Source organism: Diadema setosum, chromosome 6, assembly GCF_964275005.1.
Source record: "Diadema setosum chromosome 6, eeDiaSeto1, whole genome shotgun sequence".
Lineage (NCBI taxonomy): Eukaryota > Metazoa > Echinodermata > Echinoidea > Diadematoida > Diadematidae > Diadema > Diadema setosum.
In genome coordinates this window covers 31905850-31977938 of record NC_092690.1, presented here as the reverse complement: position 1 = coordinate 31977938, position 72089 = coordinate 31905850, and the positions used below count along the sequence as shown (strand labels likewise).

At 37.0% G+C, this 72089-nt stretch overlaps 1 protein-coding gene across 1 annotated transcript; it reads right to left on the bottom strand.

Annotated features, from left to right (window-relative positions):
• Positions 1 to 24835: 24835 nt before the first annotated feature.
• Positions 24836 to 38530, bottom strand: LOC140229732 (uncharacterized). The gene is made up of 8 exons (XM_072309972.1): positions 38519 to 38530; positions 37623 to 37640; positions 32153 to 32246; positions 31107 to 31226; positions 30565 to 30774; positions 29091 to 29462; positions 26054 to 26128; positions 24836 to 24969 (listed from the first exon to the last, which is right to left on the bottom strand). Exons 1-8 carry the CDS (start codon positions 38528 to 38530, stop codon positions 24836 to 24838), a joined length of 1035 nt encoding a protein of 344 aa, XP_072166073.1.
• Between the last annotated feature and the right edge of the window lie 33559 nt (positions 38531 to 72089).

Here is a 72089-nt window from a genome sequence, read left to right as displayed (position 1 = left end):
CTCCACTTAGCGACTCGAAGTGCCGTCTGGTTATTTCCTTGGCTACTGACTCAATATCCTTTTCATGCAGCGGCTTTTTGTTATTTTCTGAAACTGAATTAGGAGAAAATATCATTACATGAACTTTCCGATCTTCTCTCTATTAACCTCTCGATTGCTAACCAAGCATCGGATGACACTACATCCAATGTTCTTTCAATCCCTTTCACCACAGGAAGTAACCATGAGTGTTGGTTTTTAGTCCATTCAGATTTCTATTTCGCTTGTGGACAATCATCATATATCAGAAGATACCATTGAAATGAGCTCGGGACTTAGTGTAACCTTTATAAGAAATCACGGTGTACATGTGTCTCCCTATTCACACAATACACACAAGAAAGGTTTAGTCCGTCTGTGTCTTCTGTGAACCAGGCATGCGTATATAAAGTGGCACAATGTCGAGAGTAACTGATCGACATTATTTGCATGGTCCTCTGAATATTATAAAGCATGGTCCTCTAAAATCTGTCTTTTAATTGTTATGAGGTTGTGCCAGAAAAACAAACAAACAGAAAAATAGATGCCTGCTGCTTTTAGTGAAACTACAGCTGTATCTTCTTTTACTGTTCGCCTTGCTGATTTATTTCTCTCATTTTTGTACCTATCATTTCTAATTCACTTATTTATTACTCGGGGACATTGATCGCTAACGTCAAAAAAATCACCCATAGCCTTCAAATGAGCATTGAATCATACCATAGTATATGGTAAAGACACATGTATTCTGAACTCTGTTCAAAGCATAGTACAACGTGTGTGCAACTTCTTCCAAATCTGCGTTTTTCTTATCAAACCAAAACTAATGTTACTGAAATACTATCATCTATATAGGTTTTCCTGTGAGAAGGCCTTCAAACTGTTTTGTACATCTCGTGATTTTGAACAAATTCATGGCACTCTTGAATGTCACATGGTCCAAGTTGAGAGGTATGTGCCACGGTTTGCACTTTTGGAAAATGTATACTCACTCTGGAAAAACGTCTTGGCAACTGCCTTACAACCAGCTTTTTCTACAGCCAAGCAAAAAGCCACCTTGATGTTTACAGGTGTGCCCCCTTCCGCTGCCATCTTTTCTAGTTTTATGCCTTCTTCTTCACGCGCATAACGCGTCGTCTCCGTCCCCACATTACCCTGTTGGTAACCGTCTGCCCATTCTTTCAGCTTCATAGAACACTTCTCCACCAACGCTCTTGTATTCCCTGCTTCGAGATCCACTTGTATGTCTAGGTGTTTCAGCAGCGCCTTCACTCGTTTGGTCTGTTTGGAGGCACACCACGAAACATGACTGATATCGTCATAGGAAAGCTCACAGTGCATCCAACGATAGTCTGAAAAGGAAAGATGTAGGGGGAAGTTTATCTAAAAACAAACTAAGAAAGAGGACAAATAAAGTTTTTTTGTCACAATTTAAACGTTTGCAAAAAGGATGACCTTTTGATCGCAGTGTCGTCCAATCAATATTTCAGACTACGTAACTTTCCGGAGAGAACAGAGCAAACATGGAAGTGGTGCTTGGGGCCTTGGGGTATACTGTTACTTTGTGTATTCTTTCACACTGGCAAGAAAACGTGTCGAACCTGTAGACTTTAGATAGCCTACAAATTAAGAAAGAAAGGTCATGTTTTGACAATGGTTTAAAAAAAATCAAAATGTGAATTCAGGTCCTTAAGTTTGTTCGGCTCCTAGTGGGTCACCCTTCGTTCTGCCAAAAAAAAAAAAAAAAACCCAAAGCAAGACAAAAACAAACAAAAAAACAAACAAACAAACAAACAAACAAACAACCAAAACCCTGAACAGCAACAATTTTAGGGTATATTCTTTAATCTTACTTATGTAGAGCATTTTACCAAGGATGATTTCTTGCCTTTTTTACTTTCTTTCTTTCTCTCTTTCTCTACCTTTTTATCTCTCTATCTATATAGCTATCTTTTAGTTTCGCGAGTTTTTGGTAATCAAGGTAACCCCAGTGTGGTATATAGTAGACCCTACCGATTTATACTTATATGCAATGTTATCCTTCATATCCTAGAGATCAAAACTGTTATTTTTTGTTATTATTTAACCATGTGTTCTCAAGAAGAAATGGAAATGCGATGATTGGGCCCAAAATTTGATCCCCACTCCCCCGGGCTCCATAAGATGGCACCCCGGATCTGCCGTATACAGGAAACGCGAAAATACAGTCAATGATGTACCTTCTTGTAGCATTTACTAAGCGCTATCATGCTCGGCTCTAAAGAAGAAGACTATGTTTTTTAGGCCCACTGATTGTGCCCCCTGCCTGGTGCATTGTCGGCCTACCAAAGTACTTGAACAAAGCAGGGAGGTAGGAATCCCAACTCCCTGAACAATGTGACATTCTCTCACGGTAGAGATCACCTGGCATTTTTTTTTTTTTTTTTTTAATCTTCTTCTCCTTTTTTTTTCTATTTTTTATCCATCACTGGATTGCTTAAGAAGCTTATAGCTTAAGCGGGTATCCCAATATCACGATTGGTGCCACGATTGAAATCGCGGTCTTAATCGTGAAACAATCGTGGTGATCTTATCAGATCATATTAGATTGTATCACATCTTGAGGTCAATCGTGGCAATCACGGTAATCGTGGACAATTTTTGGACGATTCAAAAATTGTCTACGATTAACACGATTAATTTTTGATCGTGATCATCGCATTAGATTGTCTTGGATCGTATCAAATCGTAACAAATCTTATCTAATCGTGCTTCTTAATCGTGTTGATCGGGATCGACTTTTTCACTTTCCTTCTGCTTATTTTGCATATTTGCCCTTATTTTACTCGCAAATCGTATATATTTTGTATTATGCGAGGTTGAATAAGGGAGGGGTGGCACAATGAAATTACAAAATAACAACACCACTGAAACATCCACCAGAAGCAGAATGTTTCACATACCCCACAAAGTAACTTTTGTGACTTTTGAAAAGTGACCATTGTCGTAGATGTACGGTTACTCGTGCATAACTATGAAGATCACTGTCATTATTGTTCACATAGAAGTTAAGTCAATAAGTGTAGCAATACCCCTGCGAAATAATTTTGCTTAAGACTTTTTTTTTTCCTTAAAAAGTGACATTATTTTAGGAGTTACCGTTCTGTTGTGTATGTATGTCGGTTTTGTCAAACACTGTTAAATAAAACAATATATCAAGCCAAACCAACAAAACTTTCAATACCCCATGAGATAACATTTTTAATTAAAATGCATATGATACATACTATGCGAATGTGAAATCAAACACACAAGCTATGCTATCAGTTCGGTCAATGAGCGTATATAACACATAATTATTGTGTAAGCATTCAAAAAGATCCAATCCTCTTTTTAAGTTCAATTTCTCATTATTTTCTTCATGTATTTCAAAGGAAGGTGAAAACATTTGTCTTGATTTTTTTTTTTTTTTTTTTTGGAGAAGATGGGGCAATGATCTCATCTTGTGTATTCGGTTTTTGTTTTTGTTTTTGTTCTTGTTTTTGTTTTTTGTTTTGGAGGGGCGGAAGGGTGAGCACGTCGACTCAATAATCTATTATTTTCTTTAGGTTAACTTCGAGGAGGGTCTATCTGAGGCTGTGGCTGGCCTAGGTGATGCTTTTTATCTGATGATAACGTAATCGTCATTCGCAATACTGCAAAGGTCACGTTCTCATCATCCTCAACCTGTCATCCCTTACCATCATCAATGGTTGTGGATAGTAGGCCTAATCACTCTGCAGAAGTTGAGGAAACAATGAAATCCATCGTCAGCCGGAATAATATTCCAATTCGGGTCCAATCGCACCTTATACCCCGTTCCCACTGCCGATCAGATCAACTCGATCAAGCGAGATCAATCCCGCTCATCTATTTTTACCCGAGCAATCCCGACCAAATGCTCGATCGTTCTTCAACACGATCCCTTCCCGACCGCTATTCGATCTTTTACGATCCACATTCGACCATTCTCGACATCTCCAGAATCTCTCCTCGACAACCACACAGATCTCTACTCGATCATCCCCATCTACACACAATCAATACACGACCGCTACACGGTCAATACCCGAATTCTACTAGACTTCTTAGACCAGCTCGACATGACTCGATCTGTGTAAGATCTTGCATCGAACGGGTCGGCAGGTTCGTACAGTGATCGAATGAAAGAAGAATTGGTTACACTATTCGTTTGGTTATATCAGACAACTCAGTATTCATGCTTGAATACGGCGTGGCCCGAAAGAGTGCTATACAACTGACTATTAATTGCGAAAGCATGAATGAACGAAAGAAATGATTATCTTTTTCGCACTTTTGTCAGTCCATTTGATAAAAAGGTTCCTTCAATTTAGCGAAAATCCTCATCACTGCACATTCTGTCATTCAAAATTGCAAGTTGTTCGTTCAATTTAGCATTCAGATCAATGAGATTTGCACATGTGCCTTTCGAATTCGTAAAACGGGCATTCAAATTGGCACGTGCTCTTCAGTCATTCAAATTCGCCAGCACTGGCGAAATGGTATTTCAGTCATTCAGTTTCGCGTATATGAGCAGTCAAATTCCTTACATGTTTACTGAATATAACGTCATGTTATTTCATTTTGAAAAGGTGATAACATTTAAACACGTATTTCTGTGTGACTTATTGTTTCATCACGCACTGTTAAGCAGTAAAAGTATCGTATTTTTGACCGTAATCTTATTGTATAACTCGAGTTTGCTGTTCTGTATCGCCCCTGCTCTTTCATACATGACATTTTAGGCCCATATGAAACAATACTCTATTTTAACTTCATCTTCTTAGTCATGACGGCACAAGTTAGATACAAATGTATTTCTCAAGGGGACAGAAAAAGAATTATAGGAATATATGATGATCATAACCTTCACTTCCTGCAACTGGCCGACACACGGAATAAAGCGCTCAACGGCGAGATAAGTTGTGGCCATGCACATGTTGCACTACCTTCGGACTTGAAGAGTCACTGAGCACATTCAAGAAAAAAAAAGTGTTGCCAAAATCTCTGACATGAGTACGAAAATATGAAATATAATGACGCTTGGAAAACAATCACTGTGCTAAGAAAATAAAGAAAGAAACAAACCATAGATATGCGTGCTAAATTGACTGCAAAAGATGTTAAATTGATTGCCAAAATGAATTGGAATGAACGAGAGCAGCATGTCCGTGACCACGTGACTATATCATTCTAAACTGAATGAACGAATAACCAAATGGTGCTTGTTTTACGAATATCAATTGAAAAACTGTTAATTAGAATGAGGCTAAAGGTAATTTGAATGCTCCAAAATGAATTTCAATGAAGAGATCATAAAATTGAACTACTGAACATGTCATCTATGGTATATTTTGCTAAATTGAATGCAGCAATTAGGAATTGGACTGACCGAAAGTGCGAAATTGGCCGGGAAAACCTATAGTTGATAGAAGAACGCTTTCTATTTTGAAACCAAAATCATTAATTCTTGTGCAGACGTTTCGATTCTATAGTCATTTTTCCTGAAAAAAAGATATGACAAAGACTGATCACTACTGTTTGTGAGCCACTCAAAAAGGTACAAAATATGCATTCAGTTGTATTCATTCATTTCATCCGTTTTCAGTAGCTATTTTTGACGCACTCGTTATCAGTTTTTACGGCTTTACTATCGCTCAGTCAAGTAGGATATCAGTGCCCAAAGTTACAGATTTTGTATATCACAAATTATCGTGGAGATCAAAGCGCCTGTACGAAGCTTAATTATCATTGTGTCAAATAAAAATTTGAGGTGTTCTTTCTATTGAATAATGTAACGATTTCATTCAGTCGCTCATATCTTTTTGAATAGGAGACAGTTTTGTAGCACTTGGTCTGCCGGGACACCATGTATTCAAACTTTATTTTCACTCTTTTTCCAACAGAATGTACAAAAAACAATATGATACATTTGGCATGCGAGTCTTTGATAATATACATAATCAGACAGGGATAACAACATTTTCATGTCTTTATGTTTAGTACAAAAAGAAACATTTATACACTCTGTTAAAAAAAAAAGTGGAGGTACCCACTCAAAAGACGATGCTTGTAACATGTGGGTACATCTGAGGGAAAAGGGGGAAAGAGGGGAAGTAAAGGGGGTGAAAAACTTACAACTACAAAGAGTGCGGGAAACTGGGAAAGTCGGGAATAGAAAAAAGAAAGAAAGAAAGAAGAAAAAGAAAGCAAAAGTGTGAAAACAGGAAACAGAAAATGGGGAGAAGAGGAAGAGAGAGAGAAAAAGAAAGAGAAAACCTAACTTTTTTTTTGATGCATACACCACGGGGCGAAGCCCACAGAGACAAATAGCCACGCGTTTTCGAGAGTGAAACAGTGTTGAGCTGCTTTCCAGCGGAACAGACTGTAACCGTGAGGGCACGTGGGGCATACAAAAATACTAAACGCGGTAAAAAATGGTGGATGCCTCAAGAGAACGCTGCCTATAGTGAAAGAAGATACATTACAGAATTATATTTATTCGGTTGCATTATAAGACTTCAAAAGAAAACTCTTCAATCTCTTTTTAAAAGAAAACAATGATGGTGCATTTTTTTATGTCCATGGGAAGGGAGTTCCAGAATCTTGGACCTACATAAATGAAAGTCTATTGAGCAAGCACGGTTCTTAATAAAGGTAAATGAAATTCATTTGACTGTCTGGTTGGATATCCATGATATGTCCGGTTGCGCATGAACATGGAGTTAAAAATAGACGGAAGACAGTTATTATTATAAGTATACATAAATTGCCCGAGTTGAAACAAAAACAAATCTTTAATTTTCAGAATCTTATTATGAAAAAACAAAGGATCTGTATGAGAATACGGAACGGTGTTACAAATAATGCGAAGAGCCTTCTTTTGTAGCAGTAAAACCCTATCCAATAATATTTGATGAGTGTTTCCCCATACTAAAATTCCATAATTTAAATAGGGTAATATCAAGGATGACTACAATGTTAACAACGAATGTTGAGGAATAGAAAATTTTAGTCTATTAATAACACCTATGTTACGTGAAATTTTCTTACAGACATTATCAATATGAAATTTCCAGGAAATCAATATGAAATTTCCAGTATAATAATATAGGTTCGTTCATATGCATTCGATATTTGTAGTGGATGTGAATAGCAAATCTAAGATTGATGTCTTATAAAAAAAGTTACACCGCCACGCTTCGTAAGTAAATTACATATATGTGGACTGAAATTAATTTGGTCTAAAATGAAACATAGGCCTATATGCCCATAAATGCACCATAGTTGAAAAAAAACTGACCGTTCTACAACCCTAATGAGTCGTGTTATCTTTGTCATTATTGTTCTCATTATTAAAGAATTAAAAAGTGTAGGAAAAATAAAATTATATTCATTGATAAAGTATAGGCTCAAAAGTGTGTAAAAGAAAATACATGTATCATATTAATTTCTAAATTCATGAAGTGAGCTGATATGTGAAACACAGTACATTATCATGAAAATAAAACAATACAACATTTTACATTAGCAAAAATGATGAAAATCTTGGTTTACTTTTTTGTCAACTCATCCCAGCCAATCGATATCAAGGTGGACTTCAAGCAATGTACTTACAACTCTCAATAAAAAAAAAAAATTATTAAGCGAAGCAAAAGTTTAACATCTACGTAAATAAAAGTAAAGTAAGTCACTAAGCATCTATGAATCTACGTTCAACTAGTGTTTTAACACGTCAGCGTAAGAAATAGATTTTATATCAACGTAACCAACTTCAACTTTGAAACAGACAAGCTAGCACAAGAATTCAAGAAACATTCCTCAGTTTATAAGTAAAGTAAATAATCTAGAAAATTTCTTTTCACGTTACAGTCATATTGCCAGAATACTGATTTTTTCTCAGTTTCAACTGTGTTTCCTTTCTTTCTTCTGGTATTTTTGTCTGGAGAGTCTAAATCTGCCATGTCTGCTGTTTAGGGTTTGTTGTCTTTTCTCTCTTCGTGGCCTTTTTTTTTTTTTTTACTTCAGTGGGCCAGGAGTGGCTGAAGATACTGACGACATTTAACTTTTTAACGTGACCAAGGACTGCATATATTTTTTCTTATACCTGAACAATAAATGAGTGTTAAGAAAATACGTCTGCACCTGCTTCAACCACTGTCAAAAAGTGTTCGGTATTTGATCGAGTGCCGGTCGAAGCATGATCGAGTTTAGTCGAGTATCAATCGATAGCAGTCCTGTATCGGTCTTGTAGCGGTCGAGTTATTCATGAAACTGCTGAATCCTGGGTCGAGATGATCTGAAATCAATCGTGTAGCATTCGAGTATAACTCGAGATGATCGGGAACTGAGCTCGGGAAAAAATCCGTCCCGACCACACTAGATTTCTATACGACCGATTCCCGATCAGCTCGATCTCTTCTCGATCACTACCCGAGCTGTTGGTGTTCGGGCTTCCTACTCAAATATTTTGGACATGTCCAAAATTATCGTGAAGGAAGCAGGAGCGATGCCGATCAAGGTAGATCGACCCCGAATACCAATGCCGAGCGAGCCCGACCTGGCTAAAAAAGCTTGATCGGGATTGATCGAGTTGATCTGATCTGCAGTGGGAACGCACCATTAAATAGGGGTCGCTTTTGGTTCCGATCGTGAAAGATATCGTATCTTATCTCAACAGCTCGCATTGGTTCGCGGTATTCGCATTGGAACGTATCAGAGCATAGCTGCTGCTGCACGCAGCAAATCGGAGATCCCGATCGTAATGATAGTGGCAGATCGGAACCAATCATGGACTCAATCGGGACAATCCTATCGAATCGTATTTGAACTGCAGACCAGATCGTGGCAGATCGTATTGCATGAAATAGACCAATCATGACCATATCGATCAAAGCGAAGCAACACGTATTGACTCGCATAACCTCGTATCCAAACGTGATATTTCAGACGAGTTCAACGAAACTTCCACGATCAGTTGCGAATGTCCAATCGTGGCGTTCGTAATAGATTGTACAATAGTTGGAACCCGCTTAAAGCGAGGTTCACACTATCGTGCGATCTACTAGGTCACACGATACTAAATTAGAACGCCTGATTGAACTCATACGCTATAACATATACACACATATATGCGCTCGTGCGCATGTAGACACAGACACACTCAGCTCACAAACACACACCTACACCATTGCATAAATTTAACTAACCTTCCATCTGCTCCTGCAAGGTCCTGCTATCATATTGATAAGTACTGAGCTGCTTCCATTGCCTTCCCTCTTCAGTCTTCTCTTTCCATCTGCACAGACCTTTATAGATGTCTTCAGGTGGTATCACAAACTGACAGCCATCACTGCCCAGTTCGTTCTTGTCAATGAGGAACTGTGTAAGGAACTTAGCGAGGTCGGTGTTGTTGTTCGTTTGGGTACTCATATCCCACAGCTCAATGTAGGAAATAGGCCCTATGTATGACAAATTTTAATTAGGGTCAGAAGTTCGCAGAAGAACCAGAGCGTACGAAAATAAGTCATAGATTATCAAAATAAGGTCATGAAGGAAATCTAAACCCAAAGAAAATGTGGATTGAGTGAAAGCAGTAATATTTGAAGAACGCATCAGTGAAAGTTTGAGAAAAATCTTACAATCTATGAAAAATGTGTAATTTTTTAAAGTTTTGTGTTAGAAACGACAAGAGCTAATGACGCAATGTGTTGACATCAATACTAGGGATAATAATAAAGGGAATTCCACTTAAATTCACTTTTCTATAGCAAAATGAAAGAGCATTTGACTAAGCGCTTTCAGAAAGCATGGGGAATAATTGCTACCCTTAACAAAGTCAGTATCAAGTTGATTGAGTGTGTCATTTTTTTTTTTTTGTGTGTGTGGAATTCCCTTTATATTTTCTTTAAATTGTTATCCACATACGGCGTCATAAACTATAGTAGTCTCCTTATCCAGTCATGACATCACCAAAACTTTAGAAAATTCTCGCTATCGCCAATGACGTAAAAAATTCCTGCGCACACTAAAGAACTCTGTCACAGGTTTCATGTGGGATTCCTCGATCCATTGTTCGCTTCCGGTTGTCTCAAGCGAGTCGCAGTTCCCATACAATTCAATGGAGTTCTTTGTTTGCTTTCCGTTGTTAATCCTGTTTTTTCTTGGCTATAATTCAACTTAAACGAGTTGAAAGTATCTATGCTTTACTGATTTGCAGTCACTAGAATAATGGTTCAATACTGCAAGGCTTCAATGTGCTGGTCACATGATGGAAAACGAAGAAATCTTCAACAAAAAATACCTCTTTATAAGGACAGAGCGTGTTGTAAGTGCATGTGCAGCCAAAACTGGGGCGAGTTTACTCCATGAGCTATCCCATAATGCATCTAAAACCCTGCTCTATGCACGGCACCTACGTATTGGCGATACCCTCAATTCCTAACCTTTCCATCGATTGTCCGATTTTCCTCAAAGCTTCACTAATTCTTCTTATGTTCTACTAATGTTTCCCCTTTTTTTCAATCCACATTAAGTTTCTCTTTGGGTTTATGTTTACTTTAACACGCAGCAACTTCTAGTTGTCGAACGATTATCAAAATGCAAATATGTGACTTCCCATACAAATCGTGCTTTAATCATTTGCTTTTTCGTTCTTAAGTACATTCAAATCTTGTTTGTGTAGACTGTCCATTGAATTACGAAGAACCCATACGAAAATCACCAATGTTAACTATATGGCAATGAAAGGTAACTGTCAACAGAGAAGGGTGATCACATCACAGCAAATTATCTACGTCAAGTACAGCAATCATAAACTGCAAAGGCCAACTAATTCATTACTTAACCCGTTCCTTCCGCAATTCTCTGAGTGTTTTCAATGACCCCAAACGATACTCTTTTTGCCTATCGACAAAGAGGTAGACAGGTTGGTAATCCACTTGTGTGAAGGCAGTCAAGCGGTACATTGTATTCCCCTTTCCACGGCCAACTACATTATAATGTGCCAGTGAAGGGGGTATCTCACTGAGCGGCGAACGTTTGCGAACGTAGCGAATTTGGGAATTCGCAAGGGTTCGTAAACGGTTGCAAAAGGTTCGTTAACATTCGCAAGAAAGTTCGCAAACGGTTTTTATTGTCGCAAACAGTCTTTCTTGTCGCAAAGAAATTTTGAACATGTTCAAAATTTCTTTGCGAACCTTTGCGAATTTGTGTTTTTGCTAACAGTTGCAAACATTCGCAAACATTCGCAAAACAACCGTAAGAATTCGAAAACGAATTCGCAATACGGTGTCGCTAACATTTTTATATGATTCGCCACTGCTAGCGAACAAGTAACCACATGGTTCCTATATAAAAGCTTCTGAAACAGACAACGTTCCACTCTAAGAAATTTTTTGAAGCTCTTGACATCTCCATCATGATTGTAATTGCTTCAAAAACTTTTCATATTGACTAAAGTCTGTCCTCTTCTTCCTTTCTTGTTTTTCTTTATTTTATTTCTCTTATGCTGCACAACTCTCTAAAAAAAGAAAGAGTGAAAATGTTCACTCCTGAAGGAGTGAATTACAGAAAAGAGTGAGTTTTGAGTGAAATTGGAGTGAATTTTGAATGAAAATGTCTATTTTCACTCATTTTGGAGTGACCTCAGGGATCACTCCAAAATCTTGGAGTGATCCCTGAGGTCACTCCAAAATGAGTGAAAATGAACATTTTCACTCCAAAATCACTCTAATTTCACTTGAAACTCACTCTTTTCTGTTATTCACTTCTTCAAGACAGAACATTTTCACTCTTTCTTTTTTAGAGACAATAGCTGTAGCAGCAGCCTGACAAAGCAGCTCTTCAACGATAGCAACACCTTGAGCCTCTTCTTGGCAAAAATTTATTTCCATATCCTGGAAATCCATCTTGAACGGTTGTCACAAGAGATCTGAATTCAGTGGAAGATTTTATGTCGTTTTATGGATCTTACTATACACAATCGCCTGGTACTTTTCTAGGTCCAAGAACATTCGCAAAATTGTCGCAAAGGATTTGCAAACAGTTGCTAACATTTGCAAAACTGTCGCTAGCATTTGCAAAATTGTCGCTAACATTTGCAAAATTGTCGCTAACATTTGCTAACATTCGCTAATAGTCGCCACCTGTGTTCGCAAACACTTTCGCAAACATTCGCTAAAGTGTTGCTAATTGTCGCTAAACATCGCTAAAAGTCGCTAACTGTCGCTAATGGCATTAGCGAACTTTGATTTTTCGCAAACATTCGTCAGAAAAGTTGGCGAATCTCAAATTCGCTACGTTCGCAAACGTTCGCCGCTCAGTGAGATACCTGCTTGAACAATGGAAATATCGGTCGGGTGCGAGGTATGATGCGAGGCTGATGAGCACACAGAATAATATTTTGTTCTAGGCCTACACAAAACCAGGTACCTGAATGAAGTGACTGGGGTCAGCGAACCCAGATATCTAAATGATCTCAGCCTTGATTGCTATGTACATGTTCGTACGAGTTTACAGCAGAGCAAGCGAAACACTAAATCAGAAAAAGGAACATCGTACACGTACTGTGAAATACGCATTTTTCAAACAGAAGGAGAACATATTCTGATAAAATAAACTCTGATCTCTTTATCAAAGCCATTGAATTTAGGCCATTAAAGCAGGCACTTTTGTCTTCATTTTGGGAACCTGCATGGTATACCAGGTTCCCGTATATCAGTTGCTTCCACGGGAACCTGGTATACCAAGTTCCCGTAAGGAACGGGTAAAGTTTAAAATGGAACCAATCATGACGTCATTTTCACTTACCAGAGCTTTTCGAATGCAAGACTTCCGTCTTCCTATTCCCTGGTTTGGATGGTAAACATGCAGAAGATGCCATATGAAAGCACTTTCTTTCAAGAACGGATTCACAAAACAGCAACATACGATAAGCCAGGAATGTTTCTCTACGTCTGGCGATTATTGGGGTTTTTGATCTAACATACTTGTATGTTAGATACCATTTTTGTCTACTTGTTTTTATTGTATGTGTGGGTATTTTTTTGTGTGTGCGTGTGTGTTTGTGTGTGTGTGTGTGTGTTCCCTTTGAATCATTGTGTTGTTCTGATAAGCAAATTACAGCACGTTTTAAAGTAAAATGTCGTAATGTACCCGTTGAGGTACAGTCGCGAAAATGTTTAACCTGTAATCCCAGTACCAACTGTACCAACGTCTTTCAGTTAATTTATTCATGTCATTGCAAAGTATCATTTTGTACTCATACGTTAAAGTGTTATTGTGTAATATAAAAAGAAAACTGATTTTTTATGAATATTCACAAATGTTCCCCTTCTGCCCATCTGTCTATCTATTTGTCTCCTTTCCTTTCCCACTCTCTTCTATCTGAGATATTTCCTTTGTCCAGATCAGTGGTCATCACATGTCAAAAAGATTTTACTTGTAACATAACTCCTTCATTAAGATAATAGGTGTAGAGCTGTCACTCACATTTGAAGAACTTGTAGACAACGCAAAAGACAACGGCGAGGGCAATTACACCAATGACGAATGCCGCGATGGGAACTATAACAGGAGTACCATGACAAGAAAACACGAGGAGATGGTACAAACAGCAGCAATCGCAAAGATAATGGTAGGCCTCTGTAAATATTGTAATATCGAAGCACAATGTATTGCTGGTTAGTTTGTATTGCAGGATTGTGTAGTTCATCCCATAGAGCTCTTCTAGAATATTGCTATGCAAAATTGATATTTTGTCATAACTATCCGAGCTTCCTCGATATTTCTTTATCGTTAATGATATTGCATATAATTATGTATATTTATCATTCGTCACTGCCAGTTTAATGTAACTCGAAAAAAAAAGAGAAAATGGTAACAGTAACAGGCTTAAAGTAGAAGTAGTAGAACTATAACAGATTTAACACTGTAGTCCACTGTAGCCAAGTGTTGTCCAAATTAATCACTGTTTACATACGTTATTGGAATGGACTGCAACAAACTGGACCTGCTCAGCACAGCCTGAAGCAAGCAAAAGATTGACGGCTTACCAATGTTGTCTCCTCTTTGTTCATTGAGCTCCGACGTTGCTGTTACCATCGGAGCTGAATTCGTCATTGCGTTTGTTTGAGTTGGAGGCACTGCAGTAACAGATACCCGCGCTAGCTCAGCTCGGGTGGACTCTATTTCAGCTACACAGGTAAAGACGTCATTTACGTCCGGGGTAATCTTCACGATTGCTTCGATATTCTCCGTTCCGTTATCGTTGAAAAGAGAGTTATAGGCGATCGGGGAAATCTTGCCGTCATTTGGAAGCCAGTATATCCTAACAACTTCCTGCGGTACATTTCTTGCCTTGCATCGCAGTGTAGCATCTTGCTGGTTGGAAACCAAGAAACAGTCTGCAGATGAGCATCCTTCGACGGAGAGAAAATCTGCGTTGAGAACAGACAGTCATATCATGAAATGGTTAACTTGTAATTGACGAAATACCTAGAAAACAAAATAATTTCGATATTGGTCTGACAACGATGCCATGGCTGCATTTTCATCGACTTAGATCTTACTTGCTGAAACGGGAAAGAGGCAATGATATTATGCAAACCGCTGTAAGTGTTTATTCAACCTAGAGCTCCAAGGACGTCTAACCTTTCAGTCAAGCTTAGATTATGATGAGGATGTCCTCTCTCCCTCCTCCCACCTGATTTGTTTATATAACTCTTAAGCAACTGATGGTTTCGTACATAATGGTCTATTGTTGTACCTTGAAGGTACGACAATATCATTTTAATTTTGGTAACTTGCTAAATTATGCAAAATAGCTCAGAACTTTTTTTTTACTTTACTATAGCTGACGTTTATTTGAAAGTCTTTTACCACTTTTAGCAAGAAACTTGAGTTTCACAGGAGTACTAGTGAACACTTAGTTGACCTTTAACTTCTTTTAGATTACAAAAAGATATATTCTACAAAAATTACGAAGACAATAACAATGGTTTCGGGCGGATCATTTTAATGGGTCAAAGTGGAAAGGCTTACACGACGGCCCAGCTCCAACATGTGATAGGGTCCACTTATTGAATTATGTACATTTTTACCAATGAGATCTAGTTAAGTAGGCCTACACACACACACACACACACACACACACACACCACAACTTCGATGCTTGTATTCGATGACGGGCGCTATCCGTGGTATGCGAATGAATCTTGCTGGACAGGGAATGGAGGAGGAGTCAGTCAGACCTCCCACGCCACCGGGTATTTACACTGTATATTCTACTTGATGCCCATTTATAACCTTGCGACGGAAGGCAGGAGCGTTTTGGAGAAAGTGGCCTTTTCAAGAACGTCAGATATTTGCAGGGCTCGAAACATATCCACATATCGCAACATGTCACATTAAAGCAAAACAGTGAGGGAAGGAGAATGCAGTGACATACAAAGAAGAACAAAAACAAGTTCTTGAATCCAAACATATGATAAGGAGATAAGGTAACCAACCTGTTACGGACACGTCGGTATGGTTCTGGACTAGATTATTTCTAAAATCGGCTACTCTGCAGAAATATCGGCCAGCATCGTGGTCATTGACTGTGTGAATGATCAGTGAGAAGTTGGCGTCGATCGTCATCAGCCCGTCGCTATATCCTTTGCCATCTATCTCATTTCGGTACCACTTAACCAGAAGCGTGACAGAATTGGCAGTATGTTCTACAGGCAAGAGAGATGAATAAAGTGTTTATATTTTGCAATACTCCTTTGCACAAGTCGGGGTGGGTCCAGGAATTCCGGAAACGGGGGGGGGGGGGGAGGGGGCTTAACAACATTAAAATGGGCGCACCCCCTTTTGTTCGTTTTATTTTTTTTTACAAAAATTTAAGGGGGCGATCGCCCCCTCCTGGATCCGCCACTGAGATATATACTTCTTATAATGTAATGCAATCTTAGGCAAGCTTGTTTGTAACACAAAAGTATTTTTTAACGTATGGCAAATTACTATCCTGTGAGAAAGACACAAACATTTTCAAATGTCACTACACTGTCAAGCTTCCATTTTTTTTATCAAATTGCGGCAGATGAATGTAACTCTCTCCCGCTGACTCAGTTATTACCTTTTAGCCAGTACACTGCCTGTGGCACCACTGAGAACTGACACTTGAGGTTCCCCGGAAGACCTCTTAATAGAACAGGACGGACATCAACGACCACGACGTCATCTGGAATCTGACAATCTGTTAAATGATCATTGAACAGAAATGAGGCAACTTAATAAATCCGTACTATTGTATGTTGTTTTGTTTTGTTTTGTATTTAATACACGTTTCTCGGTTATTGTTATTGTCATGAAAACTTTCTTGCAGCTGTCTTGTTATATTCAGACCCTATTTTGTTTGCGTTTCCGACCTTATACAATCTTTGACCAGGCTGTTCACAAGACAGCCAATTACGGAACTCTGTCACTGTTTATGCATTTACACTACACTGCGGATCTCACCTTTCAGCGTGCTAGCTAAGATGAAACCATGGTGTTTGTGATTTAGTCGCTCTTGTCACTGTAATTATTCTACACAGAGTACATGATAACATGCATCATTCTAGAGCAGAACGGATGATTCCGAAAGAAAGCTTAATACTTTAGAGAAAAGAAGTCAATTTGCATTTTAAACGCAGTGAAGCAAAACTCTAGTGATCAATGACATTGTTTTAATGTAGATTAAACCAAACACTTCACTGTCTGCATAGAGAAAGAGAGAAGATAGTGGAGAAATGTTTGGGTTTTTTTTTTTTTTTTTGCTACGTATGTACACCCCCCCCCCCAAAAAAAAAAAAAAAAAACATTATAAAACATTTCCTATTCTATCTTCTATTATCTCTTTTTTTTTATCACATTCACTGTCACCCATTTATGCAACTTACCGACTTCTGTCGAGATTACCATAAGACATGCAGTGAAGATCGCAATAATCCTCTGGTAACCCATTTCGCAATCCTGTCAAGAAGTAGAGTTACATGAGCAAGTGCACTATTTTTGCAAACAGCATGAGAGCAATGATAACTACAACCTCATGTTGTAGATTTTCCTATTTAATTCGTAACTGATATAATAATGTATACTTAAAAGGACATTCTATCGTTGAGTTATTCAAATAATATACTTTGACTTTTACACTGTCGTGAAGAGATACAAGCCTTGTATATTCAGCAAGTATACAAAAGTGTATTATGGTTACCGAGTGAATTTTTATTTTTACAGAGTAAAAAAAAAAAAAAAAAAAAAAAAAAAAAAAAAAAAAAAAAAAAAAACGCACAAGAGGAAACTCTGGCAAACTTGTGCCATGATGCATAAATCTAAGGCTGGTCTACAGAGGTGTGACGATTCTTTTCCAACAATAACAGCATCTGACCGTCGTTATCTACTTTCACTCACGTATCTGGTCTCTGTCTCTCTGTATGTTTGTCTGTCTGTCTGTCTCTCTCTCTCCCTCTCTCTTTGTCTTTCTTTAATTATCACATGTTACTTTATGGCGCGGTGCTATAGAACTTACACGTTGTTCTTTTTTTCCTACCCCCGCTATATAAGAAATGTATCCAGGATTTTGTAGTAGCGTCATTGGCATGTTGTATACTTGAAGGACATATAACAATACGAAAGGTATAGACCTATCCTTACAAGTTATTTCTTCAAACGTTAAAAAAATGAGGATTATGTATGTAGAATTACCAGTGGAAAAGTGAGCAAAGAAAATGGGATTCCATCGGGATGGAATCCCGATGGAATCCCATTTTCTTTGCTCACTTTTAAACTAATAATTTATATTCTTTCTGGCCAGTTTATTCTGTCTTTATTTGTTAGAATTACCAGTGTAACAGTGATTTCGTTCATCCATTTTGTTCATCACGTGTATATTACAACATAATCGATTTGCAATGTGTAGGCAGTATCAACATTCAGAAAAAAAAAAAAAAGATTCGCTTTCACAATAAAGATACATACATGATTGTTTTTTTCTTTTTTCAATTACCCTTGCCTTTTATGATCAATTCAAGCCGTATTTTAAGTTCATCATTAACATGAGGCAGGTGAATACGTAATGCATTATTCTAATGGTTAATATAAATCACTGTATTGGAATAAAAAAAAAAAAAATGTTCTAGCTGCAGGAGGCCAGTCCCTTCGTGGTAAATCATTATATTCTGTAATGGACGAACAAATATTGATATCATAAGGTATAGGATTCTGACCCAAGTTACGTCCACCTTTATGATGGGGTGCTGCCGATTGGGGTCAACGGTCAATGCTATACTGTTCTTCCCCATATTTTCTTTTCCGGTAAAAATGCTCATGAGAGAAATTCTAATATAAGGAAACCTGGATACTTAAAAAGTGTGATGAATTCAAGTTTAGTATGAATGGCGAGTCAGTATGAAAGTTGGCCTATTTGTGCATTTTAAGTTATTTAATTGCTCACTCTCTTTCTTTTTTCAGTGTACATTTCATTAAAAGCTCACGACTCTAGTCTAGTATAGTTGCTCTGCTATACTGAGAATTTCTACAAACTTCACACCTTTGCAAAAAGATTTGTAAGAGGCTAACGGGCTCACCGGGGTAAAGGGATCTTGCAGCAACACTTATATCACCCCACCCCCCCCCCCACAGACACATTTGAGGTGTTGCACCCAATACTTCAACAACACAGTAGTATTTGTATGGAAAAGCTTGCCAGACTATATTGGAGGTAGTAAAATTGAAATGCTGTTACATCCGTCAGGTGCAGAGTGCATATAAAAGGGGCATGTTGCTACATATCCTAGGCTGCATCGATGTGCCTCTTGTTGTTTGTTATGATCCAATGATTAGACCAGTAAGTTACATGTTACAGTGTATTGCTACCTTGAGTGTGCTAACGTTGTTTGTTTGGAATTCTTGCCATTCACAAAGGGTTATTTTTCAGCTTTACAACAAATAAAAAAAGAAAAAAAAAATGGACATGTTTCCTATGTTCATTTGTTATTATTATTATTTTTTTTTTTGGTAAACTCCATTGCCGCGATCCATGCTTTGTTGTCATCATGCAAACTGACAAATCCATGCCCATGCTGTTCTAAATCAATAAAAGGTATAAAATGGATATTCCGTCAGCACCGCACTGAAGGTTATGCTTAGTCCAAGGCTGGTGCTCCTTGCCTCTTGGTAGGAATTGTGAAGTGGGGGTTATTCACACTAACATGTGCTTTATATCTATGCAAATACTTTATCACTGGTGGCATATACACTCAGCAAAAAAAGAAAGTAAACGCTTTTTCAAGTTTAGATTTCTTATAGAATATATTGGCTGAAAGCTAATGTATTATATACCATTATTGAAGGTAATTTAATTGGCTATCAACCATATAGGTCCACAAAAAGGGAAACTTTACGCATGAGTGAACACCATTGTTTTTCTCTTCCAGAGCACAAAAGTAAAAATTGCAAAACTGAACAAGTTGTCATTCATGCGTATGTGCTCTTCCATACAACAATAAAAACAAACAACAAATTTCACACAAAAAGAAACATGAATTAAGTTGCAAAAATAAAAATTTGATCTCTAATATATCTTTAAAGCCCAAAAGACCAATGAAGGCTAAGTATAAAGGAGGAAGATAAAGCATCTCATGTCAAATCTAAATTCAAATGAAATAAGAGAAGAAGTAATAATTAACAAATATGGTAGAAATTTGAGCTTTTTTTTTTCAAATTAGGAAATTGTAAATAATATTTGGTTCTTGAAATTGTCACATGGAATTCAAATCACTAGATTAAAAGAAATAAATAAAGAAATTCTGCTCATTTATTCATTTCTATGCTTATTATTCCCTACGTCATTTGAAGTTTGACTTGACAGAAAAATTCTTATTTATTCCCTTTAGTTTCCCACTTTGTTTTTCTTAGAGGTTATAAAGAGAACAAAAACTTATTTTCCCTATTTCATTCATGTCTCTCATTGTGTTTAACTAGTCTTTTGTTGTCAATGTAATCGTGACGTGCATTTACAAATGAAAGAGAGCATGTCAAATTCTGCAATTTTTAATTTTGTGCCTTGGAGGACATAAACGAATGTGCTCACTCATGCGTAACGTTTTCTTTTTAATTAACCTATTAGCTTGATAGCCAATTAAATTACCTTTAATATGGTATGTAAAACATTGATTTTCATCAAAATCTTATATGAAAAATATGATCTCGAAAAAGTGTTTACTTTCTTTTTTTTTGCTGAATGTAGATTGCTGCAGATAAGCAGGCTACTACAAGAATGTGTCTCGTCAGCTTTTACCTACCACACAGTCGATATGTTGAGAAGTGTCGAAAATTGGGAAGCTCCGGAAAATGATAAATACTATCGCTCCTTCACATCAAGAAGCTATTACATTGTACTGTCGCGTGTCTGCCAAACTACGGCGCGCCTACGTGCGAGTTTGCAGTTGATTGTGTGACCTCACCTCAATCGTTCAGTTTCACTTCCATATAATGGCTGCCAGTTCTATAGGTTTGGCTCGCGATTTGAACATGAAGCTATAATCGACATCAAAACTCGACAGGCGAATCGAATAATATCTCAAACCTGATGTGACTCACATCAAACATAATATATACAATGTATTGCCTACCAATACGTCCTATACATGGGCTTTTCGACACAAAAAGGGAATCCCTGCGGATACAGGCCACATTATACATGGATTTGGCACGAATTGTGCGATTGATAAGGTGGCAATGTCACTGGTATGAGAGTTACGACTGATATCTGGACTTTGGACCCGAAACGGGAGTATACAAAATTGTCTCAAACTTGAAAATACAATGCAGCAACAAATAATAAAACTTACATGGAGGCAGAGCTGATCTCAATGTGTACATTCCAGAGCGGCAGAGTGCCGAAGTGGTTGAAAGCCTGAAGGAACAAGCTTACAATTGCCTTCCACATCAAAGTTAGGTGCCTAAGCAATTAATGCCGCAACCTCACATTACATTGTATTAATGTGATAAATGCGCATCCATGTATGATGTGTGGCACGCAAGATTCAGCTGGCTTTGTGAATATTATCATAGCGAGAGTCTCATACCCGGAAAAACTGAAAAAAATAAATGGTATACCGATTTTTTTTTTCTTTTTAGGTTTTCATTTCATTTCATTTTCACCCTATTTTTTCATACTATTTTTTTTTTTTCAAATACGTCTTTCGTCGATTATTTTTGAGCGAAGTCTATTCACTTGGATCATTTGTCATGCAGTCTCGTCAGTTACCATTCGAATTCGTAGTTCACATTCGCTGCACACATAGCAAGTTCGTCTTTTAGCGATTGTTCTCGTTGAATTTCATTTCAAATTCATTTCATATCTTGTCTGTTGTGATTTTTTGGTTATTTCTTTTTTCTTGCAATCGTTCACTTTTTTTTTATAAAAGAAAAAACAAGAAGAAGAGAAAGATCAGTTTACTAGGCCTACGTGTAACATTGTGATGATGGGTAATAACAATATTCTAATGGGGTCTACCAGCAACTTTCTGACATGAAAACTGACGAACAGCCCTGCTTTTGAGCTTCATGCTCTCAGGGAGTACCTACCACATTTTATGCGCTGTCTCACTGTGCCGAATTCTTCTTGCTGTAGATATCACATTACTCCAGGTCTTGTTATGAATTTAAATAATTGGGACTGCACTTGTAATGGCCTTTTTGACAGGAAAACTCTCCTTTTCCATACAGGATATCATAAATGGAGCTGTTCGCCAATTGCAGAGGTCTCCGCATAAGATTGCATAAACAACACTCACAAACGTATTTAATCATCCAAATGATTGCCATGTAAACGGCGGTAGAAGATTCATACAGACTCCAAATCAAGACAGCATAACTGGGAAAACTTTTGCCGGGTGTACTGTCTGAAGTAGAAATCATTCCTAACCCTCCTCTTTTCATCCTCATTCGCTGTTGAAAAAAGAAGACTCTGTATATGGCTTCTTAAAGGGTTGTATTTGTTTGTTTGTTTGTTTGTTTTTTGTCTTTTGTTTGTTTGTTAGTTTTGATGTGGATGTCCGACGAGCTATGTGTCGTTATAAATACGTTTCTCCGAGGACATTTTTCTGTCACATATGAATAATGGCCTCGAGGAGAATGAGTTCTTTTTTTTTTCTTCCGCTTCCCCTCCATTTTATATATTATTTAGAAAGTATAATGCATCTTTGCTTTTTAACTTAGTACGTGACTTTTTTTGTTTTCTCTGTATATTACTTTTGTAAAGCTCTTCGTGGAAAATGAAAATGAAATCACTTCTGTTTTCATTGCACCCCCTCCCCCCCCCAAAAAAAAAAAAAAATCAAATAAGAAAATATCCCTGCCAACGGACGTGTATCCTCCGAGTCGTTAAACTGGGAATCTAGCAGCTAAGGTGGAAAAGAAATGAGTGCATGCGCTTTTATTTCAGGCAACTACATAAGAGTATCTTATTCGGACCACCAAAATTTCAGTTCTAAAAATTTTAAACCCGAAACGGGCCACTAGCCAAAAACTATGTGTCTAGCCCTGATTTTACATACGTATAAATTTCAATATAAAGGTACATAATGATTATTCATATTGAATATGTATGTATTATATATATATATATATATATATATATATATATATATATTGAAAGAAATTAGACTTCAGAATAACGTTGCTCTCGATCTTGTGCTCAGTCTCTTTTGATTAATCAAGCTTTCGGCCTGCCATCAGCCATTCATGAAGATCTACTAACAGAACAACAATATTATCCTGATGTCATAATGTTCCATGATATATAATGGAATGTCATATAAATTAGAAGATTTATTGTTCCGTTGGTAGATCTTGATGAAGGCCTGTCGACAGGCCGAAAGCTCGAGTGATTAAAAGGGGGAACAACATTGAGAGCAAAGTCCGCCTCAAGTCTAAGTTCTTTCAGTATATGAAGAGATTGTTTGCAAAAACCAATAAGTCCATTTTTGAAGATTTTGAAGTACTGTCTCTGTCATAAAGTACAAAATAATGGCTTTTAAACGATATATTGTTCACTACATATAAAGGTATATTTTTGAAGTTATGGTCAAAAGAAGCAAAAATTTTCTTATTATTCTCTTTATTTTTCTTGACCTTTAATCGCAAATATCTCCATTTGACAAATATGGACTTATCGGTTTTTGCAAACAAACTCTTCATATGCTACCTACAATGAAGCAATGCGTACGTTTGAGAAGGGAACAATCTCCCGTAAGATATACATATACACACATATATATGTATATATGAAGAGTTTGTTCGCAAAAACCGATAAGTCCAATTTGAAGATTTTGAAGTATGGTCTCTGTCATAACGTACAAAACAATACCTTTAAAATGATATGTTGGTCACTACATAGAAAAGGTATATTTTTGAAGTTATGGTCAAGAGAAGCAAAAATGTTCTTTTTATTCTCTTTATTTTTCTTGACCTTTAATCGCAAATATGGACTTATCGGTTTTTGCGAACAAACTCTTCATATATTCGCTATACTCACATATATTACAACTTTCCATTACAAATGGTGCTAAATCAATTTTCCATCAGATTCGGATTTTTGACCAAAAATAAGAAAGAAATAATGTATTCATCTTTAGCAAAAAGATAGGCACCTCTGTCTGTGAAGAGGGCACATTTAGGGTATTGTACCAATCACGTAGTCTCTTTTAGAGACAAAAGTACATTTATCTTTCTTCAACCGTATATAATAATTGACATTTGATTCACCATTTCTCCTTGTGCAGCATAAAATACAATGCTAACCCAACGCAAGATTGTGATTCAACACCCTTCGAACTTATTCAATCGTTTAGATTCTCGCGTTGATCAGCTAGCTAACAATATGAACAGGCGACCTAATATTCCTTTCAAAATTTTGTTGCACAGATCTACGAATTCTGCATCGTCTACTCCATCGTTCAAACTCATGTTCATTCTCTTGCCAGACTCTGTAATTGTAGACATACATCGGTGAACATCAACATGCAATGCTGTCAAATCCAAGGGAGTTGTTAACCAATCCTTTTGCGTGTAGATAGTAATCGAAGTACCGCCATTACAGAAGGAAGTCCGGAAAAGAAAGAAAGAACGAAAGAAAGAAAGAAAGAAAGAAAGAAAGAAAGAAAGAAAAAGAAGAAGAAAGAAAGATATAGAAGAAGGGTTAAAAAAGGAGACCCATCGGAGTCACCCATCTCTTGAGTATTACAAGTTAACCTTCCACATTAAAGCTAGTATCACTAGCTTCATTCTGCGTATGATTGTGATATGATAATCATTCATGTAATTCCTATAAATGACTCTTGTCACCCCGTCAAAATGACATCAACGAAGTGTTCTTTGAAAGTCGTTTGAACCAACTTGCACATGAGCTAATTACTAATTGGCTTTTTCTACCAGATTATTATTCAAGAAGAACACTGCACACCAAACTTTTGGAGCTTTCGGGGACCTCGCGTAGGACTTGGTTTTCATTTCCATTATTCTATCAGACTGGCATTGACACCTGCCAATTTTGTTGAAACCTGTTCACAAAAAAAAAAAAAAAAAAAAAAAATCATGATAAATACATAAGCATGTGATTATTCTCCTCCAAAAGTGTCTTGTCATTGTCACCACACTCGATCGGCGAAGGACGCATTTATGCAATTGGGTCGGAACAGGAAGTGTTCATCGAGCATCTTTTTTCAAAAATGTACGGCACGGACTTGATTCAAACCCAGGTGCCCGGATTATCTGATGAACTATCCACCATTTCACGTAGTCTCTCAGCCTCTCTCGCAGATGTTTGACGCGCGACTTCTGTGAGAACCTCATTTTTACCACGGACGCAGTCTCTATAGTCTCCTGGGGACAGAGATAACAAAGATATTCGGCAGTCATTTGGTTGGGAAACAGAAGAATAAAATAATTCATAGGTTAGATAACGGAAGAAACGTGAACGGTTAGTGCCTGTGTACAAGGAGCTGGCAAGACAGTATATTTATGTGCTGATGTACGATAACTCATTTTCTACTTAGAATTACTATACTTAGGAAAATAAACTTAGATCATGTTTTCGTATTGAAATATGATGGATGAATGGCGTAATAAGCCACTTCTGGATTATTGATAATGTCTTGCTTAATTAATGAAGGGAATAAAAAAAGACTATTGTCTGTATTATGTTAACATATTCACAATCAATTATTTTATTTTGATTTCGGTCTTCTTACTGCAGTGCCATGCAATGAACAAACTGACGTTGAAATATATCATGTTTTTTTTTCTTCTTAGCGCAGCTATATCAGTCCCAGTTAATTGAAGACTAAATGGCCATCACCTAGTTCCGTTTGAATCATGTGGCTCTATTATCAATATTTCCCTATAACATAACGTTTGATTTAGGAATAGCAAATTAAATGAAACGTTTTATATCTATCTATCAAAATGAACTGCAACATAAAGTACAGCATCAAAGTAAGGTAAAGGTAAAAATACACATCACATCGGATCGAATGAGGACAAATCGTTGGTATAATTGATGGACACGAGGAATTTTGTAAACTCGGTTACATTCATTTATTCAGGGCGTTTCCGGTTACATAGACTATTCAGTTGTATGGATCCTCTTCTAAATTTGAGAACACTGATGGGGTCGGAAGATAGTGCCGGTTTATATTTTGCAAACACATTTTTTTTTCACCCAGCGATAATGCTTGCCTAGATTTATGACAAGCATATCGTGTTTTTATAAAGATGGCAATATTAAAATAGGGAACCAATACCCCCCCCCCCCAAAAAAAAAAGACCAACAATGTCTGAAGCTAGCACCGTGGATTTACCACTAACTGACTTGAAATCATACTACCCAACTCTGTTTTGTTGGTTTTTTTTACACTCTTAACATTTTTCACATTCTCGAAATAATGAGATGTCTAGTGTCACTTACGTTTATTGAAGAACCAGCAAGTAACACCAAACACAGCAGCAAAAACAGCACCAAGAATCGGTGGTATGACAGAAGCTATGGGAACACATGTGAGACAAAAAGAAAAGAACAATTATGCGATTATTTTTTTTCTTTTATTGTGGCATTACAGTATCAGCATTGGTTTAAAAGGGTTAGATCCTAAACAAAGGTGATGCTGAATTGATGCAATCTTGTTAATTTCAGTCTAATTTATTTTTTACTTTTTTTTTTTTTTTTTTTTGGTGAGCGTCTGTGTGTGTGTGGGGGTGTTGTTGTTCAATTCCAACTGCCTTATAATATCTGCTGTACTTCCACTTCGAAAACGCCTAATTTTTGGCTGGACAGTCCGGTCACTAAAATTAAACTGGCAAAATTGCGTTATTACTCCCTTGTACAGAACTTGAACGATGGTGATAGAACCAAGCACGCATGTTGCGACACGGATTGTCGCCCCTACACGGATTGTCGCCTCCTGCTCGGGGCGACAATCCGTGACGGGCGTTGGCGGCACGGATTGTCGCCCCCGTCACGGATTGTCGCCTGGCGACAATCCGTGACGAGGGCTGGCGGCACGGATTGTCGCCCGCCCTCGAAGCACATTTTTGCTGTATGGGTAATATCGTTCTGGACATAATCATTGAAATACTAACACATAACTTACATGGCTACATCCATGCAAACATGCCATGTAAAAAGTCATGGTGAGGTTTCAAGGAAGTGTGTATGTGCGCGTGCACATGATAATTTAGTGTCCGTTTGTGCGTGTGTGTGTGTGTGCGTGTGTGTGTGTGTGTGTGATGGAAGAATGTGTTTATTATGTCTGTTTTTTGCGGATGTGTTTTTTAGCCGCGCGTGGGGAGGGATACCTAGTAAGCTGTTGCTGGCATAAACGTTGATATTGATTTTATCAGCAGCTTTGACTTTGATGAGTTTGTTTGGCAGATTTGTATATGAATTCGGAGTGGAGCTTGCGTACGGGCGGGTGCTGCTTTTCTGCATACGGTCCATTATGTCTTATTTATCAACATTGGGAAATCGTTTCATCAGGAAGGAACGTGGTATCGGTTCGGGTGTGCGTCGGTATGTGGGAAGGGGGTTACGTTTCGTTATTGCAAAAGTTTGTTATTCTGAAGGCTCATTCGTCCGAAGGCTCATTCGTCCGAAGGCTCATTATTCCGAAGGTTCGTTATTCCGAATTTCATTTTTGGATCAACGAACCTCTAGGTATAGGGAATTGGGTATTTCGGATAAATGAAGCCTCGGAAAAAAACGAAACTTCGGAATAACGAACCTTCGTGTGTGTGTTTGGGTGTATGTATGTATTTGGGTTGGTGAATGTGGGTGTGGGATGATTTAGGTTTTGTTTAATCAGGGGTTGGTGGGTTGGGGATTGGATTTGAAGAAGGATAGTTTTAATGGTATGACAGATGTTGGTAGGATTTGATATTTAGGATAAATGTAGGCCCTAGATTTGTTTCGGTTGGGGAGGGGAGGGGGTGGTCGGGTTTTTTTATGACTGATTTCATTCTAGATTTGTGTAATGTATTTGTGGTTTTTTTATGTATATGCCCTTGTAAGTAAGAAGGTGTTACATGATCCAAACCAATATATTCAAGGAATATAGGTTTGGCAGGGCCCTACATGTCAAAACTTTCTCGTGAAGAAATTATTAGTAGGGTTGGTCTATAATCGAGTTATCTATGTTGAAGTGAGATTATTTGTGGTATAAATTGACAAATGGATTTGTTTGTGTTTCGAATTGCCATTTGTAACTTTTTTTGTTCATGTTACACCCAGAATCGGTCGATTTATGAATGATTTGAATGGAATCAATAAATATCAAGGGAAAAAGTGTTGAGTTGGTGTATTTGCATTATGAGGATTTGTTTGAGTGTTTGTTGGTGTTTGTTTGTATTACGTATGTATTAGCGGTGTGCAATGGCAGTTCGTTTGTGCTAAAATCAACTAACGATTGACAATTTTTACGGCGTGTGGAAATTATTCGCTCATGCATAAAGCATGCCAAATCTATTCTGGGACAAAGAATAGTGGTATGGACGTTGTAGTTTACAAGACTGATGGAAGAAAATGACTGCAGTGAAAAATGAACAAAGACAAATAACATCTGGGGAGGGTACTTAATTCCCTCTTATGTATTTTCTCTCGGTCTCTCTCTCGCCTAGCCCGCCTCACCGCTGATATTGGTTGACACACCCATACTATTTTTAGATCAACGCTGGTGTGAATTCTTTAAACACGTGCTAATACACTCTGAAGGCGTTTGTATTGCCACAGTAGCGCCACTATATTCCACACACACACGTAAGCATACAGGCACACGTATACACACAGACAAACAAACCACTACCACTATACAACCACCACACATGCACAGTTTCTACATTGTATTATTATCCTCCAAACACACACACATACACACACACACACAACAAATCATACACATCACATATCATGCAGCTCACAATACACACACACTCACACGCACACACACACACACACGCAAACACACACACGCACACACACACACACACGCAAACACACACACACACACACACACACATACGCATAACTTACCAGTCATACCCATCCCACCAAAGCTTAACACCGGAGGAACCACCCCGAGCCCGGGGCGACAATCCGTGACGGGGCGACAATCCGTGTCGCAACAAATTTTTGGCCAACACGGATTGTCGCCTTCAAGGTCAAAAACTGGGAACTGCACAAGCGTCACGGATTGTCGCCAGGCGACAATCCGTGAAGGGGGCGACAATCCGTGCCGCCAGCGCCCGTCACGGATTGTCGCCCCGAGCAGGAGGCGACAATCCGTGCAGGGGCAACAATCCGTGTCGCAACACACGCACATGAATCTCTCTCTCTCTCTCAAACACACACACATTACACTATACTGCGTTTGATTTAACTGTCTATACACCTCCCTAGTAAGCAATGTGACCAACTGACGTAGTCCAATAAGCAGGGAAGATTGACTGCATACCGATAAAAATTCCTATTAATTTCTTGGACGGGAATGTAGCTGATGTCGGTATCCCGGTTGTTGAAGTTGGAGTCGCAATGGTCACAGATATCCTCGCCAGTTCTACCCGGGTAGACGTCATTTCAGCTACACACGTGAAAACGTCACTCCGTTCAGGCGTTATCTTTACTAGTGCTTCAATATTCTGCGTTCCGTTTTTGTGGTAAAACGAGTTGTAGGCGATCGGGGAAATCTTGCCTTTGTTCGGGAGCCAATAAAGCGAGACGATATCTTGTGGGACGTTCCTCGCCTTACATTGCAGCATGGCATCTTGCGGTTCGTAAGCCAGAAAGCAGTCCGTATTACTTGAGCATCCCTTGACAGAAAGGAAATCTGCAATTACAGGAGACAGTCAGATCATCGATTGATATTGTTTACATATGCAGATTTGCAGAATAAGCAGGCACAATGATTACTGACAACGATAATAATCAATAACGATGATAAAAATTTGCTACTAATGATAATACTATAAAATAAGATGATAGAAACATTAACTTTTTGCTACTACATGGTTGCAGCATTGTCAGGTAATGACTTTGCCAAGGACCAAAAGAGGCGGTCTACCTGTTGCTCCTCATGGGACAATCGGAAACAACCTCTGGTAATAATAACCATTGTAAGGTTTATCTCTTCTTTCTCCATCTCTTCTTTCAATCTCATTTCGAATTGTCTTATCTTTTTTTCTTTATTTCTCATCCTCTCTTCCCATCTCAATCTTTCTCATATTTCTGAGCTTCAGCTGTAATTACTGCTGTTTCATGTTTGTTTGTTTTTGTGTATAGCCTACAGTGTTATGTGTTATGTGTTTAACTGTCTAAAGATATGATGTGAATTAATTGTCGGAGGCCTAAAGTAATATAAGCTGTGCTTTTGATTTAGGCTACTCCACTTGTGATACCATGATTGTTTACATTTACTATCTTTTTTTTGCGCATATGTTATTGGAACATACGTTTCGATATCTTATTTATACCCAAAAGAAAAACAACAACATTTTATTGAATTCAATGATAATCATTGTGACCCAGTAATGCTTGTTTCTCTCTCTGTGAAAACGAATTTGAAATACCGGTAAGTCTAAACTAAATAATCAATCAATCTATCTATCTATCTAATCTCTCTTATCTTGACATGACATATTTAGAATGAGTAGCCTACATTCTTCCGGATACCCACTTTATTTTCCAAAATCTTCACTGAGAGAATGTTTCTTGTGCAAGAACGCAAATGCATTACATAACATTACATCACATAAAAACACTCTTAATGAAGTGAAATGTTAAAATACATACAAAGGAATAATTTCGCAACATTGAAGCAAAATAGCGAGAGAAAGAGAGTGGGGGAAAGCGAACAAAAAAAAAATGAATGATGAAAGGTTTATCTAAATTTGATAGGAATAACTGGACGTCAGAGATTGCGTGAAACTAACCTGTCACTGACACGTCGGTATGGTTTTGGGTAACGTTGTTCGAAAAGTCGGCCACTCGGCAGAAATAACGGCCAGCATCGTTGTCCTTGACTGTGTGAATGATCAGCGAGAAATTGGCGTCCATCGTCATCAGTCCATCGCTGTATCTTCTTCCATCTATCTCATTTTGGTACCACTTGACCAGAAGGGTGACAGAATTGGCAGCATGTTCTGAAGGCAGGAGAGATTAGTAAAACAAATATAGGAAAAAAATACTTCGCAGTAGTCCTAAATAGCCTATATGTGCAGCTTCATAATTGCGTAATGCGCTGTGAGGTCATATGTCTTACCATGTTGCGTATGACGCCTAACTTTTTTTTATTCTATTTGACAAATTTCTACAAGCCATTGAAAGAAGACTGACATTTTCTAATGACAAAAAAAAAGTGACACACTACCCTACAAAGCCTGTATCTAATTGTGTATTATAGGTACGTAAAATTGCAAACTTTCTACCAACTGCGACAGATGAAGGCAACACTCTCACATCAGTCAGTGATTACCTTTGAGCCAGTACACTGCCTGTGGCACGACGGAGAACTGACACTTTAGTTTCCCCGGAAGGCCTGTCAATAAAACCGGACGAGCATCAACGACCACAATGTCGTCTGAAACCTGGCAACCTGTTGAAAAATTGAATAGAATGAAACAATTTCAAAATCCCAATCCAAGACCTATTTTGAAGTAGGCCTATGCATACCTTGGAACCCGTCAATCCCCAACTCCCCTCTTTCACGATTCTTTAACATGCATACTTTTTCCTGACATCATTTTGCTGGCCGATATTCATGTTACGGTCGTTTCTTAATTATCCCTTGTGTGGCTTTAATACATCTGTATTTCTGTTGTTTTGGGTGATTCGATTATCAAAATCGTCTTCCATATTTTTCAAAGTTATTGGTAATTGTCATATAATATTTCTTTTCATATAATACAATATTTCATATAATATTTCTTCTCTCTCTCTCTCTCTCTCTCTCTCTCTCTCTGTACTTTAACCGTTGACCCTATTTCGTCGTCTTGCCGACATTGCTGTTCAGACTTTGATCATTTTACTTACGGATCATTTTGTTCATTGTACCCTAAACCGCTCACTGAGTGACATGTATCATGACACTGCTGATCTCACTAACCTTGTCAGGTGGTTGGCCAAGTGCATTATAAATGAAGGTTTCTTTCATTGGACAATATCATTGTAATTTTCATGAAGATAATACTTTCTGACAATTTTCGTTGCAGAACTAAATGGATGATTTTGAAAGAAAGCATGATTCGCTACAGGAAAAGGTATGGTAATGTCCATGTTACACATATTTTGATACAAACTGCAATGTCAATGTAATTACCTCTTGGTAGTTTTAATCACAGAAAAAATAACTGGCTGTTGTCTCTACCAGGTAAAGAAAAGCGACCGATCTTAACTAAGTAAAGTAAGGACAAATACTAATCGATTGGCGAGTGTTTACCAGTTGCGTATGATGTATAATCTTTTAATTAGTATTTGTTTTTGTTACAGTAAGTAGTTAATTACCATTTGTTTTACACTTACCGGTGTCTCTAGAGATTACAATTAGACATGCAGTGAAGATAGCAATAGTCCTCTGGTAACCCATTTTGTTAAATCTGTTTCTCTCGAGAAAAACCTGCCAAGAAAGAATGAATAACTCAACAAGGTGAAGGTTATCATTCAGCATGAGACGCTTTAAAACAACGATGAACTTTAGACGCTTTTAACAGTTATTGTTCTTTGATTATTCTCAATATTTCACTTATTCTCCTTTGCTATTTAAATGGCATTTGATATTTAATATACAATAACTTGAAAGCACGTGTTTTTAGCCCGCATTTAAGCGGTTACAAAGTAACAAAATAACGTGCAAAGCACAGAACACTTGAAAGAAAAAGAAACAGGAATGTGACATAGTGCAAAGGTAAGGGTTGCCAGGGTAAGGATTTGTATCTAAACAGAAACATCATATCTTGCAGATCTCATTACATTTTCCATAGAAGCTCTCTTTCATGACTCTAATTTGCACAGCCTCTCGGTGTTTAATCCAGTTCCATATGGGTGCACGTCATGAGACCGACACCCAAGAGTCATACAGCCCACAAGTCATACAGCTCACAAGTCATACAGCCCACCAGTTTTACAGCCCACGAGCTCGACACAGTGTAAATTAAGCCCATGAGATCGACATCAAGTAAAATAAGCCCTCTAGTTACACAGCCCGGGCCATGAGTTCGAAATTACGCACAAAAGGCTCACGTGACAGACACTAACTAGTCAAAAGACGTTCGCGAGACCGACACTGGGCAAAAGAGGCTCACGAGACCGACACTAGGCAAAGAAAGCCCACGACACCGACAGGATGAACAGCGCCCCCTATTGACCAATTAAGGGTAGTTGTACAGGATGTCCAGCTAATGACATTAGAGATGGAAAAGGATAGTTGCTAGGGTATTACCTCATCAATTGCCCTCCCTCACCCCCTGAACGGTTCAAGATCTATTGTGTTTGCGTATGTGAGTGTTTGTGAAAAAAATAAACAAAATTAAGTAAAAGGGCATGAGATGTTTCAACTTTACTTTCGAAAATGCCAAAACGCCCCCGTTTCCCTCTCTGCAAAGCCCATACCGGTATATACCTGCTTAAAAAGAAAAAATAATAGAATGATGTGGACATTCAGATCAACCAACTTGAAAAATACCCATCAGTTATGAAATGAAGTTCACTACAAGAAAATTATTTACAAAATATTCAATGTTGTAGTGCACACCTGTTTTACATGATATGGGGGGGGGGGTGCATCCATTAAAGTAACTTTTCTATTTTATGAAATATGTACTGTTTTGAGAAGAATAATTTTATAAACGCAAACTACTGAAATCGACGTGAATCGTTGTGATAAAAAAAAAGTTTTCATCCGTTGAATTTAATATATTAAAGTTGAAGAGAAAATTGCAAAGTGAACTCTCAGCAGGTAAAAGCAGGCAGAAAGAATATCTCATAAGGCATAATTAACTTGCGAAGCGAGAAAGAAAAGGGCAAGAAAAAAAAAAAACTTAGATCCTGTCCACCGTCTAAGTAAAAAATAGGAAAGCCTAGTGAATATAGCATGATGGCATCTAACATTATGCAATTCATCGTTCTTGTCCTCTATCACTTTTACATCTTTTTTTTTTTTTTTTTTTGGGGGGGGGGGAGTTGGTGGAGGGGTCCTATGAAGAGGACAATAAGAAAAAAAAAATGAAGAGTTTGTTCGCGAAAACCGACAAGTCCATATTTGAAGATTTTGAAGTACGGTCTCTGTCATAAAGTACCAAAAAAAAAAAAAAAAAAAAAAAAACATTTTAAATGATATATCGGTTACTACATACAAAGGTACATTTTTGAAGTTATCGTCAAAAGAAGCAAAAATGTTCTTATTATTTTCTTTATCTTGACCTTTATCTCCATATCTCCATTTGGCAAATATGGACTTATCGGTTTTTGCGAACAAACTCTTCAAATATAACATTTAATGTAGCTCCCCGTAGCGTGACAGAACTGCCCCCTAAAAGCCACAAGTGTAGAGATAAATACTTATTGTCGTTGATATGTAGATGGTGCTGTTATTAGTTAGTAACAATCTCTCGCTCGACAGCGTAATGAAATTGCACCCGCCAATATGTAATTTTCCCCTTGATTGAACACCCTACTCTTTACATGTAATTGACATGTAGATGGCGCTGTTCATCCTGTCGATCTCGTGAGCCTTCTTTGCCTAGTGTCGGTCTCGTGGGCTTTCTTTACCTATGTGTCGGTCTCGTGAGCCTTGAAGACCTGAATATAAGAACGACCCAAGTCCAATTTTTGGCCAAATTCAGTTTGACAGGGGAAATTGTAGCGTATGCATGGACTCATCTTGTGTATAAATGATAAATCCTAATTACCCCCGGAAGTGCCTGAAATGAATGAGTTAAATCTTATATCAATGTTAGAATGAAGGACTTGGGTCATTCTTACATTCATATTATAGCGCCCTCTATCATCCTTCTCTTATCTCTATAGCAGAATATTATGTATATGAATTAAAGAACGACCCAAGTCCATATGATTCAAAGAACGACCCAAGTCCATCACACAAAATGGCCTCTCCACAATTAATGTAAATGTGAATTGTCATAATAATGTATAACCGAATTTGTATATACAATGTTGCCTTCCCATCACAGTTAAATAGAACATTTTTGGAAAAATAAAAAAGATATGAAGTTTTTTTAAGTTTACTCGAAATGGCCTTCCATGGACTTGGGTCGTTCTTATATTCATATACTCAGTTGTGTTTTGTCGGTCTGATGGGCTTTTTTTGCTTTATAGTGTTGGTCTCGTGAGCCTTTTTTGCCTCGTGTCGAACTCATGGGATGTAAGACTTGTGAGCCGTATAACTCATGGGCTGTATGACTCATGGATCTATTTTTGATGTCGGTCTCGGGGACCGTATGACTCGTGGGTGTCGGTCTCGTGGGTGTCGGTCTCGTGGGATGACCTCTTCCATAAGGCTATTATTGTGTATCTTTTGACAGCAGGCGAGCTCGTTGGCTTATTATTAAACATGTTTCCTATTGAAATCTGAAATCCTCGTTAGAGACATAATACACAAGCCATCAGGTAACTGTAACGAACGATTTAAATTCATTTAGGTTTTTTTTTTCTTAATACTTGAAATAGCCAAAATGATCTTGCAACCTATCTTTATGATCCTTCCTAGACTAAGATGAATGTATTCACTTCATGTAATGTATGAAAGTTTGAGAAATTGCCAGCAGGGCAACGCCTTTGTTCCCACCACTCCCATTTCCCCTCCACATTAATGAAAGTTGCATCCTACAGTCTCGTGCAAACAGTCACTGCTTCAGGATATGGAAATTGATTGGACAACACATTTCGGTTAGTTTTCGAATACATCTTATTTACAACATACTTCTATTCATATTCCCGGTCACTTTTACTTTGATGCAAACTATCTGATGTATCATTCCAGTACTCATTCTAAATTATTGCTACATAATAACAATGGCTACCAGTTATTAAGTCCACTCTCTGTGATCATTTGCCTGTAGTGGACGATCATATGTAAAAAGCCCTAACGTTCAATACGCGGTGATAGAAAGCTTGGTATACTGCTTCAAAGATTTTACTAAAATTGTAACCGATGTAAGTGAGACATTATATTACATTACATTTCATTACATTGACACTACATTAATTTTTTTCTAAGTATAATATGTTCGTTTATGTTTGACCCGTTTAAAGGCATTATTTATCATTTGCAGAAAAAAAAAAAAAACCCACCTGATTTTGTGCTTCAAAATACTTCTAACATGCGAGTTAGGGAAAGAAACATACAATGTACAAATAATGTTAGTCAGTATAATCAATGTTAAGTATAGTATTAAATATACAAGGTATGAGCATTAGTTATGATAGATGTTACAGTTTCTAGAATGAACCGTCTACAGTAATGGTTTATTGAGAAAAAATAGTTAAATCTCCTTAATGCTCTATTGCAAAGTTTCTATATGCAAGATGAATTTGGAAACAACTGACCTAGACATATGCCTAAAATGTGCAAACTCGAACATATTTTTCAATCACTGTTTTCAATGGCAACGATACCTTTTTCCATCAATGAAAAGAGACAACTGGCTATTCCGACATTATCGATATGTAATAGGGTATGGATGTACACAGCAAATGCTTATGCACATTTCAAATTGGCAGATATCTAAAAACGGAACATCCTCACCACTTACTCACAGAGACAAGTGATGTACTCAACGACTTAACTACGTTTTAACTGATGTTCATCGAGGCACAACAGGTATTACAATGACATGTTCCGTCAGCTTTTACTTACCATGCACACAGTAGATATGGTGAAGATTGTCGTACTGAATGAATTAGGCTGCCAAATCACGAGACAAAAATAGGAGATTGCTCAATGATCCTATGACCTTGGCATATCCGTATCCACAAAATGGCTGGCCCTACCGTTGGCAATACATAATGGTTGCACAATATGCGTTTCTTTGCTATGTTTTTATTCACGAGTTTAACATGGAGCTATGATGACTATCAAAATTAGGATGGTGTTGTCTTTAACTACAGATTTTCTGATTTCACATGATTTTTAAATCTAGTGTGTCTCTAATCTTCTATCAAACTTTGTTTAAATATAAACAAAGGAATGACAAAAAAAGGATTTTGTTTAAGTTTCTTATTTTTTGTTTTTTAAACCTTGAAAGTTTGCTATCGAATCGAGGTGTGTCGTAGCTTCATGGTAAGAAAGATACCGTTACTTGAGAACGCCGCGAGAGTTTAATGAATTAAAATTCGCGTTTGCTTACACTTACAACTGTGATACATGATTAGTTAAGTCCTTTTTTATGATAAATTTTCCTGTTGGAAACCGTGACATAAATTAACTGAATTGAGTTGTGCGGTTATTTTGTTGCCATGAATCGTGAGGGACATGTTCTTGCTCTTGGGGTAGGTCATCGTCTACAATGCTACTATCATAATTTTAAGAAATGTGAGTGTGTGTTTTTGTTCGCGTGTGTAATGTGTTTGTGAGGGTGCGTGTGTGTGCTTATAAACACACGTGATTAGCAAAGCGAATTATCAAAGTTGTTTCTCTAGCGTGGTATGCTGAAATAGGTATTCTGTTTCCAAGATCTTCCTGATTTACTACAACCCCCCCCCCCCCCAGGGAAAGTGAAACCGACAATGAAAAAAAAAATGGTGGGAATTAGGAAATACAAAAAACAAGCAAACTGGAAAACAAACTATGAACTCGGCAGAACGACGTTTCAGGTACAAAAGTAATAATGACAAATATAATAACAACCACAATTTCTATGTTTTTTTTTTTCATATCTCTGTTTTAATATATTTTTTTGCATATATTTTTCCATGCCAAAGTCAAAGCTAACACTGTCCATGCCATCATCAGTATATATAAAACCGCTACACCGACCTCTTCCTCTTCCTCTTCCTGTAAACCAACATGACACAGAAACATGAAAACAAAGGAAAACATTCAATTTGGATTGTACCCACCAGCTAGCTAAGTTAAAAAAAAAAAAGCTGTTCTAATGTGTGTGCACTCATAAGTACCTTAACAAGTGATGTCTATTTCTTGCTAAATTAATGGGGCAAGTGTAAATAATAATAATAACAATCGTTACAATAATAATAATATCAATAATGATCTCTGAAAGAGTTGGAAGTGGATAAATTTTATTCACACTCTTTGGAAACATTCACGTCATTTCTGAGTCTATAATATGGATAAAGTAATCTACTTTGTATGTAATTTGCATTAATCGACATAGAAATAGATTTTGTATCATTTTCTATGCAAATAAGTAGCATATTTGATTTGTGTGTGTAACAGCTCTGTGTTTTTGTGGAATAAATGCTCCAATACACGAATTGACACGCATACTTATAGTTTTTCAATAGACTCAGTTTTCACACAAATACAATCATTACACAAGAATTTGTTTTTACTCAACAAATCTTCACCAAAAATCTGCTTGAAAAATTTAGTAGCGTCGCCCAGCAATTCTTTATCATCCACGTTGCTTCTTCATCCATCCACCCATATGTTTTTTGAACCTCCGAAACCAGTCTTTTCAGCATGGTTAAAGCAGTCATCAAGCTTTAAAGACACTTCAGAAATAAACTGCAGATGTGAAGTCGATGTGAGGTGACGAAAACATACATATAAAGAAAAAGATAATAGTAGGCTAATAGTACAAAAATAACAGATAATCTTGTGTGGATTGAAAAAAAAGATGAAGCCCACTCATATGATAGAGAGAGAGAAAGAGAGAGAGAGAGGTAGTTCACCATTGATTCATGGCATACATCATTGCCCATGTCGAATACACGTGGATGATTTGACGTAGGCTTACGACAACTTAGAGTCACCAAGAAAACTGGCAAGACACTCGAATAATCAATACACACTCTTTGTACAAGTGGTTGTAATGATGGTGACAATGCAGATTAGTGACAGCATTGTTCAGAAGGAAATATCACGCAGTCATGAGGTAACTTTCTTTAAATTATTATTTACTGTATTCTTGTGCCTCATTGGATAAGACTAGAGGTTAATAAATGCAAAATTCCTGTTTCCAGTCCTTTGGTTGAGCGGTTGCGCCTCTATGAAAGGGGATTTACACTCATTGCAATTGCTTGTATTAAAAGCAATTAATGCTCCTGCACAAAAAAAAAAAAAAAACTAAATCAAATCCCCTATGCAGTCGACGATGACGATCATTGACATTCCATCTAATTTACTGAATGCGTTGATGATATTGGTACCACTACATCTTATAATGATTCAAAAAAGGAGAAAAAATGATTGCTATGATAACGTTGAAAATGATGGCGCTGATGATTCGGCTGCTAATTCGACGATGCGACTGATCGTGCTTATATAAGTCGTTCGAATAATATACCCTTTTAGACCCTTTTTCCTTATCATGTATCATCATTCGGCCAATACTATCCCTTTTCGAATTTTTACAACATTATGAAATTTCTGTCCGTTGAATGAAAACAAAATTTAGTTTCTGGAATATTATTTTGCCCTCACCATCATTCACTACTGTTTCCTTCGTCTCATGACCAGTAAATTTATCAAGTTGAATGGAACATGTATTGCCTTTCTGTTTTACATGGTTGATAGCAATGTGTTTTTAATATCAAGTTTGTTTTGTTTAACAGAATAAGTCGAAGTTGATGGCCCTGTCAATGTCAGTGTCAGTATGTAGGTCCCTTTCGTTGTTTCTGCATTAGCGTTCATTCTGTCTTCTCGCTTTCTCTCTTTATTTTTCTTTATCTCAAAGTCTTTTTTCCTTGACTTAAGACTTTCCTTCCCTATTAATTAAACGTCTCCATTTCTTTTCTGTTTCCGCGCTCCATAGTCCGTATCTTTTACAGACTTCCTTTCTTCCGATTTTTTTCATTAATCTTCATTTCTCACTCCTATTTACATGATTTTCAAACCTTCAACTTCTTCCCCACCACCTTTCCACTTCACATTTCTCCTCCAAGCGATGTCCGAACCTTTTACTAGATTAATTTTCACTATATTCTCCCTTACGAATCTCTCTGTCCCCTTTTCTCCCCGTCTCCTGGACTACTGGTGCAAGTTCAACTTCCAGCTCTCTGCTGCCCCTCGATTGTCACTATTTGCCTTCCTTACAATCCCCCTATGTCGTTTCCCTCCTCAGCTCTACTCATTCTAGGCTTTCCTTTTGTCAAGCCCCGATTCCTACAAGAACTACTACACATGATGCTACCGCAAAAATTTCTCCCTCGTTGATCAGATTTCGTAATATTGTCTTGTGATCCTATCAATATAATTCTTATATCTCAAACTTGATCTCAGTTTGAATTTTGTAGTCAGGGGCCATTCTGAAGAGAGAAAAGACTCATACTATCAGGGGGTATAATGTTGCGACACTAAACCATCTATTTCTTATTTACGTCACAATAAACTAGACTGCCTTTAACACCTCGAGGTTTTGTGAATCGAAATTAGGATCGACAAATACAACATGGAGAACATAAAATTGAAGACGTGTACGATGTTTGACTTTCTTGCGGTAATCTGTAATATTTTCTAAACATTTACAAACACATTGAAACGCGCAAATTTTAAGAACCGTTGATTACATAAGGCATATACATGCATGATTAAAAAGAAAGGTCATGACTATGCTGTATAACGTTCTCGCACCATTCATGATATGTTATTGACTATGATTTGCTGGTAATTATCTTCTGAATGCATTGTGGATAATCTACAACGCATTCCAAATATGAAAAGATTCCATTGGATGCAGGTTTGTACATTCCACACACATCATCAAATAATGGAATTAAGATAGAAACCATAAACACGTACTCATTTCCTGTTATTTCCCAAACTAGTTTTTGTATACATGTACTTCTTACATCTTTTTATAATATTTTCTGAATTATACTACTGTTACTATACTTCACCGTATTTTATATAATTTTGTTTGTACTGAGAATTTCAAGCAGGGTCCATGTGTAAAGCATTTCCCTTATCCGAGAGGGATAACACATTTAGTTCATTTTGTCATTTTAGCATAGAACCTGCTTCAGCCAATGGCTCTATACCTTGTCCGCGCCCATATACATCATACACAGTACCATCACAAAAATATCATTACAGACAAAACCATATACATCATACACAGTACCATCACAAAAATATCATTACAGACAAAACCACAAAACCAAAAATATAGTACATTGATTAAAATACAAAATAAAATACTAAACGTTTACTCTTTCCTATCCCCCTCCATTCATAACAAAATACTGAATATTCAAATGATATATATCTTCATTCATCAAGTGTCTTATATGTTAACACCATTTCAGTCTAACATTTAAACACTCATCTGAAATCCAGCAAAGGTTGTAAGGTCTTAACAGTTTTAAATTCTGACATATATTTCACAAACAATAATACGAATTCTTTAAATACACAATATTTTCACAAACTCATTAGGCATCATTTCGTCGATAATCTCCTACATAACAAATGAAGCATGCTTATCTTTCCGAACTGAAAATTTGCCAATCTTCAGACACTCGAATACTGCTCGACTACCATGTGGAAATGAAAAGGAATGATGGATAGTATTAAAAAAAAACAATGCATGAGCGTATATAACCCTAAATGTTCACATGTTTTGCAATGCTTATTTTGACACCTCGGTTGAGCACCTTTTCCAAACATTCAGGACGAACTGCTATGTAGAATAAAGGAAAGCTTTAACATTGACTACTCTTGTAAACACATGTGTATACCTCAAAACACCCAGTACATTACATGCCTTCTAAACTCCAACGCTCTACCGAAAGCCGGAGCCCCCCCCCCCCCCCCGCCAAACTCGATATAATTCACAAACATGTCATTTATATATATAAATATATATATATATATATATATATATATATATATATATATATATATGTATATATATATATATACGAGGGGCGACTGAAAAAGTTTTGAGCCCAACATAGAAAGGATTAATATATGAAGGCCAAATTTGGTCCATGAAGTCTTCATTATACCTTAATCCTACCAACCAAATTTCTTGGTTATAAAAATTTTTATCCTTATTTTACAGGTTCTTGATCTTTCTGTATCAGGTGATTCATAAAAAATGGACAAAATGATCACAAAAGGTGTCTTGTTTCACCAGGACAATGCTCCAACGCATTCATTAGCGGTTGCAATTGCAACCATTCATGGCTGTGGGTTCCAACTCGTTCCGCACCCACCGTTTATTCACCAGATCTAACCCCATCTGACTTCCACCTCTTTCCGAACCTCAAAAAAGATTTGCTGGACAACGCTTCACCACTGATGAGGAGGTCATCGATGCTGTTGACTACTACCTGGAGGATCAACCAAAGAACTTCTACTGCAGCGGCATAGAGGCACTACGTCACCGCTGGAGGAAGTGTGTGGACTCACAAGGGGACTACGTAGAAAAATAGAGCAATAAAGTACTTCTGCCTCTTACCATCTCTTGAAGGCTCAAAACTTTTCAGTCGCCCCTCGTATATATATATATATATATATATATATATATATATATATATATATATATATATATAAGAACAGTTACCGAAGTAGAGTGGTAATGCATTTCACTCCAACAGTGCTATTCATTCAGACCAAATTTTCTACGAATACATTCGTCTTCCTCAGGGTCGACAATGACAATTCTGAAAGTGAACAAGATGACTCTATTCTACATAAACATACGTGGTAACCATATGAATGTTTATACGGCAAAACTCGTGTGGTATCTAAGAAAAGGCAAAGTGCGCTCGTGCACTTGCAGTGCGCATGTTGATATATACAGTAAACCTCGGATAAGTCGACGTCGAGTGAGTCGAAAATCACTTAACTCGAAGCAAAATAAAAGGTCCCGATTTTTCCCTATGTATTTTCTCTAAGAAATATTTGGATTAGCCGAAGTACGAGAGTCAAATTTCGGCTGTGTCGAAGTAAAACATTCAGTCCCTTTTGTACGAAATACACGTAGTTTACATCACTTGAGCCGAAGAAGATTTCTCTGGCATTCTCATTACATTTAGAGGAGAACAAAAAAAAATCGGCATGTCGCAGAACCCCGTCCCTGACCTGCTGCAGGTAAGCATGCACACTCACCGTACCGCTCCGCACGCATGTCGAATATATACACATGTATATATGTATACACACAGCACATCCATACTTTATCCATGTCAAGCCAGAACTCCTTGGTCAACTCTCGCAAGAGTCCAAGTTCACGTAAGTCGACGCATTTTTGTCAGTCCCGAGAGCTTCGACTCATACGAGGTTTACTGTATGTATATATATATATATATATATATATATACACTTTGTGAGAGAAAGACTATATTCATGCACAGAGTAAAAAGACGTACATCAAAGATGTACAAGCTCAGTTCACTTCCTTAAATTCGTTGAAGAAATAATGCATTATCAGCGTTCTTTACAATCGCATATCGTAATAGTATGATTCCGCAGTATAATGTGCAGTTTAATGTCCCGTCACTGTACAGGCATGCTAACCTGGAACCATTAAACTGCAAGACCATTCTGAAGCAAATAATTTTCACTCAACAATAGATATATAATATACTCTTAAATGAATACCACAAGAATTGGAACAATCATCCTTCAGCATTTCCACCGATCAGTTACTAGCCATTCTTTTTAAAAGCAATACAATACCGCAGTAAAGTTCTTGCCAGATGTATACTAAGTCCAAGACTAGTGATATCCATATCTTCCTTTCACCTTGTGTACGGGGATTCACATCAACATACGATATCAAGGCTGTGTGTAGCTGAGTCTGAAGGTGCGAAAGCAGCTACTCCATTCGGAAGGGTTCCTCTTCTAAAGACCTCCTTGAACCAAGGCAACAGGTACACCTTTGCGTGCGAGATTAATCTCATGTCCATAGGTTCGTGTGTGAAATTTGTGCACAGAAAAGGTTAAGAAACATCGACAAGTAGCAAGATGCTGGAAGTCTTGTTTCAGGGGTGACAATCAAAACACGTCTTCACGTTGGCGTTGTGGTATGAGACATAGTAACTTTCCCCATATTTCCACCATTCCACAAGATGCTGGTTGAGGTGTCAAGGATGAGTGTTGTCAATGGAGTTCATGTCAAAACTTTTCTCATTCCATTTCTTAACCCTCTACGTTCCACCGAAGGAACGAGCCACGAAGACCAGAAGAATGTTCATATCCCAGACGTGACTGTCAAAGTATTTCAAAACTATGGAGGCATCTACTTGCTGGATTGTGCCAAGGGGAGGCAACGAGAAAGACAAAGATTAAAGGTAACAATTATCCACTTTACTTTAATTCAATTGTCAATGTCATAATTCTTCGCTCATTCTTAATTTTAATCGATTTGTTTTATTTCTGCATTTATTTACAAAGTATATAAAACATAACAAACAATTTCCAGTACTATAATAATACAGTCAACAGAAGATGAATGGAAATACAGTCATAATGTAGCAATAACGAAATGTTGCATGGGTGAATCATACAAAGACAATTGGAAAATCATTGAATATTCAATCGATTTAATACATACAAATGCAGGAGACCGTCAACTTAGACTGAAACTTGAGTTTGATGGCGGCCTCACAAAAACCAGGACAGCTTTTTTTTTCTTCACACTCTGTGTGCTTGACCAAAGTGTCACTAAATGATGGGTGACAGTGTGTCTCTTGGGTTTGACGCCTCCGTGTGTGTAATGAGTGTATGTGTCTATCAACACGGTATGCTAAGAAGAGATTGTCACACACGGAAAACTTACAGTGCCCCATCGTACTCATCGTTCGTCAAAGGACAAGTTCATCCTTATACACATGTGGATTGGATGAATGCAGAAATATCAGGAGTACACATCAGTGAAAGTTTGTGTGAAATTCGACAATCCGTTCAAAAAATGAAGACCTGAATATAAGAACGACACAAATCCAATATTTGGCCAAATTCAGTTTGACATGGAAAATTGTAGCTTATCCATGGAGTCATCTTGTGTATAAATGATAAATCCTAATTACCCCCGGAAGTGCCTGAAATGAATGAGTTAAATCTTATATCAATGTAAGAATGAAGGACTTGGGTCATTCTTACATTCATATAATAGCGCCCTCTCTCATCCTTCTCTCATCTCTATAGCAGAATATCATGTATATGAATCAAAGAACGACCCAAGTCTATATGGATCAAAGAACGACCCAAGTCCACCACACAAAATGACCTCTCCACAATTAATGTAAATGTTAATTGTCATAATAATATATGTTCTAATTTGTATATACAATGTTGCCTTCCCATCACAGTTAAATAGAATATTATTAGACAAATAAAAAAGATATGAATTTTTTTTTTTTTTTTTTTTTTTTTTTAGTTTACTCGAAATGGTCTTCCATGGACCGGGATCGTTCTTATATTCATATACTCAAATATGAACGTTTAATGTTTCTTCGCAGTAAACTGCTCGATATGAAAACTCCAACAGTTTAATGATGTCACTTGACCAGAAAGATAAAGAGAAATATACAGATGATTTCAATATATATATTAAAAAAGCGCATATTTCCTTGACTTGTTAGTGACGTTGTTGAAGGGTAATATCATTCTCCATGACTTCTAGAAGAGAAGTCAAGCGATCTTTGATTATGCGAGAAAAGTAGAAATATGTTGAATATTCCTTGTATTTTCTTTATGTTGTTACACAAATATGACATCACAAGCTGCAGTATACGTTTTCCCATCCAGCAATAGTAGCACTGAAATTCAAGAACTATATAAGAACTTTGAACTGAATGTCCGATTTTAGTCAATCTTTCACTGATATCTTCTACTACTACTGCTGCATTTTCTAAATGTACATTTGTTTTAAAAGTATTATTCATAAAGGTTAATCTTGCCACGGCTGATTCTGCCAGTGTGTGCATGTGATGGATGTATAGGTGTGCCGTATACTAAGGAGCGATTATTAAGTACATTGTGTACAATTTACAATAGCAAACACTCTATAGGACCATCTTTACACCTTCATCAGTGTCATACTGGGAGCACCTTTGAAGGTGGTCCCATTGTGACAATGGCAATAATTTAAGGTGAAAAGTGGCACCGGTAAAGGAGCTCCAAGTGTGACACTGATAAAAGTGCGAAGTTGAATCTATTTTTCTTAGAGTGTTCAACAGAAGACAAAATGCGCAGCTGAAAACTTACCTGCTACTCCAGCGGACTCGAACAGTTCGTAAGTTGTGTAACCTTGCCATGTCTGATTCCTGGTTTTACAAAATAATACATCAATGAACACAAAACAGTTACTTGCAATTCATTTCAATTTATTTTGGTTCATTTTTTTTTGTACAAGCATTGCTTTGATCTACATAATTGCAACTTGACGTTTCCATTCAAATTGTACTTTATACGTTTTGTAGTACCCCTGGCGAGAGCAGTTCCAAGTGAGATGAAAGGAATTTTCGCAGCTCAAAGAAAATGTAATCAACGAAAGAATGAATGCCACCGACTTTTTCAAGTCTAGTACAAGTGTACCTTGTGTTGATGAGCTACGAAATAGTATGCGTAGACGGGCTTACCTGTCATGATTTCGTAGGCCAAGTTGATGAATCCAGCATCGTACACTTTATCGCTCAAATTCCTGTCCATTCTTTTGCGAAAATCTATTATTGAAATACAAATCAGGGCAAATAAACGCGAATAACTATTGAATTCAACCTTGCCATTCATTGTGCCCGTTTTCTCATGTGTGACCAATACTCTCCAATCACCGCTATGAGAAAAAAAAAATCCATAATCGTCAAATCTTTCCTTGCTTTTACAGGTAAACGTGACCTCATTAACTGGCGCATTGACAGGGAGTGTCACATAATGTCTCCTGATGTTTACTTCTTTAAATGCGCGTTTTGTTCCTACAAAGTCATTTGGCTCTGCATGGATGCAAACATGCCGATGACGGGAAGCCAATTGTTTGTTTCAATCTGATAGCTGGTACGCAACTGAAACACAACTGAAATACACTACATGCTGACCAAGCTGTATAGTAAGACCTAAGTGCAGTGTGGAGTATTTCGTTAAAGGCCCCGTCCCACTAGAGCGAAGGCCCAACCGGACGGATGACCAACGATTTATCTTGTGTTATTTTTTGTTGAAAAAGAAAAAAAGAAAGAAGAATGAAAATAAATGAATTGAATTGAATTGAATTGAAAACGATTTCGAAAATTTCAAGATGCATTTGTATAATTTGGTATGAAAAGTTTTTAACGTATTTCACGTTCTCTCTTGATTTTTTTTTGTCATATGGATTCTCAAGGATAGGCTGCGCTCCATTCTTTTAACATGTCCAAAATGTGGAGAGTATCTGTGCGAAGTCCTACGAATAGGCAATACATACAAGCACGTCAAAAACTTTACGAACTATTCTAAAGGGGTACGAACGTGTCTTCAAATGCTCAAATTCGTCGGGTATTCGTTAAGCATTTCGCTGTAAAGTGGCAGGCCTTATTAACCAATGCCTTATTAAACAAAAGAGACGAAATAAGTGTGAATCTGTCGCTAATTTTACCTACTACCACTTTATGATAATGAGAAAATGATGTGACCTCACTAAACAACAGTGTCCTTCTACTGCCACTCCTCAAACCAGTCACAAACTCGTTCATAGAAATGTTTAAAAAGGGGAGCACAATTTGAGATCATTTACCCAGCCATGTCAGGACCGGCCGAAGGAGAGAGGTTGATATTCAAATACGGCAATTATTGCATTTTTTTTTCATGCTTCAAACAACACAAGAAATAAAATGAAATCGGAGTAAAACTTCACTTCTAGCCTTTTTTTAAAATTATTTTTATATTGACCGAGAATAAGATCGTGACTCTTCAAAACTTGCCGAATACTGCCAATGAGGGCCATATTCAATCACAGCACTGCACCACTAACTAGTTCATTGTACTGCAGCATCACAATTTTATGCCATTCGTATCTCGCAGGATATGTGATTAAACTTCAAATAGAATTGTCATCACAAATTTTGCAGTTATTTTCTTAACTTCTGCTATTTGTTGTGATTGAATTGGACACTTCAAAGCATGAACAAAAATGACAAAAAAAAAAGACAATTGTGCGCCAGCCTGCGGCCTCATAATACAGACATCCAGATAAGTGATGGCCGTATAAACTGATGTCGGACTGCAGTGAATTGAACGTTTTGTCCAATAATGCGTGTCCCTGCAAAAATTCAAGCCAAGGGACATATGCACAATAACAGCTACCTTCAACCAATACCTGCACGTTATGACAAGTGGCCTTTCCAATCAAAAACTCTTTACCTAGGTCGGACTCTGCTTTTTCCAGCTGCTTCTTTAATAAGTTTCGAGAGTTTTCCTTGCCCCGCTCTACCCATTTCACCAGCAGTTCGAGGACGTCATTGTCAGATTGCTCTGTGTTAACATCCAAAAGTTTGCACAGTCGATCGGCTTCACTCTCAGATATGTGACGCGCCAGCTCTGTGAGAACCTCTCTGCTCGGGACGCAGTCTCTGTATTGGCCTAGTACAGACATTAGTAGCAAATTTCGTTTGTCATAACACTTCGGAAACAGACTGAAAAAAAAACAACAACAATCAATCAAAGGATCAGTAGACATGTCAAAGGAATCATTATGTGGTACATTGATATGAAAAACAAAACATTATCGTGTTACTATTTATGTAATATATAACTCTTGCTACGACACTAGCTTACTTAACAGAAACATCTGAAATTCCAGTTATTTGTATTGTTGTCTCTTCCCTGCTATATGAGATACTACAGTAGTATCGTAATATCAAAGCGCTCCAATTGACATGCCTGCAACTAATCGGACTTATTGTTAGAGAGTAAGGAAAAATGAATAAATCTTGCTAGAATATAATATGCTTCAAATATGAGATGCAATTATTTCAACCGAGATTGCATTACACTTAAGTTCGGAATCATTCCAAATCAATGCTAATTTAATGCATGACAAACAGAAATATGTCAGTAATTTGTTTCGCTTTGCAGAAGAATTCAGGTTGGACATTTTCATTAGTTGTCTTGTAATTAGATGGTAACCAACCCTACGTTGGACTTATAGTGGACTGACATTCAAAAGACAGATTTGTGAAGGTTTCGTTAAGTTAAGTATTGATGGAATTATATAATATTTGATGCACTCTGAAAATACAATGAAGTGATGATATCACTGCCTTCCAAATACCCACTGTTATATTAACCCTATAAAGCCCAAGCTATTTTGACCCCTGCCAGGCCCAAGGGGGGGGGGGGGCACATTGTGCCCCCCCCCCCCCTATATAACTTCTTTATTATATGATGTATGACCGTCATATTTGGCACATGGGTAGAGCAACTCGTACTCTACATGACCCAACATTTGAAATTTCTCAAGGTCATCCACTGAGGGCGCTATTTACCAAAATTTAAAGAAATACATAGGAAATACGCTAAAATCATGTTTTTCTGTTTATTTCTTTATCCCCAGTATATCTTTTTTTTTACATCAATTATTTTCATATTTACCACAAAGGAAAAGCATGTCAGCCTTCACTGTTTGTTATGGTTGAAACTTCTCAAGGTCAACACATGGGGGCGCTATTCATTACAATATAAAGAAATATATAAAACCTATGATGTATTGCTTGTAATGAATACATATATTGGTATTGCAATATTGCAATATTGTAATTTTGAGTTTGCAGATTGATAATATGATAAACAAATGACATTACAGGCACAGTTTGTGTGAAAATAACACAAAATAAAAGGGTAGTCTTTGGAAAATGCTGTATTTTCAATTATTTTTATTATATCTATTGTTTGATGCCTATGTCGTATAGAAAATAAAGGAAATAATAAGAAAACCATTTCAGGGTAATTCACAACCATAATTCCTTCACTCTTTGGTTCTTCAGCAAATTACAGCCAAGAAACCCCCATTTCATCCATTATAATACTGTTAACTGAAATTGGAACAGAAAATCATGCAAAATCTGACGAACATGGTTGTCAGTTTATGGTTGCCATGGCAACCAGCAATATTGGACATAGCTAAATTATACATCAAAATGTGCGCAATAAGATTTGAAGAAAAGTCACCAAATTTGGTTGAAATCAAATAAAGGGTATAGGAGCGGCAAACAAAAATATGGTAGGGGGGCACAATGTGCCCCCCCCCCCCTCTTGGGCTTTATAGGGTTAAGATAATTGTATACTGGAAACCACAATAGTAGTACCTGAGTGTAACAGCCGGAAGCCCTTCACTTTAGTCACTCAGCGCTTCTACGTTTTTTGAACACAACACCAGCATTTCGTGTTTTCTTTGATTTCCTTTCGAAAGCCAAATCCAGACAGGGAATCATTAAGCAAAAATATGTTTGTGCCAGTCAGTGGGAAACACGTGAGGCTATGACAGCAACATTTTAACTAGCGTACATGGTTGCCCTTCATGACAATGTTTTATGAATAATGAAAGATTTTATCTTTTTTTTTATATAATTTTTGATAAAGCTGGAGCATTTGGCGATTTAGTTGAGTTCAATTATGGAAATCAATTCTAAATAGAGAGTAGCTTAATTTAGGGAATTCAGGGAAACGTACAAAATAAATATACGATTTTTTTTTTGGGGGGGAGGGGAGGGGGGGGGGTCTGGGGGCACATATGAGAATTACAATTTGGAAATCTATCTCTCAAGTCAGGGTGTCAGTATACTAACATTCTACATGAATGCCACGTGCCCATATTTTTAATCAATTGATATTCCATCTGTGATGCAACTCTGTCTTTCTACACTGACTAATGTAGGCTCTACATGAGGGATATTCATTGTAGTTCATCGCAATTTATCATAAAAAAAAAGAATCACTCGGTATCCAAGGTAGGTCTATATTACCCGTTAAGATTCCCATGGCAACATGCTTATATCCAGCATCATCCATGATATCAGCCAAGGCGATACGATGGTTGTAGTCTGGTGGACACATCATCTTCCTCCATTTTGTCAGCATCTTCATGTTGTCTTGGATCTTGTCTCCAGTACGAGTTTCGGCCTCAGTGTGACACTCAATGCCCAGCATTCCGGGTAGCTTGTCAGTTTCAATTCGTGTTGCCACGGCCATCAGATCGCTGGTACTCACGTCGAAATCTGATATGTCACAGATATTAACGGGTAATTCGGTCACAATGTATCCTTATGACTATGTCACGTATCAGAGTGTTAAATTTAATATTGTGTACAAGCTTTGCAGGTAATATGTACCTTCGGAACCGTCACGAACTTGTGCATGTTTAAAGAATTAATGTCTCCATCATAGTGTATGAAATCTTACGGTAATACGCGTCAAAAGAGTTGAAAATAAATGAATGATACTGTAACCTATGAAACACCATATCACTAAAAATATAAAATAAAATAAAATAAAATATGTCCCCTCCATTATTTATGTACATGTATACTAGTAAGCTTGATTGCGTTTGTACAGCTCTATCAAATAATGAAGGTGTGAAGAACATGAAGGAAGAAGAAAAAAGACTGAAAGCTTGGTAGGTAACCAGTTGGATCTAGCTACGTCTATGCCCCTTTCATGCTTCTTCTTCTTCTCGCAATGAATAAGAAACAAGAAAGGAGAAGATACGCTGATTCTGTAGACGATCGGAACCCCTTCTCGCCACATACATTAAGTTCCTTATTAACTTACCAAAATAGAATGTTCGGGCTATTTGTCTGTAACCGCACTTTTTCAGTAGGTTGGGAATCGCTGTCCTAGTCTGGTCCGCAGATATTTTCTGTTGTCGATACTGTTGTCTTAAAACTTCAGTAGTTCCCTTCTTACTTCCTTCTACAGAATGATTGACTTGGAATTGGCTTAACCGATGAGTGTTGCAACCCAAAGCTTGGGCGATTGGGTAGACATCTGTCATGAGCAGGCGCATGGCCAGTCGGGGAGTCTCAACTTTGAAGACTGGGTTGTATTTTTTCTCCGCAAGAAGCCCCTCTGTGAGCAGTCGAACATGACCAACAATTCATTATCAAATCGAAATGTGTATGATGGTCATTAAGAACGTTACATCGTTTGCACAATATCATGGAAGTCTACATTCATCATGCCAATCAGCTAGCTGTTACATTGCCAACTTACTTAAAAACGTTACGCAACAATGTATGTCCATTAAATATATGTATGCCCATTTTACAAGAAGTGGCTACCAATTCGAAGTGAAAAATTGGAAGAAAATAATCTACAGCAGTGAATCTCACTCACACACACACACAAACACACACAAAAAACCACACACACACAAACACACACACACACACACACACACACACACACCACAAACGTCTTGGTGTGGATTCCCAAGTCAGCAATTGATGGTGTTATACATTTTGATGAGGTGCCGCAAGTTGTATGGAAACAGTACGGGTGGTAGAAGTGAAAACGGTGCTCGCCTCTCTTTGTTCTCAACTCATTACCTTGGAGAAGAGATTTCTGTATGGAGAAAAATGTTGTGTAGTTTTTCCTGCATAATTTTACAAAAATTTCTGTAACAAAATATATATTTTTAAGCCCTACGCTTTGTCTCCTTCCGATTATATCCCTCTAGAGGTCATTTGTAGTAGAGGTATTAACAATTTTAAGTTTAAAGTCCGGCTCCCTATCACGGAAGTTATTTGTTTGTTTGTATTTTTCCACCTGAAAAGATGTCTTGTTAGCCCATATTCAGTTGTACATTAAACTGGTCTTCCACGAAGTTCACTGCGTTGACATATGGATAGGCGAATCAGCTAGGTATGACAAAACAGTATATATCCAATTGGTGATAACTCGTTCACTTCCATGCAAAGCTAGTTGTATCTTTCGACACGTATCTTTCTTTACCTGGGGCCATCTTCCTCGTCAAGCTTAGCTTATGATGATGGTCCCCTGCATTTCATTTTTATTATTTCCTATTGCTTCCTTTTATATATAATATTCGTTCTTGAACAAAAAAGTATGTATGATCCAAACGTTATACGATTATTAGCTCTGTAAATGACTATGTAAGCACTTTGTTGATTTGTTGATTTATGTTGATTTTGAAATGCAGAAATAAAAACTGAACTGAACTGAACTGATGTCAATTTCGATGAAATGTTTCTTCAGATTGAGAAAAAAATAAGAGTAGTGAGATATTCGGCTTTTCTTTTCTTTTCTAAAATTATTGACAAATATGTACTATTACGTGAACGTGATGTAATATATAATGCAACATCACGCGCTAATACTCCTTGTCAAATGAATAATTAAAACCTTGACACTGATGGCCTGTGAGAGAAATCACCGTAATCAGACAAAGTGAAATCCTTGTGTCATATCTAACGATGTCAATATCTATCAGAATTTGAATTGCGTGACTGCACTTTAAGCATAAAAAGATCTAAATGATGATGATAAAACAATTTCACAGACATTAAAGTAATTTACGGAAAGAAAATATAACGCTAAGAAAAATAGAAATAAAGAACGGAAAATAAAACAAAATATCTTTGAATAAATTCCCTGAAGCAATTGAATGACGTTAATATATAAAATCTGCCAAATATTGCAGATACAATTTGATGCTATTAGTTAAATGCACATTAGGGCTTACTGACCGCTATACACTACTCATAGTATTTCAAAACATGAGTATATAGGCTCTGTTTCATAATGGTATTTCGTACATTGTATGTCTATTTTTTTTTCTTATTACTATAGAATTTTGTGAACTTAGAGCAATAGTTAACATATCCACAATGACAAAACGCTACAAATAAAGAAAACCTCTGCAGAGAGATTCGTCGGAGGAAATGGATTTGAGAGTGTTGTATAAATTTCTAAACGCATACCATGCAAGGAAAGCATTAAGGTAAAAGGTAATGTTACCGTTTGTAGGATTCGTCTTTCGCAGAACTTTTCTGATCTTCCATCTTTCGCCTTCCTTCTTTCCTTCATCCTTCACCTTTTTAAGAGCGCGAACCATGTCCATATCATCGACATTCTTTGGGATATCCAGTTTGAACTCTTGAGCGATACTTTGCAGCGCCTCCGGGTCGCCATACTTCATTATAAGTTTGATTTCCTCAATGTCTATACTGCCAACTAAATGTGAAAAGAAAGAGGAAATAAAACTATGTTCATCATCGCATCGTCTCAGTCACATGGGGGCATGCTTGTTCTTCTTTTTTGTATTCATTGTTATTGAATTGATAAATATGGTTTGATGGCATAATTCGTTAGACTAGGTATCTTAGTGGAACAAGTGGAACAAGTAGTAAAAGCGTGAGACTTCGAAATTTTTGTCGTCATCATTTTCATAACTTCCGGTATCATGGTAAGAAACAATTTGGATACTGGGTAGTCTGCTTCTGCAAATATAATTTTTTATATTTAAAAAGGTGTTCTTCGAAATGTGCCGAAACGCTACGAAAAGACATACTTTATCTTACAATGCTTCAGATTACATGAAACTTATCCAATTCACTCCGTCTGAGAACAAGTAACATGAAAAGCCACATATTTTGTTCTTATACTGGTCTTTTTTTTTCGTCGTTGTTGTTGTTGTTATCATTTTATTTTTTACAGTGGCATGCATGAAAAATATACATATACTGTACATAATATATCAAACGTCTCCAAGATGCCTATAAAATCTTCTTTAAAAGAGACTAAATGTGGTTTTGAGACTTACTGGCTTCGTTCTTGTCTTCCTCTTTCTTGATTTGTTCTGATCCAGGTTTGGCGCCATTAGGCCCTTCTTTATGACCCTCACTTTCAGGCATTGTTTGAACTGAAAACAGAAACAAAATAACATTAAACGCTGAAAAAAAAAATCGACAACAACGAACACGAACAGCCTCAATCATTCAACTGGTCGGGAAGACATCAAATTAAGGTTAAAAAGTAATGGAAGAAAATGAAAACTTTTCTGTCAATTCCAAATTGAAATAAAATGAGAAGAAGAAGTAATATTGAATTGGAATCTCCATTAGGAGAACTGTAAATTGTATTCAGTTCTTGAATTTGTCTCATAAATTCCCAAACTACTAAATTGAATAAAAGAAATACAGATTATCTGTTCATTTTATCATCTTTGTACCCTAACTACATAAGTCATTTGAAGTATCAGTTGACAGAAAATTCTTAGTTTCCCCTCGAAAGTATCCCATTTTGAATTTGTTTGAGTTGAGAAGGAGATAAAGAGAACGAAAACTATTTTTTGCCATTTCATTAATGTCTCTCTCTGTGCTTAATTGGTCTTTTGTTATCAATGCTATCTTAAGGTACATTTGCAAGAGAAAGACAATATGTCAATTTTTGCAATTTTTACTTTTCTGCTTTGGAAGACAAAAACAAATATGTTTACTCATGCATAAATTTCGATATTGGACTACTAATAGCCAGTTACATTTTTACCGTTGATATGGTATATAATACATTGATTTTCATCACTAAAAATCTGAACTCGAAAAAGTGTTTGCTTTCTTTTTCTTTTCTCTCTCTCTCTCTCTCTCTCTTGTTTTCTGAGTATTTTCGTCGTGCATCGAGGGTAATGTCATCAGCCAATGAATCTAAATTTATGAATGACCATGTACGCAGATAAATAATCTTTTCTACACAATTACTTAATCACAAAGGAATCCCCATCCATTGTTTGCAACATAAGACTTTACTTTCATTAACTGATTATCATTTTCTGGGGATGAACTATCGCCAACAAAATTGTGAACTGTAGAAATATACACGAAAACGACCACCGCACCCCCCCCCCCCTCCCCAACCCCGCCCCCAGGAATATCATGTACCGTTTTCTCCTTTCAATTTGTCTGTGCTCTCGTTTCGCCCTGCATCATATTTTTTTGAGCCAGATGATTCCTCAGTTTTCTCCCTCTCTTGATTTTCGGTTGTGGCTATCAGTGGGGCTATGGATGTAAAAGCATAAGTGAAAAGTGAACGGAATGATAATAAAAAAACAAATTCTGTAATTTCCTTTTTATTCAATAATTTTTGTTTTTTCAACTGAGGCAAATCATGTAAATGAAGATGGAGCTTAACTGACAAAAAACAAAACAAAACAAAACATGGGTTAACTTAACTGCGTTTAAAAGAAATTTGTGTATTTCAAAGATATTCGTATCTCCTTGTAATCAGTCATCTTCAAGGAGCTATTACTGTGTCTGGTGTATTGAGAGTTTAAAATGCTCTCGTTATCCTTGCATAAAAGGTTTATTAATCTAAGAACTCCCATAATAAGTTTAAAAAACAACAAAAACAACAGCAAACAAACTGGACAATCTGTATTATGACAACTTGCATAACACGACAACCTCTTTTCCAAAACCATGAAATATATATATATATATATATATATATATATATATATATATATATATAATTTTATACAAAATTTATATATATATATATAATCATTCTTCATCTTTCCATCCATATTCGTGTTAAGATCAACTGCAACAGTCTCTTCTTCAACAACAAAAAAACACTAAGCAAATTGGCATATAGATATTTGGTTACGAAAATGAATCATGCATGCCCCGAAATATACCTAACAAAGGAAATACTCGATTACGAGTATTCCTATTATCATAATCATCATGTCTATTTGATACTGAAAACGTATTTGCCGATGACATAAAAAACAACTTCGGATATAAATCTTGATGTGAAATAATCGGTATAGCACTGCTGTATTAATTTGTTATTACATGCCAAAGCAAACTCACTTTTTTCAGACGTCCTATCCTCTTTTTCATTTCCAGTACTTTCGTCCTTTTTGGTGAAGAATACCCTGGGTTCACCTAAGAGACCCAGTGAAAGAGAGAGGGGGAGGAATAGGGAGAGAGAGAGAGAGAGAGAGAGAGAGGGGAATAAAAACCGTATAATGATGCAATAAATGTTATTATCTTTCTTATCTCCCTATTGCTTTCCCTGCTTTATTTGTCATCATTATGACAATTGTCGATATCTGTATTATAGGTCAATTTCTACAAAATATGAAAGACACGATTGAAAGTTTTTGAAATCGCAGAAAACCTCTTACGATAACCTAAAACAAACTCAGGAAAGCGTGTGTCATCTTAACGAGCTTCTGCAAAACATATTCTGTTTTGGTTGCGGCTCCTCCACTGGTTCATTTGTGACATTTTTCCCGTCAGCTTTAGAATCCTTGATATCACCTGAAAATGCAAAAAAAAAAAAAAAAAAAAAAAAAAAAAAAAAAACCTAACTCAGCCACCTTTTTTTTTTGTTTTTGTTTTTGTTTGCTCTCGTATGTGCCTGATCTACTGAACGACAAAGGGGCCGAGGAATATTTATCGGGGGGGGGGGGGTGCGATGTGCCATTTTGAGGATTTACTTTAAATCTAAAGATTATTGCTCCATCTTGAGCAATCACCATGAGCCATCGTACATATTGCAAGTACGTCGCTCTCGATATTCCGGTCTTCTAGTAGGAGAACTCACCACAAAGGATAACACAAAACTGAATAGACGGACAAGTGTAAGAGTAGATTGCTCACCTTCTTTTATTGACCGTCCTGACGGTCTCCCTTGCTCAATGTCGTTAGATTTGTTAGGCTCCTTCTTGTAGTAAACGTCGAACTGCTCTTTTGTGATGTAAACGTCTATTAGAAACCGACGTAAGAATGGAAAAATGAAATCATTAACGTCTGCATTTTTTATTTACTTATTATTATTATTATTATTATTTGCAATTTGCAAGCACAACATATTGGTCATTTGACGTCGGCTGAGATTAATGCGACATGTAAGCTCCACAGCTGTTTGTAGAGCCTAGTAATAGACATTGATCCTAGTCGCACTGTTATACAAATCATAATAAAAATGTATTGTTGGTAGGCCTATGCATTGTATACGCAAACACATACACATACACGCATAACCTATGTATAATATTCGAATTGATGAAATTCTCTCGTCGAGTTGTTTTCATGGAAACTGATTGCTGAAACTGATTAACAGACAACGTCGATGTGGATAAAAAAAAAAAAATACGTCGATGTAGGGCCATTTGTTAATGATTTGCAATTAAAGCAACTCAAGAAGATAATTTCATTAATTTGAATAATTACGCGCTACCCACTGCATACTCTCAGGCTTAGAACTAGCAATGGTTTTCTTGTCGAAGCTCGTTGGTCATTGTTGGTCTGCAAAAGTGGATAAGATGCGTGTCCGGTGATCAGGAGGGCGTAGGTTTGGAATCCTGATCGAATATATATGTCCATGAGCTATTCTGTTAATGGCTACTACTATAAAACACTGCTCAATTTAGTGCTTTGTACTTCGTTCCTCAGTTATATGTATATATATATATATATATATATATATATATATATATATATGAAGAGTTTGTTTTCAAAAACCGATAAGTCCATTTTTGAAGATTTTGAAGTACGGTCTCTGTCATAAAGTACAAAATAATACCTTTTAAATGATATATTGGTCACTACATATAAAGGTATTTCTGAAGTTATGGTCGAAAGAAGCAAAAATGTTCTTATTATTCTCTTTATTATTCTTGACCTTTAATCGCAAATATCTCCATTTGACAAATATGGACTTATCGTTTTTTGCGAACAAACTCTTCATATATATGTACGATGTGCTAAGATAGTGACATCATACCTGCAACGTCTTCGAGGGGGTCACACCTTTCAGCAGCTTCACGGAGTCGACATCTAATCTCGTAATTGCTGCATTCTTGGATCGACACCCAGTCTTCCAGCAGCTTGTCGGTTCTAAACATACACTCTAAGTTCTCCTTGTTCCTGGCGTAAATGTCTTTTGGCTTAATGCCGACTTCTCTACCTAACAACTTGCAGTGCCTTTCAGTTATAGCCAGGGCAACCGCCTCAAAGTCATCATGATCGAGTGGTGTTTTGTTCTTTTCTGAAACTGAATTATGAGAAAATATGAAATACATCAATTTTCCATTAAGTTTTTGATTGTTAATCAGCAATTTCAGGAAGCAACCTTGAGATTTGTTTTTTCGTCCATTCAGATTTCCATTTCTCCTGTAGACAGTAATCAAAATATCTGTACGTAAAAAAGATCAGATAATGAGTTCGCATTCTGTAAACTCGTAAGGTATGCGTAAACGTGGCACAAATCTCGAGGCAGACTGATCGACATTATTTTCATGGTCTTCTAAATAAGCATGGTCTTCTAAATAAACATGGTCATTTAAAAGATGTACTGTTTCATCGTTGTGAGAGTATGTCAGTAAAAAAAAAAAAAAAACAGAAAAATAGATGTCTATTGCTTTCAGTGAAAATATCTTATTCCACTATTCTTCTTCCTGATTTATTTCACTCATTTCCATGCTTACCATTTCTAATGCACTTTGATAATTGTCTTTCTGATCTATACCGTATTTCTGTCTTTTTCCTCTTATCGAACCAAAACCTACATAAGGTTCCTGAAATAATTACACGGGTTATAAATAGGGATGAGAAAGCCTCCACAGCATTTTATACACCTCGTTGTAATTGTGAACAATGTCGCTGCCAATGTTTTGATTATGATTAGCTCCAAGGATAGAGGAACTGTATTCATACCATGGTACTGACGTTTCTGCCTTCTTCTTGCTAATATGTGTTCTTCTTGCTAATATGTGTTCTTCTTATCGAACCAAAACAGAGGTTCATGAAAATAGTTCCAAACTATCATCTATAATGGTTTCCCTGTGAGAAAGCATCTAAAATATTTTGCAAATCTCGTTGCGATTTTAAAGGGGATGGCTAGTAACCGATCAGTGGGAATCAGTGGGAATGCTGAGGGATGATTGTTCCAATCCTTGTGGGATTCATTTAAGAGTACATTATATATCTACTGTTGTGTGAAAATTATTTGCTTCAGAACGGTCTCATAATATTATTCAAGTAATGTGCAGATTAATGCCCCGTCACTGACCAGGCACGCTAACCTGGAAACATTAAACTAATTGCTGCATTCTTGGCTCGACACCCAGTCTTCCAGCAGCTTGTCTGTTCTAAACAACCACTCTAAGTTCTCCTTGTTCCTGGCGTAAATGTCTTTTGGCTTAATGCCTACTTCTCCACCTAACAACTTGCAGTGCCTTTCAGTTATAGCCAGGGCAACCGCCTCAAAGTCATCCCGATCGAGTGGTGTTTTGTTCTTTTCTGAAACTGAATTATGAGAAAATATGAAATACATCAATTTTCCATTAAGTTTTTGATTGTTAATCAGCAATCTCAGGAAGCAACCTTGAGATTTGTTTTTTCGTCCATTCAGATTTCCATTTCTCCTGTAGACAGTAATCAAAATATCTGTACGTAAAAAAGATCAGATAATGAGTTCGCATTCTGTAAACTCGTAAGGTATGCGTAAACGTGGCACAAATCTCGAGGCAGACTGATCGACATTATTTTCATGGTCTTCTAAATAAGCATGGTCTTCTAAATAAACATGGTCATTTAAAAGATGTACTGTTTCATCGTTGTGAGAGTATGTCAGTAAAAAAAAAAACAGAAAAATAGATGTCTATTGCTTTCAGTGAAAATATCTTATTCCACTATTCTTCTTCCTGATTTATTTCACTCATTTCCATGCTTACCATTTCTAATGCACTTTGATAATTGTCTTTCTGATCTATACCGTATTTCTGTCTTTCCTCTTATCGAAGCAAACCTATATAAGGTTCCTGATATAATTTCACGGGTTATAAATAGGGATGAGAAAGCCTCCACAGCATTTTATACACCTCGTTGTAATTGTGAACAATGTCGCTGCCAATGTTTTGATTATGATTAGCTCCAAGGATAGAGGAACTGTATTCATACCATGGTACTGACGTTTCTGCCTTCTTCTTGCTAATATGTGTTCTTCTTGCTAATATGTGTTCTTCTTATCGAACCAAAACAGAGGTTCATGAAAATAGTTCCAAACTATCATCTATAATGGTTTCCCTGTGAGAAAGCCTCTAAAATATTTTGCAAATCTCGTTGTGATTTTAAAGGGGATGGCTAGTAACCGATCAGTGGGAATCAGTGGGAATGCTGAGGGATGATTGTTCAAATCCTTGTGGGATTCATTTAAGAGTACATTATATATCTACTGTTGTGTGAAAATTATTTGCTTCAGAACGGTCTCATAATATTATTCAAGTAATGTGCAGATTAATGCCCCGTCACTGACCAGGCACGCTAACCTGGAAACATTAAACTAATTGCTGCATTCTTGGCTCGACACCCAGTCTTCCAGCAGCTTGTCTGTTCTAAACAACCACTCTAAGTTCTCCTTGTTCCTGGCGTAAATGTCTTTTGGCTTAATGCCTACTTCTCCACCTAACAACTTGCAGTGCCTTTCAGTTATAGCCAGGGCAACCGCCTCAAAGTCATCCCGATCGAGTGGTGTTTTGTTCTTTTCTGAAACTGAATTATGAGAAAATATGAAATACATCAATTTTCCATTAAGTTTTTAATTGTTAATCAGCAATCTCAGGAAGCAACCTTGGGATTTGTTTTTTCGTCCATTCAGATTTCCATTTCTCCTGTAGACAGTAATCAAAATATCTGTACGTAAAAAAGATCAGATAATGAGTTCGCATTCTGTAAACTCGTAAGGTATGCGTAAACGTGGCACAAATCTCGAGGCAGACTGATCGACATTATTTTCATGGTCTTCTAAATAAGCATGGTCTTCTAAATAAACATGGTCATTTAAAAGATGTATTGTTTCATCGTTATGAGAGTATGTCAGTAAAAAAAAAAAAACAGAAAAATAGATGTCTATTGCTTTCAGTGAAAATATCTTATTCCACTATTCTTCTTCCTGATTTATTTCACTCATTTCCATGCTTACCATTTCTAATGCACTTTGATAATTGTCTTTCTGATCTATACCGTATTTCTGTCTTTCCTCTTATCGAAGCAAACCTATATAAGGTTCCTGATATAATTACACGGATTATAAATAGGGATGAGAAAGCCTCCACAGCATTTTATACACCTCGTTGTAATTGTGAACAATGTCGCTGCCAATGTTTTGATTATGATTAGCTCCAAGGATAGAGGAACTGTATTCATACCATGGTACTGACGTTTCTGCCTTCTTCTTGCTAATATGTGTTCTTCTTGCTAATATGTGTTCTTCTTATCGAACCAAAACAGAGGTTCATGAAAATAGTTCCAAACTATCATCTATAATGGTTTCCCTGTGAGAAGGCCTCTAAAATATTTTGCAAATCTCGTTGTGATTTTAAAGGGGATGGCTAGTAACCGATCAGTGGGAATCAGTGGGAATGCTGAGGGATGATTGTTCAAATCCTTGTGAGATTCATTTAAGAGTACATTATATATCTACTGTTGTGTGAAAATTATTTGCTTCAGAACGGTCTCATAATATTATTCAAGTAATGTGCAGATTAATGCCCCGTCACTGACCAGGCACGCTAACCTGGAAACATTAAACTAATTGCTGCATTCTTGGCTCGACACCCAGTCTTCCAGCAGCTTGTCTGTTCTAAACAACCACTCTAAGTTCTCCTTGTTCCTGGCGTAAATGTCTTTTGGCTTAATGCCTACTTCTCCACCTAACAACTTGCAGTGCCTTTCAGTTATAGCCAGGGCAACCGCCTCAAAGTCATCCCGATCGAGTGGTGTTTTGTTCTTTTCTGAAACTGAATTATGAGAAAATATGAAATACATCAATTTTCCATTAAGTTTTTAATTGTTAATCAGCAATCTCAGGAAGCAACCTTGGGATTTGTTTTTTCGTCCATTCAGATTTCCATTTCTCCTGTAGACAGTAATCAAAATATCTGTACGTAAAAAAGATCAGATAATGAGTTCGCATTCTGTAAACTCGTAAGGTATGCGTAAACGTGGCACAAATCTCGAGGCAGACTGATCGACATTATTTTCATGGTCTTCTAAATAAGCATGGTCTTCTAAATAAACATGGTCATTTAAAAGATGTATTGTTTCATCGTTATGAGAGTATGTCAGTAAAAAAAAAAAAAACAGAAAAATAGATGTCTATTGCTTTCAGTGAAAATATCTTATTCCACTATTCTTCTTCCTGATTTATTTCACTCATTTCCATGCTTACCATTTCTAATGCACTTTGATAATTGTCTTTCTGATCTATACCGTATTTCTGTCTTTCCTCTTATCGAAGCAAACCTATATAAGGTTCCTGATATAATTACACGGATTATAGATAGGGATGAGAAAGCCTCCACAGCATTTTATACACCTCGTTGTAATTGTGAACAATGTCGCTGCCAATGTTTTGATTATGATTAGCTCCAAGGATAGAGGAACTGTATTCATACCATGGTACTGACGTTTCTGCCTTCTTCTTGCTAATATGTGTTCTTCTTGCTAATATGTGTTCTTCTTATCGAACCAAAACAGAGGTTCATGAAAATAGTTCCAAACTATCATCTATAATGGTTTCCCTGTGAGAAAGCCTCTAAAATATTTTGCAAATCTCGTTGTGATTTTAAAGGGGATGGCTAGTAACCGATCAGTGGGAATGCTGAGGGATGATTGTTCAAATCCTTGTGGGATTCATTTAAGAGTACATTATATATCTACTGTTGTGTGAAAATTATTTGCTTCAGAACGGTCTCATAATATTATTCAAGTAATGTGCAGATTAATGCCCCGTCACTGACCAGGCACGCTAACCTGGAAACATTAAACTAATTGCTGCATTCTTGGCTCGACACCCAGTCTTCCAGCAGCTTGTCTGTTCTAAACAACCACTCTAAGTTCTCCTTGTTCCTGGCGTAAATGTCTTTTGGCTTAATGCCTACTTCTCCACCTAACAACTTGCAGTGCCTTTCAGTTATAGCCAGGGCAACCGCCTCAAAGTCATCCCGATCGAGTGGTGTTTTGTTCTTTTCTGAAACTGAATTATGAGAAAATATGAAATACATCAATTTTCCATTAAGTTTTTAATTGTTAATCAGCAATCTCAGGAAGCAACCTTGGGATTTGTTTTTTCGTCCATTCAGATTTCCATTTCTCCTGTAGACAGTAATCAAAATATCTGTACGTAAAAAAGATCAGATAATGAGTTCGCATTCTGTAAACTCGTAAGGTATGCGTAAACGTGGCACAAATCTCGAGGCAGACTGATCGACATTATTCTCATGGTCTTCTAAATAAGCATGGTCTTCTAAATAAACATGGTCATTTATTATTGTTTCATCGTTATGAGAGTATGTCAGTAAAAAAAAAAAAACAGAAAAATAGATGTCTATTGCTTTCAGTGAAAATATCTTATTCCACTATTCTTCTTCCTGATTTATTTCACTCATTTCCATGCTTACCATTTCTAATGCACTTTGATAATTGTCTTTCTGATCTATACCGTATTTCTGTCTTTCCTCTTATCGTAGCAAACCTATATAAGGTTCCTGATATAATTACACGGATTATAGATAGGGATGAGAAAGCCTCCACAGCATTTTATACACCTCGTTGTAATTGTGAACAATGTCGCTGCCAATGTTTTGATTATGATTAGCTCCAAGGATAGAGGAACTGTATTCATACCATGGTACTGACGTTTCTGCCTTCTTCTTGCTAATATGTGTTCTTCTTGCTAATATGTGTTCTTCTTATCGAACCAAAACAGAGGTTCATGAAAATAGTTCCAAACTATCATCTATAATGGTTTCCCTGTGAGAAAGCCTCTAAAATATTTTGCAAATCTCGTTGTGATTTTAAAGGGGATGGCTAGTAACCGATCAGTGGGAATCAGTGGGAATGCTGAGGGATGATTGTTCCAATCCTTGTGGGATTCATTTAAGAGTACATTATATATCTACTGTTGTGTGAAAATTATTTGCTTCAGAACGGTCTCATAATATTATTCAAGTAATGTGCAGATTAATGCCCCGTCACTGACCAGGCACGCTAACCTGGAAACATTAAACTAATTGCTGCATTCTTGGCTCGACACCCAGTCTTCCAGCAGCTTGTCTGTTCTAAACAACCACTCTAAGTTCTCCTTGTTCCTGGCGTAAATGTCTTTTGGCTTAATGCCTACTTCTCCACCTAACAACTTGCACTGCCTTTCAGTTATAGCCAGGGCAACCGCCTCAAAGTCATCCCGATCGAGTGGTGTTTTGTTCTTTTCTGAAACTGAATTATGAGAAAATATGAAATACATCAATTTTCCATTAAGTTTTTGATTGTTAATCAGCAATCTCAGGAAGCAACCTTGAGATTTGTTTTTTCGTCCATTCAGATTTCCATTTGTGACCGTGCACCTCAAAACGAACATAAAGTCACACGCACTGATTTTGCGTGAGGACTGAAAATAAGTAAAATGGGTCAACCTATCCGAACTTGACTTTTTCATATTTTCTGAAAGAGCGGGTATTCTTTTACATTATGCTAAAATTTGGTATCATAAAACGGGCAGGAAAGTGTGTTTTTTTTAGCAGTTTATCACGAACATTTTTGGTAGAATAGTGTGATTAGGTGTGTCTTTAGAATCCCTTTTTCATTTCTGAAAAACCTTGTCCACACTCTTCACTTTCAACTCTAATAACTTTTGAAAGGATAGTGCTACTGCTTTGAAAGTTGGCATTAATTATGAACAGAGTGTGTTAATGAGGCATGCTTAATTTCAGTTTAATCTGATAATCCCTTCATTGTTGTTACTCTGGTGATTTACTTCCTGTTTTTTGTCCCATTCATCGCACAGCCAGCACGGTTTGGTAAAGATTAAGCGCTTGAATAGACACTGTACTTCAGAGCCTCTTTTCTCAGTTCACACTTTTCCTGAGTTTGTGCTTTCTTTCCAATATTTAGATAGGTTAGGAGAGTCCATTTGATTTCAGTTATACATCATTTTAAAGCTTAAAGTCTGCTCTTTCAGAATATGGTCTTAACTAAAAATTCATGTCTGGCGACTTTTTGTTTGTTTTGAGGTGCAGGGTCACATTTCTCCTGTAGACAGTAATCAAAATATCTGTACGTAAAAAAGATCAGATAATGAGTTCGCATTCTGTAAACTCGTAAGGTATGCGTAAACGTGGCACAAATCTCGAGGCAGACTGATCGACATTATTTTCATGGTCTTCTAAATAAGCATGGTCTTCTAAATAAACATGGTCATTTAAAAGATGTATTGTTTCATCGTTATGAGAGTATGTCAGTAAAAAAAAAAAAAACAGAAAAATAGATGTCTATTGCTTTCAGTGAAAATATCTTATTCCACTATTCTTCTTCCTGATTTATTTCACTCATTTCCATGCTTACCATTTCTAATGCACTTTGATAATTGTCTTTCTGATCTATACCGTATTTCTGTCTTTCCTCTTATCGAAGCAAACCTATATAAGGTTCCTGATATAATTACACGGATTATAGATAGGGATGAGAAAGCCTCCACAGCATTTTATACACCTCGTTGTAATTGTGAACAATGTCGCTGCCAATGTTTTGATTATGATTAGCTCCAAGGATAGAGGAACTGTATTCATACCATGGTACTGACGTTTCTGCCTTCTTCTTGCTAATATGTGTTCTTCTTGCTAATATGTGTTCTTCTTATCGAACCAAAACAGAGGTTCATGAAAATAGTTCCAAACTATCATCTATAATGGTTTCCCTGTGAGAAAGCCTCTAAAATATTTTGCAAATCTCGTTGTGATTTTAAAGGGGATGGCTAGTAACCGATCAGTGGGAATGCTGAGGGATGATTGTTCAAATCCTTGTGGGATTCATTTAAGAGTACATTATATATCTACTGTTGTGTGAAAATTATTTGCTTCAGAACGGTCTCATAATATTATTCAAGTAATGTGCAGATTAATGCCCCGTCACTGACCAGGCACGCTAACCTGGAAACATTAAACTAATTGCTGCATTCTTGGCTCGACACCCAGTCTTCCAGCAGCTTGTCTGTTCTAAACAACCACTCTAAGTTCTCCTTGTTCCTGGCGTAAATGTCTTTTGGCTTAATGCCTACTTCTCCACCTAACAACTTGCAGTGCCTTTCAGTTATAGCCAGGGCAACCGCCTCAAAGTCATCCCGATCGAGTGGTGTTTTGTTCTTTTCTGAAACTGAATTATGAGAAAATATGAAATACATCAATTTTCCATTAAGTTTTTAATTGTTAATCAGCAATCTCAGGAAGCAACCTTGGGATTTGTTTTTTCGTCCATTCAGATTTCCATTTCTCCTGTAGACAGTAATCAAAATATCTGTACGTAAAAAAGATCAGATAATGAGTTCGCATTCTGTAAACTCGTAAGGTATGCGTAAACGTGGCACAAATCTCGAGGCAGACTGATCGACATTATTTTCATGGTCTTCTAAATAAGCATGGTCTTCTAAATAAACATGGTCATTTAAAAGATGTATTGTTTCATCGTTATGAGAGTATGTCAGTAAAAAAAAACAAACAGAAAAATAGATGTCTATTGCTTTCAGTGAAAATATCTTATTCCACTATTCTTCTTCCTGATTTATTTCACTCATTTCCATGCTTACCATTTCTAATGCACTTTGATAATTGTCTTTCTGATCTATACCGTATTTCTGTCTTTCCTCTTATCGTAGCAAACCTATATAAGGTTCCTGATATAATTACACGGATTATAGATAGGGATGAGAAAGCCTCCACAGCATTTTATACACCTCGTTGTAATTGTGAACAATGTCGCTGCCAATGTTTTGATTATGATTAGCTCCAAGGATAGAGGAACTGTATTCATACCATGGTACTGACGTTTCTGCCTTCTTCTTGCTAATATGTGTTCTTCTTGCTAATATGTGTTCTTCTTATCGAACCAAAACAGAGGTTCATGAAAATAGTTCCAAACTATCATCTATAATGGTTTCCCTGTGAGAAAGCCTCTAAAATATTTTGCAAATCTCGTTGTGATTTTAAAGGGGATGGCTAGTAACCGATCAGTGGGAATCAGTGGGAATGCTGAGGGATGATTGTTCAAATCCTTGTGGGATTCATTTAAGAGTACATTATATATCTACTGTTGTGTGAAAATTATTTGCTTCAGAACGGTCTCATAATATTATTCAAGTAATGTGCAGATTAATGCCCCGTCACTGACCAGGCACGCTAACCTGGAAACATTAAACTAATTGCTGCATTCTTGGCTCGACACCCAGTCATCCAGCAGCTTGTCTGTTCTAAACAACCACTCTAAGTTCTCCTTGTTCCTGGCGTAAATGTCTTTTGGCTTAATGCCTACTTCTCCACCTAACAACTTGCAGTGCCTTTCAGTTATAGCCAGGGCAACCGCCTCAAAGTCATCCCGATCGAGTGGTGTTTTGTTCTTTTCTGAAACTGAATTATGAGAAAATATGAAATACATCAATTTTCCATTAAGTTTTTAATTGTTAATCAGCAATCTCAGGAAGCAACCTTAGGATTTGTTTTTTCGTCCATTCAGATTTCCATTTCTCCTGTAGACAGTAATCAAAATATCTGTACGTAAAAAAGATCAGATAATGAGTTCGCATTCTGTAAACTCGTAAGGTATGCGTAAACGTGGCACAAATCTCGAGGCAGACTGATCGACATTATTTTCATGGTCTTCTAAATAAGCATGGTCTTCTAAATAAACATGGTCATTTAAAAGATGTATTGTTTCATCGTTATGAGAGTATGTCAGTAAAAAAAAAAAAAAAACAGAAAAATAGATGTCTATTGCTTTCAGTGAAAATATCTTATTCCACTATTCTTCTTCCTGATTTATTTCACTCATTTCCATGCTTACCATTTCTAATGCACTTTGATAATTGTCTTTCTGATCTATACCGTATTTCTGTCTTTCCTCTTATCGTAGCAAACCTATATAAGGTTCCTGATATAATTACACGGATTATAGATAGGGATGAGAAAGCCTCCACAGCATTTTATACACCTCGTTGTAATTGTGAACAATGTCGCTGCCAATGTTTTGATTATGATTAGCTCCAAGGATAGAGGAACTGTATTCATACCATGGTACTGACGTTTCTGCCTTCTTCTTGCTAATATGTGTTCTTCTTGCTAATATGTGTTCTTCTTATCGAACCAAAACAGAGGTTCATGAAAATAGTTCCAAACTATCATCTATAATGGTTTCCCTGTGAGAAAGCCTCTAAAATATTTTGCAAATCTCGTTGTGATTTTAAAGGGGATGGCTAGTAACCGATCAGTGGGAATCAGTGGGAATGCTGAGGGATGATTGTTCCAATCCTTGTGGGATTCATTTAAGAGTACATTATATATCTACTGTTGTGTGAAAATTATTTGCTTCAGAACGGTCTCATAATATTATTCAAGTAATGTGCAGATTAATGCCCCGTCACTGACCAGGCACGCTAACCTGGAAACATTAAACTAATTGCTGCATTCTTGGCTCGACACCCAGTCTTCCAGCAGCTTGTCTGTTCTAAACAACCACTCTAAGTTCTCCTTGTTCCTGGCGTAAATGTCTTTTGGCTTAATGCCTACTTCTCCACCTAACAACTTGCAGTGCCTTTCAGTTATAGCCAGGGCAACCGCCTCAAAGTCATCCCGATCGAGTGGTGTTTTGTTCTTTTCTGAAACTGAATTATGAGAAAATATGAAATACATCAATTTTCCATTAAGTTTTTGATTGTTAATCAGCAATCTCAGGAAGCAACCTTGAGATTTGTTTTTTCGTCCATTCAGATTTCCATTTCTCCTGTAGACAGTAATCAAAATATCTGTACGTAAAAAAGATCAGATAATGAGTTCGCATTCTGTAAACTCGTAAGGTATGCGTAAACGTGGCACAAATCTCGAGGCAGACTGATCGACATTATTTTCATGGTCTTCTAAATAAGCATGGTCTTCTAAATAAACATGGTCATTTAAAAGATGTACTGTTTCATCGTTGTGAGAGTATGTCAGTAAAAAAAAAAAACAGAAAAATAGATGTCTATTGCTTTCAGTGAAAATATCTTATTCCACTATTCTTCTTCCTGATTTATTTCACTCATTTCCATGCTTACCATTTCTAATGCACTTTGATAATTGTCTTTCTGATCTATACCGTATTTCTGTCTTTTTCCTCTTATCGAACCAAAACCTACATAAGGTTCCTGAAATAATTACACGGGTTATAAATAGGGATGAGAAAGCCTCCACAGCATTTTATACACCTCGTTGTAATTGTGAACAATGTCGCTGCCAATGTTTTGATTATGATTAGCTCCAAGGATAGAGGAACTGTATTCATACCATGGTACTGACGTTTCTGCCTTCTTCTTGCTAATATGTGTTCTTCTTGCTAATATGTGTTCTTCTTATCGAACCAAAACAGAGGTTCATGAAAATAGTTCCAAACTATCATCTATAATGGTTTCCCTGTGAGAAAGCATCTAAAATATTTTGCAAATCTCGTTGTGATTTTAAAGGGGATGGCTAGTAACCGATCAGTGGGAATCAGTGGGAATGCTGAGGGATGATTGTTCCAATCCTTGTGGGATTCATTTAAGAGTACATAATATATCTACTGTTGTGTGAAAATTATTTGCTTCAGAACGGTCTCATAATATTATTCAAGTAATGTGCAGATTAATGCCCCGTCACTGACCAGGCACGCTAACCTGGAAACATTAAACTAATTGCTGCATTCTTGGCTCGACACCCAGTCTTCCAGCAGCTTGTCTGTTCTAAACAACCACTCTAAGTTCTCCTTGTTCCTGGCGTAAATGTCTTTTGGCTTAATGCCTACTTCTCCACCTAACAACTTGCAGTGCCTTTCAGTTATAGCCAGGGCAACCGCCTCAAAGTCATCCCGATCGAGTGGTGTTTTGTTCTTTTCTGAAACTGAATTATGAGAAAATATGAAATACATCAATTTTCCATTAAGTTTTTGATTGTTAATCAGCAATCTCAGGAAGCAACCTTGGGATTTGTTTTTTCGTCCATTCAGATTTCCATTTCTCCTGTAGACAGTAATCAAAATATCTGTACGTAAAAAAGATCAGATAATGAGTTCGCATTCTGTAAACTCGTAAGGTATGCGTAAACGTGGCACAAATCTCGAGGCAGACTGATCGACATTATTTTCATGGTCTTCTAAATAAGCATGGTCTTCTAAATAAACATGGTCATTTAAAAGATGTATTGTTTCATCGTTATGAGAGTATGTCAGTAAAAAAAAAAAAAACAGAAAAATAGATGTCTATTGCTTTCAGTGAAAATATCTTATTCCACTATTCTTCTTCCTGATTTATTTCACTCATTTCCATGCTTACCATTTCTAATGCACTTTGATAATTGTCTTTCTGATCTATACCGTATTTCTGTCTTTCCTCTTATCGAAGCAAACCTATATAAGGTTCCTGATATAATTACACGGATTATAAATAGGGATGAGAAAGCCTCCACAGCATTTTATACACCTCGTTGTAATTGTGAACAATGTCGCTGCCAATGTTTTGATTATGATTAGCTCCAAGGATAGAGGAACTGTATTCATACCATGGTACTGACGTTTCTGCCTTCTTCTTGCTAATATGTGTTCTTCTTGCTAATATGTGTTCTTCTTATCGAACCAAAACAGAGGTTCATGAAAATAGTTCCAAACTATCATCTATAATGGTTTCCCTGTGAGAAAGCCTCTAAAATATTTTGCAAATCTCGTTGTGATTTTAAAGGGGATGGCTAGTAACCGATCAGTGGGAATCAGTGGGAATGCTGAGGGATGATTGTTCAAATCCTTGTGGGATTCATTTAAGAGTACATTATATATCTACTGTTGTGTGAAAATTATTTGCTTCAGAACGGTCTCATAATATTATTCAAGTAATGTGCAGATTAATGCCCCGTCACTGACCAGGCACGCTAACCTGGAAACATTAAACTAATTGCTGCATTCTTGGCTCGACACCCAGTCTTCCAGCAGCTTGTCTGTTCTAAACAACCACTCTAAGTTCTCCTTGTTCCTGGCGTAAATGTCTTTTGGCTTAATGCCTACTTCTCCACCTAACAACTTGCAGTGCCTTTCAGTTATAGCCAGGGCAACCGCCTCAAAGTCATCCCGATCGAGTGGTGTTTTGTTCTTTTCTGAAACTGAATTATGAGAAAATATGAAATACATCAATTTTCCATTAAGTTTTTAATTGTTAATCAGCAATCTCAGGAAGCAACCTTGGGATTTGTTTTTTCGTCCATTCAGATTTCCATTTCTCCTGTAGACAGTAATCAAAATATCTGTACGTAAAAAAGATCAGATAATGAGT

What these genes read in the sequence shown, in the direction of transcription:
- LOC140229732 (XM_072309972.1), bottom strand. An exon ending in TACCGACGTGTCAGTGACAG is followed by an intron (nt 29,463 to 30,564) that starts GTTAGTTTCACG and finishes CTGTAATTGCAG; the next exon opens with ATTTCCTTTCTGTCAAGGGA. An exon ending in TTGCTGGTTCTTCAATAAAC is followed by an intron (nt 24,970 to 26,053) that starts GTAAGTGACACT and finishes CTCTGTCCCCAG; the next exon opens with GAGACTATAGAGACTGCGTC.